This window comes from Erinaceus europaeus, chromosome 12, assembly GCF_950295315.1.
Source record: "Erinaceus europaeus chromosome 12, mEriEur2.1, whole genome shotgun sequence".
In the NCBI taxonomy this organism is placed as follows: Eukaryota; Metazoa; Chordata; class Mammalia; order Eulipotyphla; family Erinaceidae; genus Erinaceus; species Erinaceus europaeus.
The window spans coordinates 92,086,125-92,158,213 of record NC_080173.1 but is presented as its reverse complement, the minus strand read 5'-3'; positions in this window follow the sequence as shown (position 1 = coordinate 92,158,213).

The window sequence follows — 72,089 nt, the reverse complement described above, 5'->3', positions numbered from 1 at the left end:
GAAAATAAATAACTAAAATATTTTTTAAAATGAGTAATATAAGAATTCAATAGCAGCAAATAGAAAGTATATACCTCCCGGTTCAAGCCCCCGGCTCCCCACCTGCAGGGAAGTCGCTTCACAAGTGGTGAGGCAGTTCTGCAGGTGTCTTTCTCCCCCCCTTCTCTGTCTTCCCCTGTTTTCTCCATTTCTCTCTGTCCTATCCAACAATGACTACATTAATAACAACAATAATAATAACTACAAGGATAACAGAAGGGAATGAATAAATATTTTTTTAAAAAGTATACACCTTTATTAAAAATATAATTATTGAATTTTTTTTCTCTGACACCCCTGACTTCTGTCATCCTAGATGAACTTTGCATAATTTTAAACTTTGTATAAATTTAATCACAGACTATATAGTCTCCTATCTTTTGTCTCTGGTTTCACTCATTCCATATTGTGAGATCCGTCCTCACTGTTCTGAGGAGCAATGATTCTCACTGCACGGTAGTGTTCTGTTGTGTGATTGTACTACATTTTATCCATTTGATTGGTTATGGGCATCTGGGCTGTTTTCAGTTAGAGTGCCATTATAAGCTTTCTTGAATATATCCTTTTCTTAGATATATGAAGCAGGTGCTTATATTATAACATCTTGTTCAGTGTTGGCATCTCATTAAAGTACTCATGAGAAAAACAAACCCTGGCTGGTGGCCCAGACAACCAGATGACTGTCAGACCTGCTTTTGTCATATTGTGTCGCTGAAAGTTACTTGGTCGTTTCCAAATTATATTCCTCCATGAGGATAATTTCTGGAACCATCTGTTCCACCCTGGTTCCATGGCTGCCAGTTCTTAGCAACATCGCCCCACCAGATATTCGTCGGGATGCGGCATCATCTAAGTTCATTTCCCACATCTACGCTCAACCGGACCTGCCAATATACTCGCCCACCCCGTCCAACACTTGACGTCTCGTCACCCGATCTGGTCCCCTACACCTACACTGGACTTCTCTGTTCCAGACTCTTGGAAACAGAGTTGGCAGTCAGCTGAGGTAAAGAACAAACACCTCATCACAGACCCCTGCAAGCGTCAACCCGGCTTTGACCTAGCACGTTATGACTGGGCCCTCCTCAATCGGTATCGAACAGGCCATGGCCGGTGCGCCGCTATGTTCCATCGCTGGGGAGCCAGAGACGACCCGAACTGCCCCTGCGGCTCCAGACAGACTATGACCCACATAGTCAACGACTGCCACCTCTCCAGATTCAAAGGAGGTCTCGAAACTTGACATCAGGCTCAACCTGACGCTGTTGACTGGCTACGGAAGAAGGGCAAACGCTAGAAGAAGAACTGTTTCCAACAATTGACCATTGAGTTGCTGGTATAGTGGTGAGCATCATCGCCTTCCAAGAATTTACTGGCAATCTAAAGTGATGATTTACTGTTCTAGGAGTAGATTCTGTGTATCATGAGAATTTGTATTTACTCAAATTTCCAAAATTTACCTGTGTACAAGCAAAGAATGAGAATTCCGTTTACTCTCTATTTTTGTCAACTTATGGCATTAGCTGATGTTTTTCTCCATGTGACAGAGTCATGGTTTTAAGTATAGGTGGAGAGTATTATCAAGAAAAATAAGGAAGGTGGACAAACACAAACCACATTTAGGGTCATTTATTCTAAATCGGAGAAATGGGATTCAACATGTCAGCAGGAGTTAGCCTATGTCAGGGCAAAGTGCAAGTGATGTTTGAAGCAAGAGGCAAAAACTTGGAGAGCTGAAAATATTGTAAAAGCGTAATATAAGAATTCAGTGGTAGCAAATAGAAAATATACACCTTCATTAAAAACATAATTACTGATGGGCCTAGACCTCTAACAGATCCCTGTCTCCACTGTCTCTGGTCATCTCCATCAGGAACAGCATAATGGACCCCTTTGTGGGCCCCTATAGGACTTTGCCCTCAATGTGGATCAATAATGGTAGGGAATGTTCCATTCTCTGAAGGGAGGTTGGGCAACATACTCTACCACTCGAGGAAAATGGGTCCTGAAATTAGTGCAGCCTGGAATGTTCCTAGTCATGACCACAGAATGCGAGCTCAGACCTACATGGATGCAGAGGTTACACAGGCTCTTACAATGAATGTGGGCCCCAGATCAAATGGATGGGGTTTACAGTAAACAATATTTATGTACTGTTCCCATATTTCAGAGCTACTTTCTTCCCTGATCCAGCTTTCTAGTTCTTTTGCCAGCCATGACACCGTCTGCCCAGACAATAACCTGGGTTCATCTGCACATTAGATGTCAGGCTCAGGCAAAAACTAGTAAAGTCATGAACCCCTTGGAATATACCTAAAATAGATATACTAGCTTTTTCCAAAACAGAGACCCCAAATCTTCATCTGCAATATTCTTGCCTTTAAGTTCATGATTAACCAACAATTTGTTCTGCTTTATATCTGAACTCTTTTTCAGCTACCAGGTTCCAGATGTAACCATGATGCCAACCAGACTTCCCTGGACAGATGATCCCACCAATGTGTCCTGGAGCCCCGCTTCCCCAGAGCCCCGCCCCACTAGGGAAAGAGAGAGGTAGGCTGGGATTGTGGATCGACCTGCTAATGTCCATGTTCAGCGGAGAAGCAATTACAGAAGTCATATCTTCCACTTTCTGCACCCCATAATAATCCTGGGTCCATGTTCCTAGAGGGATAAAGAATAGGAAAGCTATCAAGGGAGAGGATGGGATATGGAGTTCTGGTGGTGGGAATTATGTGGAATTGTACCCCTCTTATCCTATGTTCTTGTCAGTATTTCCATTTTATAAATAAAAAATTAAAAATAAAATAAAACATATATATATATATATATATATATATATAATTACTGAATTTCTTTCCTTCTTTTCTTTTCTTTATGTGCCAGAAGCTATACTGCCTAGGCACGTGAACAATCACCACTGTGCCTCTTGACAAAACCACAAGTACCAAGGAGTGAGGATAAGATAGACAATAAAGTTGTGAGAAACACTACAGAAAATTCAGACAGATTGTGTCTTAATTCTGACAGCAAGGAGAAGGCATCCATTAATATAGTCTGGTAATGCTGGGGAATACTTAAAAGATTTGACATTGGATCCAAGTCTTGACAAATTAGTGGCGGCTCATTAAGAAGGCAATGAAGAGAGAAGTGTGAGCAATGGTTGGATGGTATAGAAGGCTTCAATAACATGGCTGGAAAAAGTTCAATTCTCTTATGTAAAATCACGAGACAGGGAAAGAGCATGAAATGTATGAAATGGTATGAAATGGCATTTTCCAGGTTGTGAAAGGTGCTGTGAATACTACTGAGCAAGACCTTTATGCTGTGGGCAACAGTGTTGAAGGCTTTCAAAGCTGGGTTACTTTCACCTTCGGGAAAGAGATTGCAATCACACCCACATTGCGCGAGAGAAGATAGGCAGCAGAGGAAATAAAAAGCAAATGTCAGATGTGACTTCTCATAAAACGTAGCTCAGTTTTTTTTTGTTTTTTTTCTGGCAGGGCAAAATCCCTCATTTATTGGGAACTGGAAAAGTACTTAAGGTGACGATTTTGTTCTGCTAGGGTGGGCCCAGTCTGAAGGTAATTTTTCAAAAGCATCTGCTCTAAGTGTTAGTTAAATGGTGCCAGGGGATTCACTGGACACAGGTGTCATGTTCAATCTGATTCATCTATCAATAAAGCCAGACTCCAAGTGCCGGTTGGATGGCAGCACAGCACCTCTGAGACAGGAATGCTATTAACAAACACATCTTGCTGCCTCAATATGAGCCACTCTGTGGATTGCAAAGGGATGTTCAAGTCCTTGGCTTCAAACTTGGGCTTCTCTGTCATTGCAGCTATGGCTTCTGTCTGGGTAACTTCGGAACATGTGTTGTATGTACACTATTATTTGAGTTTGTTTCAATAAAACATTCTATTTGAAGCCAAACAATTTGTTGAGCAATCATGGATCCCAAGCTTGGAATAGTGGAGAGGAAGTGTTAGGGAGGTACTCACTGCAAACTCTAGTGTACTTCTGCTTTCAGGTATATGTTTTGCAGTAGTTTATGGATACGTGTGCACATAAGCTCTCTCTCACAGAAACTGGTGTATATATAGATTATGGGACTTTGTTAGAAAGTGAACTACCTGAGATGAAATTAGAGTGTACTATAAAAGGAAAGGTCTCACCCGAGTAATGAAGTTGAAGGGTTGTCATTCCACACGTGAAGTCTCTAGATACAGTCTGAGGTGAAGCATGTTGAGGTGGCAATCGTTGCTTTGGTTAGGTTGTGATCGGCGGATGCAATATTATTTGGTTTGGATTGGGAGATGCATACGGGAAAGTGGGCCCTATCCAATGGTTCCAGGACTGGGGGAAGTAGGGGCTCTATAGTGAAGATGTGAGGTTCCTGCTGTCTTAGGGTTCAAAAAGACAATCAATAGTTAACTATCGTTAACTATCATATGTTAAGTAACATATGTTAACTCTCTTTTCAATCACCAGGTTCCAGATGCCACCAGGATGCTGGCTAGGCTTCCCTGGATTGAAGACCCCACCAATGTGTCCTGGAGCTCAGCTTCCCCAGAGACACACCTTACTAGGGAAAGAGAGAGGCAGACTGGGAGTATGGACCGACCAGTCAATGCCCATGTTGAGCGGGGAAGCAATTACAGAAGCCAGACCTTCTACCTTCTGCAACCCTCAACGACCCTGGGTCCATGCTCCCAGAGGGCTAGAGAATGGGAAAGCTACCATGGGAGGGGGTGGGTTATGGGGATTGGGTGGTGGGAATTGTGTGGAGTTGTACCCCTCCTACCTTATGTTTTTGTTCACTAATCCTTTCTTAAATAAAAAATTTTTAAAAAAACATTCTATTTATGCCTTGAATGAAGGAGAAGAGTGTTTAAGCACTTAGTCCTCTAAAAAAAAAAGTTAATAGATGCAGTTGGTACAGAATTTTAATGGTACATGGGGTGAAAAAAATGAATTTTTTTCTCACAACTCTTTTCCTAGTCATCCAATTTTTTCTTTCCAGTTGCAAACACTACTGTCCACATTTTCTGTTTTATTTAAAAGATGCTATTTAATTATATACACATGCATGTTTTTGTTCTTTTAATCATAAATGGGAACGCATTATACACTTTATTCTCTTCCTTATATGTCTTGGATGTACTTCGCTATCAGTTCTCTTCCTCTGCCTCCTTCTTTTTCAGATGTACTTAAGTATTTATGAGGGAGAAAGAGAGAACACCAAAGTCTCACCCTGGCACATGTGATGTCAAGGACTGAACTAAGGACCTCATGCCTGAGAGTCTAACACTTTACCCACTGAGTCATCTCCAGTCACTCCTTTTGGTTTAAGGCATGACATTTACTTGTGAATATGCCTTGATTTTTCTAGTCACTTTATGATCACGTATATGTTTCTTAATAACATTCTTTTACTGTAGATTTTATTTCTTATTTTAAAATATTTATAAGACAAATTCCAAAAAGTAGAAAGACAGGATCACTGTGCAAGAATATTTACAATTTTGATTTTACCAAATTATTCTCCAACAAATCTGTTTTCCCATGTGTTCCTTAAAGAGTATAGTGCATTATTAGTCAGCAATTTGTACTTCCTTATATCTTAATTCTTTTTCAGCCACCAGGTTCCAGATACTACCATGATGCCAACTTGACTTCCCTAGACAGATGGCCCCACCATTTGTATTAGAACCCTGCCTCCTCAGAGCCCTGCTCCACTAGGGAAAGAGAGACAGGCTGGGAGTATGGATTCACCTGCCAATGCTCATGTTCAGTGGAGAAATAATTACAGAAGCTAGACCTTCCACCTTCTGTACCCCATAGTGATCCTGGGTTCATACTCCCAGAGGGATAAAGAATAGGAAATCTTTCAAGGAAAGGGATGGAAGACAGAGTTCTGATGGTGAGAATTGTACCCCTCTTATCCTATGGTCTTGTCAATATTTCCATTTTATAAATAAAAAATGAATTTAAAATGTTATGCATGTACAAACTATTGTATTTACTGATAACTATAAAACATTAATCTTACCCCAATAAAGAAAAAAAATGTTTTTCTTTGTTCATACTATGCAAACTTCTTTGCTTCTTTGTTTTGTTGAATTTGGACTTTGTTGCTCTCTTGTTTTCATTTTGCAATAGCAAGTTCCTTCCTTCCTTCCTTCCCTCTGGATAATTAGAAATTTTGTGGGACTACTTTGAGAATATGTATTTATGTATAGCAGTATGTATGCATATTTATACTTAGTTACCTGAATCTTTATTTGAAAGAGACATATGAGTTTGTACAAATAACTCAGACTTTAATCTAACACCAACATTTAGAACTTATCAGTATTTCCTCCAACCTGTCATTATCTTTAATAATTTACTTACTTCACACTAATACATATGCAAAACAATTTCATAATTCTCAACATATTCTTATGAGAAATAAATATACTAACTAGAATATAGTTTTTATATATAGTTCATTTTCGTCTTTAGCCTGTGCACAGCCCAAAACTTCTTTTCCTACATAAGTTGATTCCGTTCTGTTGTTGCAGCGGTCTGGTGTCGGGCTGCACCACGGAGAAGACAGCGGACGTCCAGAGCAAAGCGGTACACAGATCTTTATTATAGGATGGGGGGGGGGGGGAGGTTTAGTTCAGACCACGTGGAGCCAGCCGGCAATGGCCGACCACGGGGGGAGAGCAGGGAGCGAGACCTCAGAGAGGGAGAGCTGAGAGCCCAGAGAGAGAGAGGGGAGGGGTGAGGGGGCTTTTTATTGGGCGACAGCCAGGGGTGACGTGTAGGGCCAGGACTGGTTGAAAGGGGGCACTCTAGGATATAGCGGGGCATAGAAAAACCTGGGGGTGGAGCCAGGATTGGTTGAAAGGGGGCACTCTAGGATTTAGCAGGGCATAGAAAAACCTGGGGGCGGAGACTGCATCAGAATAACTCCTCTGCAACATCTCCTCCTATCCCTTTATATCTAAATGGACTCAGTAAAGAAAAATGGAGCAGGCTTAAATGTTTTAGAGGAATGCCATGCTCAGGTGGGAAGATGTAGGACTTTCTGTGGAGGAGGGAAGGCTTAAATGGCTGCCAACCTTGTGAGATTTATGTGTCCTCCTGTGCTCAACCCCTCTTTAGAGAGAGAGACTTACCTGGAGAGACTCATCTCATAGGTTTAAGCGCAGCCTGCTCAACCATCTCTTCACAATATCTCTACATCTTTTCTATCTTTCTATCTAGTAATTGCATAAGATGTACAAAGTCTATAGAAGACTATCATAGGGCAGAAACCTTTTGGGCATAAGCCTAAATGATTATAACAAAATAGGAAGGGACAAGTAGGGGAGAAGTAAAAGCCGGTGTGGTGTGAAGGGAAGGATTGGTGTGTAAAGGAACATTCCCTGTTTGGGTGGGGAAAGGGGCAAGGGTACATAATGAGGGGGAGGCGGGAGGCATGACCCACCAAACAGAGGGGCTATTTGGCAAGGCAACAGTCTGTAAAGTCTATGAATTACTCAGGATCAGTCTATGAAAAACCAGCAGCGTGAAGGGAAATAAGCTGCTTCAAAATTGTGTAAAATGTATATAGGGTATGTCAGAAAGTCCGATACAAGTCTCAGTCCGAAGTAGATGGCTAGGGGAAGAATTGGCAGGGGATGCAATGCTGCATGAGGGAGGTCAGCCACTGTAATGTTGCTCTTTTGTAGATAGCTAGCTGGAACTGCCAACACGTAACAAGCAGGTCAGAAGCAGGAACGGTAACCAGGCATGAAGAAAGTTCTGTCCTTGGAGTTCGTGTATCAGGTTCTTCAGATCGCGTTGAGTGACATCTAGGGTTTCGGGGGGTGTGCCATGGTAGTCGTGCCATCTAGTGAGTGACGTCAGGGTGTGCAGGGGTTCAGATGGTTTTTCCGGGATTCCTGTGAAAGAAACACAAACAATCTGCTTCTCGTGGTTAATTTGAACTTGTAACAAGTTATAGTTTTGTTATAGTTGATACCTCGATGATTATAATTGGTTTAGAATCTCTTTATGATTTTATTTAAAGGTCATCTAATGTGACCTCCTGTAGCAGCCTCTACCGCAGGATCTTGAGACCAATTTTAGCTAAAATATGTATTTTAAACAGACTCAAATTGCTTAGAGAGTTAACGCAAATTCGTGACAATGATTTTAACGTTTACAGTGCCAGATTGATGCCAGATCTGTTGTGGATTAATTTCCACAAGATAGTTTACAGGGCACCTTTGGGGGCCCTTCAAAGGTGTCCTGTATATAAAATTTATATAGTTTAGTTTTGGGAATGTATAGTCACGTTGAACATTTAGACTTTTACCTAAATAGTAAGTTACCTTAACAATTAATTTTTACCTTGTCTGGTAAAAGTGTAGCTGTAGGGTTACACTTCTGACCGTTAAGTTAGTGTTACCAAACTTGAGACATACCCATAAACATTTAGTTATAACAAACTGGAGGAAAAAGAACTTTTGTTATAAAAACACATTATTTAAAAACAATTTTAAATCTGTCATTAGTCACACAGTTTAAGACTAAACACTTACATATATACCAAAACTATATATAAAATTCAAAAGAGGGAGAAAGAAAAAAATTTTGGAATGTTTCTGGACGTCTCCAGAAACTTTAGCTGTGTCCAGCATTTTTATATAAAGCCAATTACCTTTTAGAGTACTCCAAGCAGATGGGTCATGCAAAAAAAAAAAAAAATTTTTGTCATTTAACACACTCACTCACAAAATCAACTGGCCAGTTATAACATAAGACATACAGGGAAAGGGTAGGAGAGAGGTCTCTGTGAGCCAGATTTTGCAGGTTCTGCCATGTCGTATTACGGGTCCTGGGATGTATCCTGCATCTGGTCCTCTTGTAGTATTTCTTGTTCTTCAGGAATAACAGCGCCATCCTGCAGGTATTGTCGGACATGGCGGGCAGGAACCCAGACAGGTTTAGAGAAATTTTGAGGGAAAATGCATGCGAAACCCCTTCCCATGGTCAATAATGGGTCAGGCCCTTTCCAAACTTTATCGAGTGGGTCTCTCCATTTGACCTTAATAGATGGGAGGGTAGATGGTGTTTGCCAGTGAAGAATAATAGGGGGTAAGGCCGAGTTATTGTAAATATTAAAGAGATTTAACGTAGTTAAGGCTTTTGCTAGTTGGATATTGGGGGGATATGTTCCTCCTTTATCTTTATTTAGTTGAGCCTTCAGTGTTTGATGGGCCCTCTCGACAATGCCTTGTCCCTGTGGATTGTAGGGAATGCCCGTGGTATGAGTAATATTCCAGAGGGAACAAAAATCTTTAAATTGTTTGCTTATAAACATAGGTACATTGTCTGTTTTCAAAAATAATGGGACCCCCAAAACATGGCAAAACAAGAGAGCATATGGCTTACAAGCTTTTTAGCACTTTCTCCTGTCTGAGCTGTAGCCCACATAAATTTAGAAAAGGTATCAATTGAGACAAACACATATTTTTGTTTGCCAAAGTTTGGTATGTGGGTGACATCAATTTGCCAAATAGCATTAGCTTTTAAACCTCGGGGGTTAACCCCAAGGGTCTGGATAGCAGGTGTCTTTATGAGACTTGCACAAGAAGAGCATGTAGCAAGGATATGTTTTAACTGTGGTACAGGAACATCAGGGAATCGAGCTTGAAGGCCTTTAAGATTAACATGGGTTAGAGAATGAAAATTAGCAGGATCAGAGACAGAGACTGGGAAAGTTCCTGTGGAGGCAAGGTGGTCAACTGCGGCATTACCTATTTCTTTCAACATGATTTCTTACTCATTCACAAAAACAGTTAATGTATTTGCTATAATGTTCCTATAATGTGGTTGATTAAAAAATGAGTATAAGTCAGTAATATTTATATACCTTTCCCGTATTTGAGAGCTACTCTCTTCCCTGATGCAGTTTTCTGGTCCTTTTTCCAGCCATGATATCATCTCCTCAGAAAACAACTTGGATCCACCTGCATATCAGATGTCAAGCTCAGGAAAACAAAACAAACAAACAAAAAAAAACATGAATATAGGCATGGGCCCTTTGGAATATAACTAAAATAGGCCTACTATCTGTCTACAAAATGGAGACCCTCCCAAATCTTCATCTGCACTATGCCAACCTTTAGGTTCATGATTAGTCAACAATTTGCTTTGTTTTATATGTTAACTCTTCTTTCAGCCACCAGGTTCCAGATGCTACCATGATGCCAACCAAACTTCCCTAGGCAGGCGATCCCACCAATGTGTCTGGGAGTCCCACTTCCCCAGAGCCCTGCCCCACTAGGGAAAGAGAGAGACAGGCTGGGAGTATGGATCGACTTGTCAATGCCCATGTTCAGCAGGGAAGCAATTACAGAAGCCAGACCTTCCACCTTCTGCATCCCACAATGACCCTGGGTCCATACTCCCAGAGGGATAAAGAATAGGAAAGCTATCAGGGGAGGGGATGGGATACGGAGTTCTGGTGGTGGGAACTGTGTGGAGTTGTACCCCTCTTACCCTATGGTTTCTGTCAGTCTTCCCTTTTTTAATAAATAAAAATTTTTTTAAAATGAGTATAAATTGCTGTTTGTTGTCTGCTTATTGTCAGCTATTAAATAGTAGTATCATAATTTGATTTAAATCTGCACTTTTGTAGTGACTAATGAAGCTGAAGGTGCTTATTTTTCATCTGTATATATTCTTTGATAATCTGTTTATTCAGTACTTTCATCCATTAAAAACATTAGGTGGTCCGCTTTCATGTTCTTGAATTTTGAGGGCTCTTTATAATTTATAAAAAAAAATTTTTCAGTAGGTGTTATTTGCAATTATTTTCAACTAATTTGTGGCCTTTCTTCTGTTTTATTTTTAAATCCCCTCTTTTAAAATCATTATTTCTTTTCTTTTTTTTATTAGTGATTTAATAATGATCAACATTATGGGATAAGAGGAGTACAATTCCACACAATTCCCATCTCGAGCGTTCTGTATCCCACCCCCTCCATTGGAAGCTTCTCTATTCTTTATCCCTCTGGGAGTATGGACCAAAGGTCTTTTTGGGGTGCAGAAGGTGGGAGGTCCGGCTTCTGTAATTGGTTCTCCACTGGGCATGGGCATTGACAGATCCATCCATACCCCCAGCCTTAAAATTACTATTAAAAACATGTTTTGATTTAAAAGTTTATTATTGTCACAAGGCACAATTTCACTTTTCCCATGAGATAGTTGTCAGCACATCTCACCCTCCACCAAATGGCTGTTTCCCTCCACCAGGAGGAAATGGTTCCTCAGTCCTCTTTCAACTACCCCCCTTCTTCTCCATTGGAGTCTACAGTCTCAATCTACAAATTTCTTCTCTCTCTCTCTCTTTTTAACTTCAAGTTCCACTTAGGAGTGAAATAACACCATATTTATTTCTTTATCCTACTGGTTTATTTCACTTATTGAGATTTCTTCTAATTGCATCCATGCTGTAGCAAAATAGTATTCCATTGTGTATACATATCACAATGCTCTTTTCCATTCATCTGTAATTTAAATATTTGTAAATTCACCTTTCTTTTTTAGTTAAACATTTTATTTCTGTTTATTTATAATATATATGTACACACACACACACACACACACACACACACACACATATATATATGGAGAGAGAGAGAGAGAGAGAGAGAGAGAGAGAGAGAGAGAGAGAAGTTTGCTAAGACCAGAGCACTGCTTGGCTCTTTCTTATGGTGGTGGTGCAGATTGAGCTTAGAGTTTTAGGCATGAAAATATTTTTTAAAACTTTTACTTATTTTTTATTGGGGGAAGGTTGATGGTTTACAATAAACACAGTTGTTAAGACATGTGTAAAAATTCTCAGTTTTCTGCAAGACATTCTCACCCCACCCCACCCCTGCCTAGGTCCTCCTCCACCATCATGTACCAGGGCCTGGAACACCTCCCTCCACCCCACACACACGTCACCACCTCAGACTCCAAGAGTCCTTTACTTTGGCACAAGACACCAAAACCAGTCCAAGTTCTACTTTGTGATAACCCTTTCTGTCCTTATTTCTCAACTTCTGCCCATGACTGATCTCATCCTATATTCTTCCTTCTCTTTCTGGCTGATTTCATGTCACATGATTTCTTCAAGCTCCATCCAAGATGAGATGAAGAAGGTGAATTCATCATTCTTAATAGATGAGTAATATTGCATTGTGTTTCTATACTACAACTTTCTTAGCCACTCATCTGTTGTTGGACTCTTAGGTTGTTTTCAAATTTTGGCTGTTACAAATTACACAGCTATGACCATAGGAATACACTGATATTTTTTGAATGGGTGTGCTTAATTCCTTTAGAATTGCCAGGTCATAGGGTAGGTCCATTTCTAGCCTTCTGAGAGTTCTTGAGACTGCTCTCCACAAGAGCTGTACCAATTTGCATTCCCTAAAGCAGAGCAAGAAGGTCCCCTTACCACTGCAATATTTCCAGTATTTGTTGTTGCTATTGTTTCAGATGTATGACACTCTCACATGAGTGAATTGGTATCTCATTGTTTTTATTTAAATTTCTCTGACAATCAATGACTTGGAACATTTTATGTTTTATATGTCTTCTGGCCTTTATGATCTATTTTATGATTAATATTTTATTCATATCCTTTCCTCACTTATGGATGGGTCATTTTATTGTTGTTGAGTTTGGTGAGATCTTTACATACTTTGGTTATTAGCTTTCATCTGATGTATGGCATGTGAATATCTCCCCTATTCTTTTTTATTTTTATTTTTTTTAGGTTTTTTATTTATTGAAAGGAAACACTGACAAAACCATAGGATAAGAGGGGTATAACTCCACACAATTCCTACCACCAGAACTTTGTATCCCATCCCCTCCCCTGATAGCTTTCCTATTCTTTATCCCTCTGAGAGTATGGACCCAGGGTCATTATGTGGTGCAGAAGGTGGAAGGTCTGGCTTCTTTAACTGCTTCCCCGCTGAACTTGGGTGTTGGCAAGTCGATCCATACTCCCAGCCTGTCTCTCTCTTTCTCTAGTGGGGCAGGGCAGGACTTTGATGAAGCGGGGCCCCAGGACACCATGGTGGAGTCATCTGCCTAGGGAAGTTTGGTTGGCATCATGGTAGCATCTGGAACCTGGTGGCTGAAAAAATAGTTAACATATAAAGCCGAACAAGTTGTTGACTAATTATGAACCTAAAGGCGGGAATATTGCAGATGAAGATTTGGGGTCTCCATGTTGAAGATAGCTAGTAGGCCTATTTTAATTATATTCCAAAGGGCCCATGATTACACTAGTTTTTTCCTCAGCCTGACATGTGATATGCAGATGGACCCAAGTTGTTGTCTGGGAAGATGATGTCATGGCTGGAAAGAGGGCTAGAAAGCTGGATCATGGACGAGAGTAGTTCCCAAATAAGTATTGTTGAGTATAATCCCATCAATTTGATCTGGGGCCCATATTCAGCTTTGGAACCTATGTAACCTTTGCATCCCTGTAAGTGAGCTCACATTCTGTGATCATGAGTAGGAGCACTCCAAGCTGCCCCAATTTCAGTAATCTCCCCCATTCTTTGAGGCGTCTCTTTGTCTGGGTGGTGGTTTCTTTTGCTGTGCAAAAGTTTTCAGTTTGATGCCCTCCCATTGGTTTACTTTTGTCTTCTTTGTAATTGGACTTGAGTCACTGAAGATGTCTATAAAACTTAGATGGAAAAAAGTTTTGACAATATTTTTCTCTAAGTATTTGACAGTTTCTGATCCTAATATCCAAGTCCTTGGTCTATTTGGAGTTGATTTGTGTGTGTGGTGAGAGGGAATGATTTGGTTTCATTCTGCTGCCCTTTTCAACCCAAGTCTCCCAACACCATTTGTTGAAGAGACTCTCATTTTTCCATTTAATCATTTGGGTATTCTTGTCAAAAATTAGATATTCACAGGTGTGAATATCTAAAATTTCTTTTTAAAGAGATATTTGATCTGCTGAAACTTTTGGATTAAGTAATGTAACTTTGTTAATGTCTTCAAACCGCTTAGGAACTGATGAAAGAAAAGAATTTTAAGTGTGGTAATTTTTACCCCCAGTCACTTATAGTTAACTTATATCTGCTTGGCTGAGTAAATTTTTAGAGTGAATTTATTATACAAACAAGGTCAAGGCATTTCTGTCCTTTTTGCAGTTTTTCCACTAGCTATGTAATCTTGAATGTTTTGATTTCTCCAAGCTCAGTTTCCTCAGCAGCAAATAGTCAACTTTGAATATCAGCCTTTCAAAGTTAGAGCACAGAATGAAGTAACATTTCATGTAAACAATCTTTCTCAGAATGTATAGCTTTGTCTTTTTTTTTTCTCACTCTCATGACAACATAATGTAACTTTTTAAAGATAGATGTTGATGGGAGTCAGGCTGTAGCGCAGTGGGTTAAGCGCAGGTGGCGCAAAGCGCAAGGACGGGCATAAGGATCCCGGTTCGAGCCCCTGGCTCCCCACCTGCAGGGGAGTCGCTTCACAGGCGGTGAAGCAGGTCTGCAGGTGTCTATCTTTCTCTCCCCCTCTCTGTCTTCTCCTCCTCTCTGCATTTCTCTCTGTCCTATTTAACAATGACAACATCAATAACAACCATAATAATAATAACTACAACAACAATAAAAGCAACAAGGGCAACAAAAGGGAAAATATATATATATATATATATATATAAAAAAAAAAAAGATAGATGTTGATATCCACATATGTTTTTATTTATATGATTCAAATAACCAAAGAGCTACAAGACGCAGGCGCAAATAAACAGGGGCTGAATGTACAAAATGGAAGCAGTTTATTTAATTTACTTTTTATTTTTTATTATTTTATTTATGTTTATTATATTCATTTATTGGATAGAGACAGCCAGAAATGGAGAGGGAAGGGGGGATAGAGAGGAAGAGCGACAGAGAGACACCTGCAGCCCAGCTTCATCACTCATGAAACTTTCTCCCTTCAGGTGGGGACTAGAGACTTGAACTTGTGTCCTTGTGCATTCTAACATATGTGCTCAACCAGCTGTGCTCAACCCAGCCCCCAAATGGAAACAATTTCACCAGGATAAAAAATCAGCACTTCGGGAGTCGGGCTGTAGTGCAGCAGGCTAAGCGCAGGTGGCGCAAAGCACAAGGACCGACATAAGGATCCCGGTTCGAACCCCGGCTCCCCACCTGCAGGGGAGTCGCTTCACAGGCAGTGAAGCAAGTCTGCAGGTGTCTATCTTTCTCTCCTCCTCTCTGTCTTCCCCTTCCTCTCTCCATTTCTCTCTGTCCTATCCAACAACGACAACAACAATAATAACTACAACAATAAAACAACAAGGGCAACAAAAGGGAATAAATAAATAAAATAAATATTAAAAAAAAGAAAAAAAGAAAAAAAGAAAAAATCAGCACTTCATCTTTTATTATTATTATTATTATTATTATTATTATCTTTACTTGTTGGGTAGAAACAGCTAGAAATTAAGAGAAAGGGGCAGTAGAGAGGGAGAGACACAGAGAGACACCTGCAGCACTGCTTCACTACTTGTGAAGCTTTCCCCATGCAGGTGGGGACCAGGGGCTTCAACTCAGGTCCTTGAGCATTGTAACATATGCACTCAACCAGGTATGCCACCACCTGGCACTTCATCTATTTTTAATTTTTTTTCACTTGTATGAAGCTGTAGACATAGAAAATAAATTGCTACAGATACAGCATGCAAAAAATGTAGGGGGTTGGAGTTATATAGATCAGTTATCATCATTTTATTAAGTTTGTGTGCAGATTCAAATTATGCTTTGAGCAAAATTTAGTTCTAGTGTCCTTCCTCCCAATATTTCAAGAAAATCCTCAAAAAAGTGGTAAGACTTACATCTAGATATCTACCAGATAGGTTCTACAATTAGAAATTCTCAGGATTGTTTTTCTCGTGTATTTAAACTTCAGTCCATCTTATTTCCTTCCTGATGCACTTGAAAGGCAATACTTTTAAAAAACTTGAACCTTTGGGGGCTGGGCGGTAGTGCAGAGGGTTAAGTACACATGGCGCAAAGTGCAAGGGCTAGAGTAAGAATCCCGGTTCGAGCCCCCGGCCCCCCACCTGCAGGGGAGTCGCTTCACAGGTGGTGAAGCAAGTCTGCAGGTGTCTGTCTTTCCCCCTGTCTTCCCCTCCTCTCTTTATTTCTCTCTGTCCTATCCAACAACAACAACAGCTATGACAACAATAACAAATACAACAAGTGCAACAACAAGGGCAACAAAATGGGAAAAATGGCCTCCAGGAGCAGTGGATTCTGAAATGCAGGCACTGAGCCCCAGTGACAACCCTGGAGGCAAAAAAAGCAAAACAAAGCAAAAAAAAAAAAAAAAAACTTAAATCTTTACTATAAAGTAAAAAAATGTGACTGCACGATGCGACCAATATTTCTAGCTTTTATTGTTTCAACCACAATAACATCCTCCTAAATCTTGGTACCATTTCTAAATCTAGGAATTTCTTCAAACACAGAAATATTCCTGGGCTCGACTGCTGGATATTCTGAGTGACTCTTGGGGTATCAGCTGATCGCTGAATTACCTACACTTGGTACTCAGCTTAGCTCCGAGCTATTTGAATGACCACCTAGGCATTCATTCAGAGTCTGAGAATCAATTACAAACAGCAGGGTGTTGACAAGACTGATCACCTGGGAGAGTCCCTGATTTGCCAGTTAATCAACACTGGTCTGAGTTCCTCGTAGACTCCATGGGAATATTATGGCATGGGGGAAAAGCTACTGTATGATTCCTTGTCTCTCTCTCTCTCTCTGTCTTCCCCTTTCTCTCTGAAAAGGAGTGATGAAGCCCTGGAACAACAACGACTTTTTTTTTTTTTAGTTTTTTTTTTAATATTTATTTATTCCCTTTTGTTGCCCTTGTTTTATTGTTGTTATTGTTGTTGTTATTGTTGTTGTTATTGATGTCGTCGTTGGATAGGACAGAGAGAAATGGAGAGAGGAGGGGGAAGACAGAGAGGGGGAGAGAAAGATAGACACCTGCAGACCTGCTTCACCACCTGTGAAGTGACTCCCCTGTAGTTGGGGGGGGGGCTCGAACCAGGATCCTTCTGCCAGTCCTTGCGCTTTGCACCACATGTGCTTAATCTGCTGCGCTACCACCTGACTCCCACAATTTTCTTTTTTAATTGAAAGCAAAAAGGAAACAACTGTGGCAGGGAATAACCACAGCAGGCCTCAATTATAAGACTTGGGGGAAGAAAGTCAAGGAGAAGATTCTAGAAAGTGAAGCATAGTAGTTTTTAACCAGGCATATATCTGTTATACATTAGTTTTTTTTTTTTCCCAAGCCATTATTTAATTTGTGATTGATAGTGGTTTTATAAGAGTGGAAGATTATGAGGAGAGAAAGGAAGGGGAGGCCAGGGTCCTAAAACCCTGTGGTGGAACAAGAAAATAGTTTGGGGCAGGGTGAAGTATACTGATACCTCTCTTGGCGAAATGTACACATGCCCTCCGTAACACCAACAATCCTATAAATCAACGTTTCCTCAGTCAAGTGCTACCAAAACTGAGGAAAACGAAAGTAAAAACAAATGTGTCATACAACAGGGCATGCTGGGAGAGGGCTGAGCAACCAGGCCTCTGAAGCAGCTCCTTGCCAACTTAATTGTCGGACTCATTTGAGAACTTAGAATTCGAGGAATTAAAAAAAAAAAAGAGGAGAAGGAGCAGGGGAATCTTAATAAATATTTTGATTTTCAAAATCTGGATGACCGCCTGCTGTGGTTACTGCCTGCACTGTTCTATTTCTCCTCGCAGTCATTATCTTCTTTAAAAAAAAATCCAATTCTTGAAAAATCATGAGATAAAGAGAGAGAGCAATAGGGAGATTGTGATATGTCAGAAACACTGCTCCCCCACTCATGAAACTTCCCCTCTGTCAATGGGAACCGGGGGCTTAAACCAGGGTCTTCACTCTCAGTTATGCCACCACCCAGCCCATCACCTGAAGGTTTAACTAGTAACATACATACTCTCAGTACTGCTGATTTATAGATAATAGTTAGAATTGTTTTCAGAATTAAGGAAGTCTATGTGTGTGTCGGGGGGGGGGTGGTGGTGGTATGGTTGGGGGGACCATCAGAAGGGCATGCTGGGTAGAGTAAGTGGTACAAAAGACTAGGATCGCTGTTGTTATGAGCTCAGAAATATTAGTATATCCTCAGTTTGATTCTCAGCTTGGTCTACTGTTAGAATTTTTTTTTTTTTTTTTATTTTTTTTTTTACCAGAACACTGCTTAGTTCTGACTTATGATGGTGTGGGGGATTGAACCTGGGATGTTGGAGCCTCAGACATGAGAGCCTCTTTGCGTAACCATTATGTTAGCTACCCTATGCCCTACTGTTAGAATTTACCTATGTAAGGTTAATTGATTTAACAGGCAACTAGAACTTGTCTGACATAATAGGCCATAGAAACAAGCACGGGCCAGTACCAAACTCAGTGCTTGTGGTTTTGAGTTCCAGAGACCACATATGATGTATCCTTAACTATTAGTCTGAGAACCGGGAAGGGTAGGGTCTTTGAGCAAATTGAATATACTTGGCTAACAATGATAAGGCATTGAAGCCTAGTTCTTCATAAGTGAGAGAAAGATACAAAACAAGGAGGGAATTACAGGTGACCTGGTGTCCTGAGAAATTCAGAAGACAGCTGTCCTTAACCTTGTGTGTTAGTTGTGGCATAGGTGGGGAATGACAATTAACAGAGAGAGCTAACAGCAAGTCTTAGAGGGACCTTGATCATTCAGGACATTACTGACGCTGAAATGTTAAGAGCAAGAAAATGACATCCGATATCCAGTTGCAAGGCCTGACTTAAAATGATTCTCTTGGGTAGGGCACATGTATCTGTGAATTAGGGGGAAATATATACCTTAAAGTAAAAGTGTGCAGTCGTCTACAGTGACTCAATAAGTGCAACAAGCAAGTAGAAAGGCCTGAAGAGAACACCATAAAGTACTTAATCAAATAGCCTCTACTTAGACCTAGATACCTTCTATTCCCTATCTCACTTCCCTCAATCACTAAGCCTAACCCTGTCAGATAAAGTAAGGACTCAAAAGCTAGATAAGGGCCAGAGACTGGCACACTCTAATGATGTTCTGTTTTGGTCACTATCAGGCCACCCCATCATCTGGGGCCCTAGTCAAGGAAACCTGGGATTCCCACAAGCTTAGACACTAACAGATCCCTCTCTACACCATCACTGGTAACCTCTAATAGGAACACCATCATAAACCCTTTTGCTGGCCTTTACAGGACCTTGCCCTCAATGTAGAACAAGAATGCTAGAAACTGCCCCACTCTTCCAAGGGAGGCTGGGTCAACATACTCTGCCACTTGAGGAAGACGGGTCCTGAAGTGAGTGCAGCTTAGAATGTTCCTAGCTGTGACCATGGAATGAGAGCTAAGACTGACAGGGATGCAGAGATTACACAGGCTCATGTGCTAAGTATGGGTAGACATGGCCCCTGGACCAGACCAGTGGGCTTTACAGTTAATGGTATTTATATACTCTTCCCATATTTGGGAGCTACTCTGCCCTGATCCAGCTGTCTGGTCCTATTCCCAACTCTGACACAACCTTCCCAGACAATACTTTCAGCCCACCTACATGTTAGCTGTCACGGCCCAGTCAAAAATTAGTAAAGTCATGGGCCCCTTGGAATATATCTAAAATAGACTTCCTAGCTTCTTCTAACATGAAGACCTCAAATCTCATCTGCTCTATTCTTAGTTTTAGGTTCCTGATTATTATTTTTTTTTATTATCTGTATTCATTTGATAGAGATGGCCATACATTGAGAGAATGGGGAGATAGAGAGGGAGAGAGACAGAGAGATACCTGCAGCCCTGCTTTACCACTTGTGAAGCTTCCCCCTGCAGGTGGGGACTGAGGGCTTGAGCCTGGGTCCTTGTGCACTACAACATGTGTGCTTAACCAGGGGCGCCACCATCAGGTCCCTAGGTTCCTGATTATTAATCAGTTTGTTGTGCTTTACTCTTCATGCTTTTTAGCCACCAAATTACATGTGCTACCTTAATGCCAACCTGACTTCCCTGGGTAGACGACCTCACCAATTTGGTCTAGAACCCCACCTCCCCTGAGCCCTGCCCCACTAGAGAAAGATAGAGTCGGTGTGCCAACATCCATGTCCAGAGAAGAAGCAATTACAGAAGTCAGACTTTCCTCCTCTGGCACCCCATAAAGATCTTTGGTTCAAGGGGCCGGGCAGTAGCACACCAGATTAAGTGCACAAAGTACTAAGCACAAGGACAGGCTCAACGATCCGGGTTTGAGCCCCCAGCTCCCCACCTGTAGGGGGATCATTTCACAAGGGTGAAGTAGATCTGTAGGTGTCTGTCTTTCTCTCCCCCCTCTGGCTTTCCCCCCTTCTCTGTTTCTCTCTGTCCTATCCAACAGCAACAACAACAATGGAAATAAAAGAGATGGCCACCAGGAGCCGTGGATTCATAGTATAGGCACCGAGCCCCAGCCATAACCCTGGAGGCAAAAATAAATAAATAAATAAATAAATAAATAAATAAATAAATAAAATCTTTGGTCCATATGCCCAGAGGGGTAAGGAATAAGGGACTTTCATGGAGGGAGGGGATGGGTTGGGAACTCTTGTGATGGGACTTGTTCTCCTCTTATACGATCATTATTAAATCATTAATTTTAAAAATGATTCTATTGGAGCATCCTGAAATAGTGGTTGGAGGAGATTTTCAGGGGTTAAACATTGCTGGCTAGAGACGAAGTCTGGACAAGAGTCAATACAGTGCAACGTAGCTGTTGAATGTCACTTCTCGGGTGAAGCTAAGAACTTGTAAGGAAGTTAAAAACAAACAAACAAAAAACAGTGAAATTGATGAGGCAAGATATCAAGAAAGGGAGAGGACAAATGCTTCGTAAACTCATGTTTGTGTTGACAGTTATTGTCTAGTTTATCTTCCTCTAATTAAACATTACTTTATTAATTTTAAGTTAATAGGAAATCGTTATTTAAACTGTAGGCATTGGGGTTTTCGAGATGCCTGTGGTGCTTTGTGCTTCTGACTCTTGTTCTGACCTTGCTGTTTCGGGGTGTCTCTCTCCTTCTCTGGCAGGGTGGCATCCAGGGGAAAGGTAACGGGCTGGTTCTTTCTCGCTCACGACAGGGGTGACACGAAGTAAAAGACACCAGGGGACTCTTAGCGTGAATCTAGAATCTGAGTCCAAGAATCCCAGAATCCTAGAGTCCATTTATTAGCAAAGTGGAGATGAGTGAAATAGAAAAGCAATGAAGTTAATTATTGTTGAAATATGACAGAAATTACAGGTTTCTTAACAGTCAGCATGCCCCTAAGGTAGGGGGCTGGTATGACAGGAATTGATGAGATACAAGACAGTTATTCTCCATAACACAAGCAACTTAATTATTCAAAGGTATTTGAGAGAAGCATAGGGGTTAAACCTGTAGGATGAGACAGAAAGAAGATGGATATCAAAAGGCCATATAGTTTGGAATTTCTCTTGTCTGGGGTCTGAGGTGTGTGACGGAGTGTGTGATAAGGTGTGTTCTTCTGTGATCAGAAGGTGACTTTGAATGAGTGAATCTGCGGCCATGTGGCCTGTGGTTAATGGAGGGAAGTACTGTGGTATCTGTGGGCCTGAGAGTCAAGAAGGAAAGAACCAAGTCTGAGTTTCCCCCCTTATGCTCACCTCGGTTGAGAGAGACTTACCAAGAGGTTATCTTCTCAGACCTCCATCCAAAGATGGGGGTGGTTCTCCCTAAGCTCTATCAGGCTTACACATGTTCCCAACATTGCTGGACTGATTCATTGTCTGTGGTCTTCCTCGTTCCTTCTCTTCTGATATATTGAAAAAAGAAAAAAAAATCGGGAGTCGGGCGGTAGTGCTCCGCCCAGCGGGTTAAGCACACATGGGACAAAGCAAGGATGGGCAGAAGGATCCCTGTTCGAGCCCCCAGCTTCACAAGTGGTGAAGCAGGTCTGCAGGTGTCTATCTTTCTCTCCCCTTCTCTGTCTTCCCCTCCTCTTTCCATTTCTCTCTGTCCTAACAACGACGACATCAATAACAACAACAACAATGACTACAACAACAATAAAAAAAAATCGTCTTACTTTCTTCACTCACACAAAAGAAGAAAGATTTCAGGGCTAAGTCAGTGTGGATGTTTGCCCAGCAGCCCAGCCATCTCCTTCACCCTATAGGTGGCTGGCTGCCGGTTCTGAGTCCAGGGAGAGCTTCCATGGAGAGTAACATTATTCTTTTCCACCAAGGCCTTCACCCCTCACACTGACAAGGAACAATCTGGAGACATCCATCTTGAAAATAGAGGTGTTCTCCTTTAGCTCAAGGGTACCGAGCAGATCAGCTCTAGGATGCAGGGCTGTCAAATGTTTGCATTTGGAACTTAGTAAGTTGGGGACTTGCATAGAATCAGCTTCTCTCTGATATGCCGCAGAGGGTCCACACAGATGGCTGGGAAGAGATTGGTTTCTGTGTCAGACTTGAGCCCCGCAGGTGATATCTCTGGAGAAGCTCTACAAACATGATAGAGGGGAATGAGGTAAACACATCTCAGGGCGTATTTGTGACTCAGAGGAAAGCTTAATGTGGAGAGAATTCTTTGCAATATCAGAATGTAAATAATTTACTTTACCCATTCATTCAGCAGGGAGGGAAGGGGGGAGATTAATGGGCAGTTTAAAAGAAAGTCCAGTTAAAACCTTTGCCGCTGTAATGTCATGGAAGCGAGAGCCCGAGAGCCCGTTTAATCTAAACAAAAGGCGCGGCTCACCCACTTGGGCAGGGCTGGGAGACCACACAGTGGCTGGGAATTGCCCATCAGTGGGGTCTCGCTCTTTATAGACCATTTGTTTCCATTTGTAGTGAAAAAGGAGATGCTCTTGGAGAGGTTAAGTCACCCAGTTATTTGTTATAAACTTTCAGAAAGGAATGGGCTTGAACCAAGCCTTAAGTGTTTCGGTGACAAATATTTAACGTCGCCTCAGAGATTTATGGCACTTCTGTTCACCCTTCGAAAGCTTTTAGTTGAGTGGCAAAGGTTACTAGGGGGGCTGTCCAGCAGAAAGGAGGGTCTCTCTGTTGTTATGTTTTTATTATTTTTACACTAGCTGGAGTATCCTAAAGTTTCAGGAATGAATAATCACCCTTTCTGCTCACATTGTCATTTGTCCTGCAGCCACAATTACCCTCAGAGACTGATCTGAGACCTCTAAGTACTGCCAGCATCTGATCTGTCAGTGCTTCCCAGTTCTGTGGCTGTGATAGAGTCAGAGGGGCAGGAGTGGATCCTCGGCTGTTTTTGTGGCTGCGTATACCTGCGTATAGTCACTGGGACCCTGTCTGAACTGCCTAAATAATTCAGGAGCCAGTAAAATAGCTCACTCGGCCAGGGAGCTGCTTTGCCATGTGCTCAGTCCATGTTCCTGCTTAGTCCGCACTGAACTGGAGGGAGCTTTGATGTTATTATTTCTGATATTCCCTGCCTCTCTGCTTTCCCTGTCCTATCTAAAACAAATTACAACTCAGAATACTCCAAGTGATGAAGTATTATACTTTATGATGCAAACCTCATTTCCTTTTATTTATTTTTGTAGAATTTTTTTCCTTGCCGTGCAAGCTTTTTTTTTTTCCTTTTTTAAAAAATATTTATTTATTTATTGGATAGAGACAGCCAGAAATCGAGAGTGAAGGGGGTGAGAGACAGAGAGACACCCGTAACACTGCTTCACTACCACTTGCAAAGCTTTCCTCCTGCAGGTGCAGACTGTGGGCTCAAACCTGGGTCTTTGTGCATTATAACATGTGCGCTCAACCAGGTGTGCCACCACCCACGCCCTTACTTTTCTTTTTTAATATTTATGTATTTATTATATATAGAAACAGACATAGGGTCTTTGTATCTCATTTTCTTTTATTATCTAAAATTGGAGGAAAACAAGTCAACAATACTTATATACTTTTCCCATATTTGGGAGCTACTCTGTTCCCTCATCCAGCTTACTAGCCCTCTTTCCAGCCATGACATCATCTCCCCAGACAATAACCTGGGTCCATCTGCATATCAGACGTCAGGCTCAGGCAGAAACTAATAAAATCATGGGCCCTTTGGAATATAACTAAAATAGACCTACTAGCTGTTTCCAAAACGGAGACCCCAATTCTCCATCTGCAATACTCCAGCCTTTAGGTTCATGATTAGTCAACAATTTGTTCCGTTTTATATATTAACTGGTTTTCAGCCACAAGGTTCCAGATACTACCATGATACCAACCGGACTTCCCTGGACAGATGTCTCCACCAATGTGTTCTGGAGTCCCGCTTATTCAGAGCCCTGCCCCACTAGGGAAAGAGAGACAGGCTGGGAGTGTGGACTGACCTGCCAATGCCCGTGCTCAGCGGGGAAGCCGAACCTTTCATTACAGAAGCCGAACCTTTCATCTTCTGTACCCCTTACTCCTGGGTCCGTACTCCCGCGGGGTTTAAAGACTAGTAAAGCTATCAGGGGAGGGGATATAATATGTAGCTCTGGTGGTGGGAATTGTACCCCTCTTATCCTATGGTCTTGTCAGTGTTTCCATTATATAAATAAATTAATTTAAAAAAATGGGAGGAAAATAGATCCTTCCCCTCAGCAATCCTGGGTTTGATGGCAGAAGGCTAGACATGCTGACAGTGTGACCTCACCGTTCCTGAGAGGGTGTTGGTTTCCACATTTTGTGACTGCATTGCAGAATTTGTTGAAGACATAAATCGTGGCTATCTGTTAGTATCCACACTGCTACTACCTAGACTTGGAGAGGGAGTTAGGAGTGGGCTGAAGGAAATAGACCCTCCATACTAGCCATACAAAGGCAGAATTTTAACTCTGAGATTCCACTGAAACATTGTTGGTGTTGGGCAGCGGCGCACTCAGCTGAGGTCACAAGGTATAATGCACAAGGACCTGGGTTCAAGTTCCTGGTCGTGGGAAAGTTCACAAGTTGTCGTATGCTTTACATTGGTTTGTTCTAGCCCTCCCCCGCCAAGAGAATTGGATCAGCGGGCCCGCTTGGCCCCGCCCCAAGGAACCCTGAGAGAGGGTTCCTGAGTTCGAGAGTTCCAGAGTGAGAGAGTTGGAGGGGGTTCCTGAGTTCGAGAAGAAGAGAGAGAGGGTTCCTGAGTTCCAGAGTAAGAGAGAGTGCTTGTGCCGCCGCAAAGAGACAGCAGAGTTCTGTTTGGTGATTAGTTTGTCTTAGTTTATGAATCGTTGTTCCTGAATAAAGAAATACAACTTCCCTGCCCAGCCATTGTCTCCGCGTCTCTGTTACCCGCCCATGAAGCCAACCCAGCCAGCAGGAGCCTCCGAATTTTAACAACAGAAAGGCAGAATTTTAACTCTGAGATTCCACTGAAACATTGTTGGTGTTGGGCAGTGGCGCACTCAGCTGAGGTCACAAGGTATAATGCACAAGGACCTGGGTTCAAGTTCCTGGTCGTGGGAAAGTTCACAAGTTGAGAAGCAGTGCTGCAAGTGTTTCTCTTCATCTCTCCTTCTCTCCTTTCTCCTCTTTTCTCAATTTCTTTCTGTCCTATCAAATGAAAGAAGAAGAAGAAGAAAAAAAAAAAAAAGGTTGCCCATAGTAGATTTATATTGCAGACACCAAACTGCAGCAATAACCCTGGTGACAGTGAAAAAAAAAAATAATAACAAAGACTGAAAGTCATCTTTCCTGTGTGGAGTCTATAAAATGAGGCGACAGCAAAAGCACTGATGTTGAGAATTGGATACTCTGCCTGTATTGCTAAAGCCCTGTTTGGATTGAATAGACTGGATTCATATATCAGCTCCCTAAATGATTTTTTAAGACTACTCTGTGTGTGTCAATTAAATCACAGTGCACTGTCACTAAATTCTCTTCCTTACTCTATCTAGACCCCAAACTGAATTAAGTCACTAAGTCCCTATACTTCTTTATTTTCTTTCCATCTAAAGCAAAACAACTGATTATGACTTTCAATGACTCTGGATCTATCCAACGTGAGGGACCTTTAAAATGTCCACTTGTCAGCTTCCAATTTCCTCCATCTTATAAAGCACCATTCTAATCATCTCCTATATATTATTTTATGGAACTTCACAACTCTATCAGATATTTGCTATTATTACTCACCTTTCAGAGGATAAGTCGACAGCACAGAAAGACTGTAGCCTGCTCAATGGTACAAAACTAGCACATGCAGAATGTGGCCTGCAAACATGCAGCCAGAATCCAGAGTCCCTTCATTATACACTTTCTTTCTTTCTTTCTTTTCTTTTCTTTTTTTTTAATTTATAAAAAGGAAACATTGACAAAACCAGAGGATAAGAGGGGTACCACTCCACACAATTCCCACCACCAGATCTCTGTATCCCATCCCTTCCCCTGATAGCTTTCCTATTCTTTAACCCTCTGGAAGTATGGACTCAAGGTCATTATGGAATGTAGAAGGGTGGAAGGTCTGGCTTCTGTAATTGCTTCCCCACTGAACATGGACATTGACAGGTCGATCCATACTCCCAGCCTGTCTCTCTCTTTCCCTAGTTGGGTGCGATTCTGGGGAAGCAGAGCTCCAGGACATATTGGTGGGGTTGTTTGTCCAGGGAAGTCATCAATTTACAACTGTGACTTGTTGAATTTCCAATGCTGTTGCCGCACAGAGGCTGAAACAGCAGCAGGGAGACCACTGAACCAGCCTGGGCACTCAGGGTAAAAATCTTCCCTTCCCACCAAGATATATAAAAAGGGAAATCAAACACCTTAGCCACAGCGCCTCCTGCTGCCACAACAATGAAAGCCACACTAAATGCAGAAACGGAAATATACAGACAGCAATGACAGAAACCCCAAATGTCCAGACAGGTACAGATTTAGCAAAAAGTGACAAAGATTGAGTTTAGAAAACCCATTATGAAACCAATTCAAACAAAACTATGGGGCCTAAAGGGCCTTTTAAATGCAGTTCAAAGGAGTTGGGTGGTAGCGCAGTGGGTTAAGCGCAGGTGGTACAAAACGTAAGGATCCCGGTTCGAGCTCCCCCTTCCCCACCTGTAGGGGAGTCACTTCACAGGCAGTGAAGCAGGTCTGCAGGTGTCTTTCTCCCTCTGTCTTCCCCTCCTCTCCCACTTCTCTGTCCTATCTAACAACAATTGATATTATGATATCAATAACCACAACAACAATAAAAAACAAGGGCAATAAAAAGGGAAAATAAAAGAAATAAATATAAAAAAATTTAAAAATAAATAAATGCATTTCAGGTTGAGGCAAGAACTTTCAGAAGTAGATTTAATCAGGTGGGGGAGAGAATATCAATACTAGAAGATGCAGCCACTACTTTCTGTGAATTTAAAATTCTTGGAAAGGGAAGGTTTAGGACATATGGAACACTTCTCCATGAAAGATGAATGCCTCAGTTATTTGGATACCTGGGGAAGAAGAAGGAGGAGGAGGAGAAGGGGGGAGAGAGAGAGAGGGAAGTAAAGAATATATTCAAAGGAATTTTAGCAGAAAATTTTTTGTATCTGAGCAATGTTCAACATATAGAAATCCAAGAAGGTGAACTTATACCTAAATTTTTAAATCCAAAATGACACACATTAAGATACATCATTGTAAACATATTCAAAACTAGGGACAAGGAAAACATACTGCAGGCATCTTGGGAAATGAAGAAAGCTACATACAAAGGGAGAACCATCAGTCCTTTCATCAGATTTCTCATCACAAACCCTAGATGCAAGGAGGGAGTGGAACGGCATATTTAAAGTACTAAAAGATGAGAATTGCCAGCCACAAATTCTCTATCCTGCTAAATTAGCCTTCAAATATGAGAGATAAATACAGATCTTTTCAATCGTTCAGAAACTGAAGGAATTTGCCATTACCAGTCCTGCCTTACAAGAATTCCTGAGAAGAAGAATTACCCTCATGCAAAGAAGAAATAAAGGAATCTCAACTTTTAAGGAGATGGTTAGTTATTAGACTAGAACCTGTAGCACAACACCAACAGGGGGGGAAATAGAGACAGGAAAGGGGAGAGCAAACTAGTCAAGAGTGACACAATCCAATGTGGTGAATGAAGGCCAACTTAAAATTGACTCTTGTGAGGAGTCGGGTGGTGGTGCAGCGGGTTGAGGGCACGTGGCGCAAAGCTCAAGGACCTGCAGAAGGATCCCAGTTCAAGCCCCACCTGCAGGGGAGTCGCTTCACAGGCAGTGAAGCAGGTCTGCAGGTGTCTATCTTTCTCTCCCCCCTTACTGTCTTCCCCTCCTCTCTCCATTTCTCTCTGTCCTATCCAACAACGAGGGCATCAACAATAACTACAACAATGGCAACAAAAGGGAGTAAATAAATATAAAAAAAACATGACTCTTGTGGATATTTTAAGTTAGATACAATACTCATGATAACCACAGAACAAAATATAGCACAAACACAAAAAAGAAGCATATACAGTAGTCAAGGCTAAAATCATCCACATAAAACAAACAGGAAAAAAATCAACAAGAACATAAAAAACAAAAACAAACAAACAAAACCCCTCAAAACAAAACCCAGAAGGGTTACGCAAACCTCTTTTATCAGTAATCACCCTAAATGTGAATGGCCTAAATTCACCAGTAAAAAGATTCAAAGTGGCTGAATGGATTAAAAAGCAAGACCTACATGCTCTGTCTCCAGGAAATACATCCATAAGAAATACAAACAGAAACTCCAGGTGACAGACTAGAACAAGGTTTTCCAAGGTAATAATGCAAACAGCTATTCTAATATCATATAAACTACACTTTCAGACAAAGAAGGTAAAAAGAGACAAACATAGGCACTATATATTGGTCAGAGGATTAATTCAACAGGAAAACATAGCCATCCTCGGTATGTATACCTCCAATGTGTGGGCACTCAAATATATAAAATAATTATTTACTGACTTAAAAGAAACATCAATAGCTGTGCATTATTAGTTGGAGACCTCAACATACCACTCACAGCAAGAGTCAGATCATCAGAACAAAAAATCAACAAGGACATAGAGGCTTTAAATGAAGTAATAGTTGAGATGAACTTAACAGATATATTCAAAACCTTTCATCCACCACCACCCCTGCCAAAATATACAAAATCAGAGTAGAAATTAATGAAATAGAACCCAAAAAGACAATTCAAAAGATTAATGAAGCCAAGAGCCAATTCTTCCAAAGGATAAATAAAATAGATAAACCACTGGATAGACTCATAAAAAGAAAAAGAGAAAGAAAGCAATGATAAAAACTATCAGAAACATCAGAGATGAAATTACAACTGAAAACAGAGAGATACGAAGAATCATATGTGAATATTATGAACATCTCTTTGGAAATAAATAGGACAACCTAGATGAAATGGATGCATTTCTAGAATTATACCACCTGCCAAGCCTAACCCTAGAAAAATTAGATAACTAAAGCAAGCCAATCGCTAGTTTAGAAAATGAAGCAGTCATCAAATGTCATCCCAAGTTCAATAGCCCAAGCCCAGACAGCTTTTACTAACAAATTATGTAAGACTTTCAAAGAACTAAAATCTGTTCTCCTCAGGCTATTCCAGAAAATTATAGAAGGGTAAACACTATGAGGTGAAAATCACTTTGTTCCCCCAAAGCAGGATAGGATTCTACCAGGAAAGAAAGCTATAGACTTATATCCCTGATGAACATTAATGAAAAATCCTGAATATGGTCTTGGTAAATCAAATCCAACAACATATCAAGAGAATAATTCACCAAAACTAAGTGGGATCCATTTCTGTGAATAGGGATGATTTGTATTCACAAATCAATAAAATGCACCATATTAACAAAAAGAAAGATAAAAATCACACAGTTGTATCAGTTGCTGCTGAAAAGGCATTCAACAAAATTCAACACCAATTTATGATAAATACCCTCCAAAAACTAGAATTAGAAGAACCATTCCTCAACATAATAAAGATCATTCATGACAAACCCACAGCTAACATCATTCTCAGTGAGGAAAGCTGAAAGCTTTTCTTTTAAAACTGGGAACCAGACAAGGATGTCCACTATCTCCACCATTTTTCAACATAGTTCTTTGAGATTCTTGCCACTGCAATCAGACAAGAAAAAGATGCCAAAGGCATACAGATTGGAAAAGAAGAAATCAAACTATCTCTATTTTCTGATGAAATGATAATATACCTAAAAAATCCTAAAGATTCTACCAAAATAATTAACAAATAATCAGTAAATTAAATAAAGTAGCAGGATACAAAATCAAAACACGGAAATTTGGGGCATTTCTGTATACAAACAAGGAGTCAGAGGAAAGGGAAATAAAAGAATCAATCTCACTTAAAATTGAACTCAAAAGGATAGAATACCTTGGGGTATTCTGATTCATTGTGGTAGCAGTTTTATTTGCTCTTGATCTATTTCCCCCAGTCCTGGAGCCTCTAGGGTGGGGCTCACTTTCCAGCATGCTTCTTTCAAGTCATACCAAATAATATTGCATCTGCTCATCCCAACTCAATCAATGCAACGAGTCCCACCTCAGCCTGCTTCACTTCAGACTGTGTCCAGAGATGTCAGGCATGGAATGTCAACCCTTCAGCCTCATTACTCAGGTGAGACCTTTCTTTCATAGTATTCTCTAATTCCATTCCAGGTGGTTCACCTCCTAACAAAGTCCCCAAGCCTAGATATAGACCAGGTCCCATGAGATAGAGCATATGTTCACATGTATCCATAAATTAGGTCAAAATATATACCTGAAAGCAAAAGTACACAATAGTCTGTAGTCAGTCAGTATAAAGTTGATAATAAAATAGTGTCTGCTTAGACTTAGATACCCTCCTCACCTACTTCCTATTACAGTTTTCTCACTCCAAAGTGAACCTTATCAAAGTAAGGACTGCAAAAAAACTGAATAAAGGCAAGAGACTGGCATACTTTAATGATGACTCTTTAGTCACCATCAGGCCACCCCCTCAGCTGGGTCCCTAGTTGGGAAGTCATAAGATTCCCAAACAGACATGATGGGCCTAGACCTTGAATAAATCCCTCTCTCCATTATTATGAGTCATCTCTATCAGGAACAGCACAATTGACCCCTTTGTGGCCCCCCATAGGACCTTGCCCTCAACTTGGATCAATAATGGTAGAGAATGTTCCATCCTCCGAGGGAGGCTGGACAACATACCCTATGCTACACCTGAGGAAGATGGGTCCTGATACTGGGGCAGCTTGGAACGCTCCTACTCATGACCACAGAATGTGAGTTCAGATCTACAGGGATACAGAGGTCACATAGGCTCCTAAGCTGAATATGGGCCCCAGATTAGATCAAATTGATGGAGTTTATAGTCAACAATATTTATACTCCTTTCCTATATTTGGGAGTTACTCTCTTCCCTGATCCAGCTTTCTGGTCCTTTTTCCAGCCATGACATCATCTCCCTAGACAGTAACTTGGATCCACCTGCATATCAGATTTCAGGTTCAGGGACAAAAACAAAACAAACAATCAAACAAACAAAAAACCTAAACTAGTATAGCCACAGGCCCTTTGGAATATAACTAAAATATGCCTACTAGCTATCTACAAAATGGAGGACCCCCCACACACACACACTTTCTTCACCTGCACTATTCCAGCCTTTAGGTCCATGATTGGTCAACAATTTGTTTGGCTTTGTATGTTAACTCTCTTTTCAGCCACCAGGTTCCAGATGCTACCATGATGCCGACCAGACTTCCCTGGACAGACGACCCCACCAATGTGTCCTGGGGCTCTGCTTCCCCAGAGCCCTTCCCCACTAGGGAAAGAGAGAGACAGGCTGGGAGTACAGATCAACCTATGAATGCCCATGTTCAGTGGGGAAGTAATTACGGAAGTCAGAGCTTCCACTTTCTGCATTCTGCATCCCATAATAACCTTGGGTCCATACTCCCAGAGGGTTAAAAAATAGGAAAGCTATCAGGGGAGGGGATGGGATATGGAGTTGTGGTGGTAGGAATTGTGTTGCATTGTACCTCTCTTATACTATGGTTCTGTCAGTGTTGTATATATATATTACACCTCAAGTAAATATTGTGAAGGAGGTGAAAGACATTTACAATGAAAACTATAGGGCACTGCTAAAAGAAATAAAAAAGGACATATAGACATGGAAGAATATTCCTTGTTCCTGGATTGGAAGAATAAATATTATTAAAATGGCCATTCTTCCAAAAGCAACCTATAGTTTTAATGCAATCACTATTAAAATTCTAATGGCATTTCCCAAGCAAACTAAACAGCTTGCCCCAAAATTTATGTGGAACCACAGACAGCCACAAATTATTAAAAAATAAAGAAATAAAAAAGAAAAAAAATGGAGATATCATATGCCTCAACTTCAGTCTATATTCCAAAGCAATAGTAATCAAAACAAGATGGTACTGGAGTAAAAATGGCCACTTGGATCAATGGAGCAGAACTGAAAAGCCATAAATGAGCCCACACTTATACAACCACCTAAAATATGATAAAGAGGTAAAAAAAAAAAAAAACCCATTCAATGGGATAAAGAAGGTCTCTTCAACAGATAATGCTGGAAAAATTGGACAGCCAGGTGTAGGAAAATGAAACTAGACCACTGCCTAACACCGTCCACCAAGGTCAAATCAAAATGGATTAAAGATCTAGATATTAGACCAGAAACTCTAAAAGTTATAGAAGAAAACGCTGGTAAATTTTTGCAAGACCTTCACATCAAGGATGTATTTGGAGATTCTTCTCATTGCCACAGAAAATCCCAAAACTCTGCATGCAGGTCTTTTGTGCTTTTTGCATTAAAGAAATCACCACTCACATTAGATATTGATCGATTTGAAAAAATGTTATCTATCTTAGTGGAGATGGAGAACTGGACAGACAGGACTAGGATCTTCCCAACTCTCACACTTTTCTCTAGTCTCATGAGGTCAGGGGAGGGATGTCATGTGCAGGAAGAGAATGGTGGTGCAAGAAATGAAGAAGAGTGTTTCTCCAGCTATTCCAACTTCTCACTTGGGAACACAGAGTGCTCCCTTTAGAAAGCAAAGTGGTGGAGAGGATTCTCTGAGGCTATCTTATGTTCTCAGGTTCGCATACCAATCGAGTTTAAAAAAAAACCAAAAACAAGCAAGCAAAACTAATTTTGCATTGCTATGTGCAAGGACCTGAGTTCAAGCCGCTGGTGTCCACTTGCAGGGGGAAGCTTCCAAGGCAGTAAAGTCAGGCTGTAGATGTCTTTCTCTATTTTCCTCTATCTTCTTAATATCTATCTGTTCTATCAAATAAAATGAATAAGTATCTTTCTCTAAAACCCATTTTGCATGATGGAGAAGGAAGATTTAAATTAGTGGTGGGTAGACACCTACCATAGAAAGATAAGAAATTGTACCCATATGAGAACAATTGTCTCATAAATCATTATTTCCCTGACAAAATAGTAAAATAAAATGTTTAATTCCTAGCCAGGGACTGCTTACTCTATATTGAATTTAGTTCACTTGGGTCCAGGCTGCAAACTGGAGCCAGGTACTGAATTTCACCTACTCTGTTTTGTATTTACATTCAGAAGTCTGTCTCTCAGTTTCCAGGATAAATATTCATTTTGAAGCCAACGTGAATATTTTATTACATGGAACCCAAAGCATTGGAACTGACTTGTACCAGAAGACTCCTTACTAAATCTATGTAAACAATGTCCAAATATCCAGTGTGGATCTCCAACAACTTGCTTCCACTGTCTTTATTTCCCTTCTACATTAAATAACCCCTACTGCCTTCCTTCCTTTCTTAAGAATATATTCTCTAGTTCAGTATATCTCATGCTTCCTTTTTTTTTTTTTTTTTTAATAAAAGTAATGTTTCTTTTCTAGTTTTATTCAGGGGTCAATGATTTACATTTATAGTAGAGCTGTTAATGCCTGGATATAATTTCTCATCTCCACTGTGATAGGTGTCTGCAAGTCACTCTCACCTCTCAGCTGCCTCCCTTCTTTCCTTCTCCAGAGTCTTTTGCTTTGGTACAATCTACCAAATCTAGTCCATGTTTTGCTTTGCGTTTCCTCTTTTTGTCCTTGTTTCTTAAGTGAGTGATCCCCTGTGAGTGAGATCATCAGGAATTCATCCCTCTCTTTTTAGACTATCTCACTTAACAGGATTCCTTCAAACTCTACCAAGATGAGGCAAAAGATGATGTCACCATTTTTTAACAGCTGAGTAATATTAAATTGTGTATGTGTATCTTGACTTTCTTAACCACTCAGCTGTCATTGGACATCTGGGTTGTTTCCAAGTTTGAGCTATTACAAATTGTGCTGCTATGAACATTGTTGTATGTAGATCTCTTCAGATAGGTGTATTTGCTTCCTCTGGTTATATATTTCTTACATTTTTAATGTATATATGATTTATCTGTAACTGAGAATGAGACAAGTTATTTTCTCTTATCACTAACTCCTTATGATATTGGTTAACATGCCCCTCACTTGCAAAGCTTCAGATTACAAAAAGAGATGTTATACTACAAAGTTGAAAAACCAATTCTACACGACCAATGATAACGAGTAGGGATATTCTATGCTAGGTCTAGATTTATAAATTGTTTCTGTTGTTTATCAGTTGTCTGTCTCCAGTTTCAATTTTCATGCACTGAAAAACTGGGGAAAAAAATCCAGTGTTAGAAGGGATGTATTTAAAGTATCCAAATGAGAGTTGTCTTGTATGATTTATTAAAAAAATGGTTTACTATTATTTTTTATTTGTTACCAGAGTACTCTCTCTGGATCTCAGTGCCTGCATGATGAATCCACTACTCCCAGCAGCCATTATTCCCTGACCTCCATTTCTTTTATATGATAAGTCAAAGAGATATTAGCAGAGAGAGGGGGGGAGGGAGAGGGGGAGGGGGAGGGAGAGGGAGAGGGGGAGGGGAGGAGGGAGAAATGGAGAGGGAGAGGGAGGGAGGAGGGGAAGAGGGAGAAGTGGAGAGGGAGAGGGAGGGGGAGGGGAAGAGGGAGAAATGGAGAGGGAGAGGGAGAGGGAGAGGGGGAGGAGAAGAGGGAGAAATGGAGAGAGAGAGGGAGAGGGGGAGGGGAGGAGGAGGGGGAGGGAGGGGGGAGGGAGAGGGGGAGGGGGAGAGGGAGAAATGGAGAGAGGGAGAGGGAGAGGGGGAGGAGGAGGGGAGGGGGAGAGAGGGGGAGGGAGGGGGGAGGGAGAGGGGGAAGGGAAGAGGGAGAAATGGAGAGGGAGAGGGGAGGGGAAGAGGAGGGGAGGGGGAGGGAGGGGGAGGGGAGAGGGGAAGGGGAGGGAGAGGGGGAGGGGGAGGGAGGGGAGGGGGAGGGGGGAGGGGAGAGGGGGAAGGGGAGGGAGAGGGGGAGGGGGAGGGGAGAGGGGGAAGGGGAGGGAGAGGGGGAGGGGGAGGGGAGAGGGGGAAGGGGAGGGAGAGGGGGAGAGGGAGGGGGAGGGAGGGGGGGAAGGGGAGGGAGAGGGGGAGGGGGAGGGAGAGGGGGAGGGAGGGGAGGGAGAGGGAGAATCTACAGTAGTTTCACCTCTTGTGGTGTTTGTCCACTACAGCTGGGGACCCTGGACTTGAACCTGGTTTCTTTCTTGTGCATGAAAATATGTGACTCAACTGGTTGTGCATACCTCCAGCCCCTGAATTTTTATCAGTGTCCCCTAAGTAATTTATTCTCTTCAAGACATGAGTATAAGTAGCTATATTGCTAGGACTAAAGTATATAGTTGACATAATATGTCTGGAACACTTATAGCAGTAAATGTTAGCCACTGTCATCTTTATTCAGTTTGGTAAGACTAAAATGGTGCTTTGGAGAGATTATCATTGTGGTCGTCCCAACTCCCATTTTGTGTTGTCTAGTGTGAATCTATGTGCTTGTTTAATGATTGAATTATATATTGAAATTGCAATTAGAGAATGAGAAGTGTAACCATCACCCTGAGCATTTAAGTGTTTACCCAGATTGACATACAGTGAACTTCAAGGAATGTCCCTTCTTCAAACATCTCTTTTAAGCAATGTGGATAATCTAGACGCTTGGTTAACTCAGCGTCTAGATGTTTTGTTTTGTTTTGCTTTCATAGTCATTGTATTGGTGTTATAATTGTCCCCAAGGTCCATGACTGTCTCAAAATAATGGCATCACACTAGCTAAGACAGTGCATAATCAGGAACTACCTCTATATCCTGTAAGGAAGGTGGCTTCCCGAACGCAATCAAAGCTGTACATATAAGAAGGAGTGGGCTCGAGCATTTCTTAGTGTAGCTTAAAGTTTAAATGTGAATGACACTGATGAAATCTTTACAAAGGTAGACACCTTTGAATTTCCTACTTAAGACAATAGCCCTTTTCTGTTGCAGTCACCTCAAATATTTCTTCTTCATCTCCTATCTAAACATTCTGAATGACACTGAACTTATACTGAGAATCTTTGACTTCTTTTATTGGCCATTTCCTACATCTTAGAGATGGAAGAAAGTATTTATAGTAGGACTGCTAAGTCACTCTGAAAGGATTTCACAGGGGGCCAGGTGGTGGCACACCTGGTTAAGCACACATACCACAGTGCTCAAGAACCTGGCTTTTGAGCTCTAGCTCCTCACCTGCAGGGGGTCTGCTTCACAAGCAATGAAGCAGGTCTGAAGGTATTTATCTTTTTCTCTTCCTCTCTGTCCTCTCTCAGTTTCTCTCTGACCTGTCAAACAAATAGGAAAATACATACATACATACATGTATACATACATAAAAGGGGGGGGGGGAAGCAGCCAGGAATGGTGGATTCATCATCTGGCACCAAGACCAAGCCCCAGAGACAACTTTGGAGGCAAAAAAAAAAAAAAGTCATTCTAAGCTTCTGAAGGTGGAGATGACCTTGCGGTCTGTGCTAGGGGTTGACTGGGGAGTGAGCACTTGCTTATAGGCTCAGCTGTGTTCAACTCTCTATAAGGCCCCTCATATGACCCCCGTGACCCAAGCTCATATTGAACATGGTGACCTCCCCTTCACTGCTTCCTGCATGGGAACACATCATGTTGAAGTTGTTAAAAATGGGCTATTTTAAGAGACAGACAGGCTGGGAGTATGGATCAACTTGTCAATGCCCATGTTCAGAGAGGAAGCAATTACAGAAGCCAGACCTTCCACTTTCTGTACCCCATAATGACCCTGGGTCCATACTCCCAGAGGGATAAAGAATAGGGAAGCTTTCAAAGGAGCGGATGGGATATGGAGCTCCGGTGGCAGGAATGGTGTGGGCTAGATATAAGGGCCATGAAGAATACGACTCATTTACTCTGAACTCTGAGTAAATCAATTGACCTTCAGGGATGCTAATGCTTAGATATGTATATGTCTAGAGAGATTTAAGCTCCAACCTTCCACTTACTTCCAGAGTAGTTCACCTCTGTTCATTGGCCTTGGAAGAGTCACACAACATTTATTTCTAGCTTTAAAAGCCTTCTTCAAAGCCTTAGAGGTAGTTGATTATCTGTTCTAAAATGGGAGAGATTACAAAGGTATTAACCTTACTGCTTGACAATCTAACCTCTAAAAGTGGACATCCTTCAAAAGGAAAGCATGAACAGGTGCAGCTTCCAAATGAAGGTAATTTTCCCCATAATCAAAATAATCATTAAAAAAAAAGTGTTGAAAAGAAATCTCGTTGTATCAAAAACACCGTTGCTAGAAATGTTATATCATATGCTTTGGGACCCTTCCTGACTCTACTGTCATTTTTTCTTCATAAAGGCTACAGAGACATGAAGTTCAAGAGAAGAACCATCTTCATGCTTTGCACAGTCACTCTGGCTTACTGAGCTTTATGGAAATGAGAACATTATGAATGCATGGAGAGTTCATAACCCCTACACGCTTATTCATGAGAAGTTCACTGACAATCTGTAGAGCAAACGTTGTTTGGTGCTTGCTGCCTGCCTGGCCATCTGGAGAAATGTGGCAAGTCTCTAAGTACTCTTCAGGCACAGGGAAGTTATATAAGTACTGTCCTTTTTGGTGCCGTGAATTAAGTTTCAAACTCCTCAGCAGTATTGTTGTCATCTGTTCCAAATAGAAACTTCATTTAAAAAAATATTTTATTTAGTTATTGACTAGAGACAGAGAGAAATTGAGAGTGGGGCAGAGGGAGAAAGGGAGAGGGAAAGATATCGACACCTGCAGCCCTGCTTCACCACTCATGAAGCTCCCCCCCTTGCAGGTGGGACAAATAGAAACTCATCTCAATTTTTGTTATTATTTATTATTATTATTATTATTATTATTATTTTTGCACACCTAAGCTTCATGATCAATCAACTCAACCATTTGTAGTGGACTACTTTTTTTTTTCCATTTCCTTTTAATTTCAGATAGAGATAAGGAGCTAGAGAGAGAAAGAGAAGGAACAAAACAGCAGTGTGAAAGTTCTCCTGGTAAAAGTGCTCCCATGTGGTGCCAGGGACTCTGATCTACTTTCTCGTTCATGGTGGAGTTATTTTCTTTCTTTTCTTTTTCTCTTTTTCTTTTCCTTTTGCTTCTCTTTCTCTCCTCCCCCCACTCCTTCTTCACTAGAGCACTGCTTAGCTCTGACTGATGGCAGTGCAGGGTTGGATGACCTATCCCTAGGCCTGCATTCCAATTTCTTTTTTTAAATTTTTATTATTTTTAAAATATTTATTTATTCATTCCTTTTTGTTGCTCTTGTTTTATTGTTGTAGTTATTATTGCTGTTGTCATTGTTGGATAGGACAGAGAGGAATGGAGAGAGGAGGGGAAGACAGAGAGGGGGAGAGAAAGAGAGACACCTGCAGACCTGCTTCACCACTTGTGAAGCGACTCCCCTGCAGGTGGGGAGCCAGGGGCTCAAACCAGGATCCTTTCGCCGGTCCTTGTGCTTTGTGCCACTTGCGCTTAACCCGCTTTGCTACTGCCCAACTCCCTCCAATTTCTTGATGACTGTGAAAGCCACGTCAAAAATGGTTTAATAGTGTGGGTTTACCAGTAGCAACTCTACATCACACTGTATGTACATTCAAACTTGAGTATGCTCTAGTTTTCCTTTTGTGAGGAAACCAACAGATAGATCAAAGGAAATTGCTGAGTTGATCCCACTTTGAGAATACACCTCTAAGTCAGAGACTTGAGAACTGGTGTAAGGAATAACACCCCCCTAGTTATTATGGCTTCTCTGTGTAGGGGGCTGTATATATGAGCATCAGGCCTCAACAAACTTATACATTTGGTGTCCAGCTTACAAAAGAGGGACACATGTGTAAGTTAGGTACTTTGCTCAAGTGTTCATGTCCTTGTAGTGGCCTGCTTCCAGTGTATAAACCTGAGTCTACATAATTCTTTTATTTTTATTTTTTATTTAAGAAATGAGACATTTACAAAACCATAGAATAAGAGGGGTGCAGTTCCGCACAATTCCCACAACCCCATCTCCATATCCCATCCCCTCCCCTGATAGCCTTCCCATTCTCTATCTCTCTGGGAGTATGGATCTAGGGTCGTTGTGGGTTGCAGAGGATGGAAGGTCTGGCTTCTGTAATTGCTTCCCTGCTGAACATGGGCGTTGGCTGCATGCTGCTCTCAATTCAAATCAAATAATATTGCATCCGCAGATCGCAACCTAATCAACGCAACGAGTGCCACCCCAACATGCTTCATTTCAGACGGTGACCAGAGACTTCAGGTGTGGAAAGACAACCCTTCAGCTTCATCACTCGGGTGAGACCTTTTCTTTCATAGTATTCTCTAATTCCATTCCAGGTGTTCCACTCCCCAAAAAAGTCCCCAAACCTAGATATAGTCCAGGTCCCCTGGGATAGAGCATAGGTTCACGCGTGCCCATAAACTAGGGGAAAAGTATATACCCAAAAGCAGAAGTACACAATAGTCTGCAGTGTGTACCCCTCAACACTTTATCTGCACTATTCCAGTCTTTAGATCCATAATTGTTCAATAGTTTGTTTGGCTTTTTATGTTAACTCTCTTTTCAGCCACCAGGTTCCAGATGTCAGCAAGATGCTGACCAGACTTCCCTGGACAGATGACTCCATCAATGTGTACTGGAGCTCCACTTCCCCAGAGCCCCACCCTACTAGGGAAAGAGAGAGGTAGACTGGGAGTATGAATCGATGAGTCTACATAATTCTACAACCTATATTCTGGAGCCTTGGGCCAGAGCCATACCATTTTCCCAGGTTAGGCATTGTACTTGGCAATTTTCCTGTCTTTTCTATACAGTTGTCTCTTGTCACTTGACGGCTTCACTTTAATGACGTTTTCTTAAAAATATTCATTTAGAAGTTGATGGAGACAATGAAAGTGATACAGTGAGTGCTTGGTTGTCTGAGTCAGTTATGCACCTTTGTATTCGATTTATAAATGAAGAATCCTACTTCACAGGAATCCACTTACTGCTGTAGAGTCTGGAACTGATTAACCACGATAAACGAGGGCGACTATATTATGAGGGACAAATATTCTTTTTTCTTTTTTTAAAATTTTATTTATTGCATAGAGATAGCCAGAAATCGAGAGGGAAGAGGGAGATTGAGAGACTGAAGGACACCTGCAGCACTGCTTCACCACTAGCAAAGCTTTATTAGGGGGCCCGGTTAAGTGCACACATTACAATATGCGAGGACCTGGGTTTGAGCCCCCAGTTCCCACTTGCAGGGGGAAAGCTTCATGAGTGGTGAAACAAGCCTGCAGGTGTCTGTTTCTCTGCCTCTCTATCTCTCCTCCCTTCTCAATTTCTCTCTGTCTCTAAACAATAATAAATAAATAAAACATAAAAATAAAAAAGCTTTATGAGGGACACAACTTCTTTTTGTAAATTATATTATTTTTTATTAGTTACTCAATATTAATTTACAAAATTACATGTCACCAGGGGTACAATTCCACACCATCCCCACCACCAGAGTTCTGAATTCCTGATTGCTCCATTGCAGACCACCATGGTCCTCCCAAGGTTGTAGACATGGACTGCTGGGGCTCCCGTGTGGTGACTCTCAGCAACGAAGGTAAGCTAACTGGTTCTCCCTCGCTCGTTCAAGAGATGCAGTGAAATAGGAAAGAGACACTGGGGAGAATTGGGACACTCTCCTTTATTGGCAATTAGGCATAGGTTTAAATAGAGAACCAAACAAAGACTGTTTTTCAAATATGTCAGAAATTACAGGTTTCTTAAAGGTCAGCTTGCCCCTGTGGTAGGGGGCTTGTATGACAGGAATTGATGCGATACAAGACAATTATTCTCCATGATGCAAACAACTTAATTATCCAAAGGTATCTGAGAGAAACATAAGGGTTAAACCAGTACGGTGAGACAGAGAGAAGTTAAGGCTTGATAGATATCAATGGCCATAGAGTTTGGAATTTCTCTTGTCTGGGGTTTGAGGTATATGATGGAGTGTGTGATAAGGTGTGTTCTCCTCCGTGATCAGAAGGTGAGTTGAACTCTGAGTAAATGAACCTTAAAGCAGGCAGCCATGTGGCCTGCAGTTAGTGGGGAGAGGCAGTGAGATCTCTGTGGGCTTGAGAGTCTGGAAAGGGAGAACTGAGTCTGAGAGACTGTTTTTCCCCTGTGCTCATCTTGGTGAGAGAGGCTAACAAGGGGGTGTCTTTCCCAGACCTCCATCCAAGGATGGGGAGAGTTTTCCCTAAGCTCTACCAAGCTTACACATAGCCCCACAATGGGCTAACTAACGATCGTCTCTACAGCTATCTGCCTACATTTGTATGTAATTGCCCCCGTTTTCTTGCTAGTCCAGTCCTCTCTTCCCTCCAAGCCACACATAATCCTATTACTATATCCAAATAGCTCTTCCCTTTTGGTCCTCTTTCTCTGTGACTTGATGGAGCTTAAGTTCAGAGCCCTCTTAGCCTCTTCTTCCTATCACTTTGCCCCCATTGAGAATATGGATTAGAGTTGTTTGGGGGGTGCAGAATGTAGGAGTTCTGGCTTCTGTAATTACTTCTTCATTGGACTTGGGCATTAGCAGGTCGAACCACCCCCACCCACCCACCCCCCATCCTAAGGGACACAAATTCTTTTTTTTTTAAATTTCTTTATTGGGGAATTAATGGTTTTACATTCAACAGTAAATACAATAGTTTGTGCATGCATAACATTTCTCAGTTTTCCATATAACAATACAACCCCCAATAGGTCCTCTGCCTTCCTTCTTGGACCTATATTCTCCTCCGCCCCCCCACCCCCACCCCAGAGTCTTTTACTTTGGTGCAATACACCAACTTCAGTTGAAGTTCTACTTGTGTTTTCTCTTCTGATCTTGTTTTGCAACTTTTGCCTGAGAGTGAGATCATCCCATATTCATCCTTCTGTTTCTGATTTATTTCACTTAACATAAAATTTTCAAGGTCCATCCAAGATGGGCTGAAAACAGAGAAGTCACCATTTTTCATAGCTGGGTAGTATCCCATTGTGTATATATACCACAACTTGCTCAGCCACTCATCTGTTGTTGGACACCTGGGTTGCTTCCAGATTTTGGCTATTACAAATTGTGCTGCCAAGAACATATGTGTACACAGATCTTTTTGGATGGATGTGTTGAGTTCCTTAGGATATATCCCCAGGAGATGAATTGCAAGATCATAGGGTAGGTCCATTTCTAGCCTTGTGAGAATTCTCCGGACCATTCTCCACAGACGTTGGACCAATTTACATTCCAACCAACAGTGCAGGAGGGTTCCTTTGACCCCACAACCTCTCCAGCAGGGACACAAATTCTTCATAGTGAAGTGTCTCACTAGTACTGAGCAATTATTTTGATTGCTTTGCCTTCTTCTATAAAATGCATAAATTAGTGTAATCTTTGTGGCAGTTGATGGATATTCCATTATATCTAATACTATCGTATACCATCTAGTGATAAAATATTCTACTGAGTACCTCTGGTATTCTGCAATAGAGCTAACATAAAGGATGCAAATCTTCTTTTCTTGAATATAAAAAAATATACACATGCACATGGGCTTTACTTATACTATTGCTCTCAGCTGTTAGGACTTTATTAAGTTAACATTTGTGAAGCCGAGTGAGGGTCCCTGATTGTGAACCATGGTTCCACAACAGACTACAAGAGAAACAGGAAAAAAAGCCTATTACTCATGGGTCTTTGAGGATACTTAAGGGACCAAGTTGGAAGGCCAACAAGGTTCAGGCAGAGAGAAGCAGGATCTGGGGTGCTTGCCTTAATGAGGATCCTTGGTAGAGGGGTCTGGATGGACCAGCGTAGTGGCAAGTTCTTCTTCTTCTAGCGTTTGCCCTTCTTCCGTAGCCAGTCAACAGCGTCAGGTTGAGCCTGATGTAAAGTTTTGAGACCTCCTTTCAATCTGGAGAGGTGGCAGTCATTGACTATGTGGGTCATAGTCTGTCTGGAGCCGCAGGGGCAGTTCGGGTCGTCTCTGGCTCCCCAGCGATGGAACATAGCGGCGCACCGGCCATGGCCTGTTCGATAGCGATTGAGGAGGGCCCAATCATAACGTGCTAGGTCAAAGCCGGGTTGACGCTTGCAGGGGTCTGTGATGAGGTGTTTGTTCTTTACCTCAGCTAACTGCCAGCTCTGTTTCCAAGAGACTGGAACAGAGAAGTTCAGTGTAAGCATAGGGGACCAGATTGGGTGACGAGACGTCAAGCGTTGAACAGGGTGGGCGAAGATATCCGCGTAGATTGGCAGGTCCGGTCGAGCGTAGACGTGGGAAATGAACTTAGATGATGCCGCATCCCGACGAATATCTGGCGGGGCGACGTTGCTAAGAACTGGCAGCCATGGAACCGGGGTGGAACGGATGGTTCCAGAAATTATCCTCATGGAGGAATATAATTTGGAATCGACCAAGTGGACATGGGGGCTACGGAACCATACTGGGGCACAGTATTCTGCAGTGGAATAGCATAATGCCAGAGTTGATGATCATAGTGTGGAAGCGCTTGCGCCCCATGAGGAGCTGGCCAGTCTTGCAATGATGTGATTCCTCGCGCCCACCTTTGCTGCAGTTTTTTTTTTTTTTCCTCCTCCTGGGTTATTGCTGGGCTCGGTGCCTGCACCATGAATCCACGGCTCCTGGAGGCCATTTTTTCCCCCCTTTTGTTGCCCTTGTTGTAGCTTCGTTGTGGTTATTATTATTGCCCTTGTTGATGCAATTCGTTGTTGGATAGGACAGAGAGAAATGGAGAGAGGAGGGGAAGATAGAGAAGGGGAGAGAAAGATAGACACCTGCAGACCTGCTTCACCGCCTGTGAAGCGACTCCCCTGCAGGTGGGGAGCCAGGGGCTCGAACCGGGATCCTTACGCCTGCGCTTTGCACCACATGCGCTTAACCCACTGTGCCACCGCCCGACCCCCTGCTGCAGTTTTTATGAGATGTTCGTGAAATGACAGGGTGCGATCAAGAGTAACGCCAAGATAGACTGGCTGGGCTTCTTGGAGATGTCTCTTGGGTTTCTGGTGTGATCACTTAAGTAGTAGAACATTTGAGCATATAGAATAGATATAAGTCTTTATGACTAATACTATTTCTAAGACTGTGGTGTTATGGCCCCTTGAGAGAAAACTTGGTGTTTCCCCGTGGCTGCTTGGTCAGGACAGTTTTCCACAAAAAATCAAGCAAAAAAAAAAACACCACTTTTATTTAGAGAAAACAGACATAGCTTGTGCATAGATACGTGAAAAGTCACTGGACAAAAATGGTGACTTGATAATTTTCTTCTTTTTTTTTTTTTTAACTTTATTGTTAGGTAGAGATAGGCAGAAATTGAGAGGGAAGAGGGAGGTAGAGAGGGAAAAATACAGAGAGACCCTTGCAGCAGTATTTCATCATTCCTGAAGCTTTCTTCCTGCAGATGGGGACTAGGGGTTTAAACCCAGGTCCTTGTGCACAGTAATATGTGTGTGCTTAACCAGGTGTATTACTGCCTGGCCCTTGACTTGCTAATTTTCTTTCTGCTTTTTGTCTCAATTCCTGTTTCACCTGGAATGAACTCCTTTCATTTAATCATCCATTGAAATGACCTATTGGTCATATTGCTATTGGTCCTCTGTCCTCCAGGTGTTTTCTTTCCTATATAACACCCCTGCTGCATCTACAATCAGGTATATTCCTTCTTCCTTCTCCCTCTGTGCCCGTGGGTGGTGAAATCAGAGAATGATCATGTGACTGAAACCAAGTCACTAGTTGCCCCTGGTTGTAAGTTGTCTGTTACAGCACTTTGGATGAGTGCTACTCACCCTCCAGGTCTGAGTAGGTGAAGACATACATTCAGTGATCTTTAGTAATTATTGAAGATAAGAATACAATAGAAATCTCTTGGGAAGAGGGGTTAGACCAAAAAAAAAAAAAAAGGAGATGGAAGTTCAGCCTTGGCAAGGGAAGGGTTGCCCTTTTTAGTAGATTGTCAGAGAAGAATAACTGCTATGAAGAAAGTATAAAATTGTTAGAGGAAATCTGGAGGGGGCGGTAATCAGGAAAACTGTTGAAAGAATATCTGAAGAAGAATGTTTTGACTACATGCATTGTGAAAACTATGGAATGTATCCTTCTCACTGGAAATCATTAGAGACTTCAGAATTATTTCCACAGCAGTTGGAGGGGGAAGATGGAAAAGAAGCACTGGGGGGAGGGGCAGGGGAGATAGCATAATGGTTATGCAAACAGAGCTGAGCAGTGCTGTGGTAAAAACAAACAAACAAACAAACAAATGATAGAACAAAATAAAGAAGCATTTTTGGAGATAGCAGGTAGAAACAATGAGTGCCAGTGTCTGCCAACAAAAGTTGAGAGCTACTGAAAAGCAGAAGGAACTACTAGCGAGAGAGGTTAGTATCTCCTATTTTTCAGAATCAGAGGAACTTGAGCATGTTAATAGATATTTCGCCACTTATTAACATTCAGTAAATGTTAATGAAATGGCTTCACCAAGGGAGAGAGACAGGTTGATGAAAAAGGAGAGCAAAAGAATTGCAAATAGATTCTAAGTCCAGACAGTCTGTCTGTTTGCAGTCTCACCATTCAGTCACTTTTTGTTAAGTCTTTTGGTACTTTAACTGGGCTTAAGAAAACAACACAGTCTTTTTGTTGTTGTTGTTGTTTTGTTTTGGAAGAGCTGGCAGTCATGGGAGTTGTCATCCATGACAAAGCTGCTGTAGCCTGAGTCCTCAACTTTCCTCCCCTGATTCTGAATAGCACTTGGTCTTCTGAGTCAGTTGCATAAAATAAATAAATAAATAAATAAATAAATAAATAAATAAAACAAAATAAAATAAAAGACTTTTGTTATTTATCCTTCGGAAAATGAACTACATTTAAAATAGATCTCATTTTAGATCCAGAGGCTGTAATGTTATCAGCCTGTTAGATAGAAGTAGCTTTTTGCTCTCTTGGTTCATTGAAATCTGAACAGCAGGATTTTATGTTTCACAAATGATTCTATCCTGCACGGGTATCTGACATGCTCTCTGTCACTGTTTCACTCGATTAAAAATCTTTTATTCCACAAAGAACCCGCTTTAGGATATAGGGGTCTCTGAGTGGCAGAGTTTTTAGGAAAGCTGTCATTGCAAAATGAAATTTAGAGTCTTGGAGATGACACCAAGCTGGGAAATTTACATACTGTCAGGAAACAGACTAGCTGTCTGGGGTAATTGAAAATATAGTAATGACATGAGTTGTCCTAGGGAGTAATGTTAGAAAATGTAACAAACATTTTCCAAACCCAGGAGCTTTCGTTTTCATTCTATTAACTATATAGAGACATTGCCAAATTTACGACAATCTATTTTTTTTTTCTTGATATGCTTATTTCCCCAAGTGCTGATCACATCATCACTGATGGCATTTGGAGCAATTATAGTGGTATGTCTTTTATAGACATTCCCTCATTTTACCTTCATAACAATTTGGAGAGGTTATAGTATTTTAATTTTATGGAGTAGGAAAACGAGGACCAAAAAGTACATTGCTTCCCTAAGTGGCACGTCCACTGTGAGGTGGTAGTGTTTGAAAGCAAACTGAGAGAGGATGGATCTGGAGTCTGTACATGGAACCGCTTCATTTTTCCATTTTGAGATGAGGGGATTTTATTTTCTGCTCTCAAAGGCTTCAAATCTGATCAGAAGTCTATGAATGTGTACACATCACTTTTTCTTAAAGCACTATAAATTGTTTTTCTTTCTCTCTCTCTCCTTTTCTTTCGGTTTCTCTCATTAATAAATAAAATATCGGAAAGAAAATAGAAGCATGGCCCTAATGTCACATGTGGTATAATTACTCTTTTTTTTTTTTTAAAGAAATTTTTGTTGTTTATCTGGAAGTAAAATTTAGATGACTGTCTTTAGATGACTGCCAAGATGTAGATTTTTTTAAAAAAATTTTAATATTTACTTTATTTATTTATTCCCTTTTGTTGCCCTTGCTGTTTTATTGTTGTAGTTATTATTGTTGTTGTCGTTGTTGGATAGGACAGAGAGAAATGGAGAGAGGGAGGGGAAGACAGAGAGGAGGAGAGAAAGATAGACACCTGCAGACCTGCTTCACCGCCTGTGAAGCGACTCCCCTGCAGGTGGGGAAGATGTGAATTTCTGAGACAGGAGTTTTGTATATAAGAAGGACCTTTCTGTAGAGGTGCTGGTAGCTGGAAGTAGCAAGTAACAATTTGCTCAATGTCTGACCCGTATACCCTCCTTTGTGGTACCTTTTCATATAAGGGAATTAAACCCTGTTGTAACTAAAACATTAAAAGGGGGCTTTTGGCTGCGGCATGTAATGGATTTGGCTGAGAGATGGCTTGGAGTAGGTTTAAAGGAATCAAGGTTTTATTAGGGTGATATAGGGGTAAGAGGCAAATATCTAGGTACTGAAAAATAGGCAATTATCATCAGAGGTTAAGAATATGCTAGGTCCATAAAGTCCTGAATAGTTATCAAAAGTTCAGTCCCATGACATAAACAATTACCAGCTGAGGTATAGGTTATTCATGGCTGTATGGGCAATCTTAGAGTTTACTGGCTACCTGAGTCACACGTGTTCAGGTCCCAGGAGAAGTAGCCATGGCGGACACCTCAAACAGCCTCAGCAGAGTTGCTGTTCGCCAAGGCTGATATCAGTCTGGTGCTGTGCGGGACTTCCTATGCTTGCTGGTATACTGCATCACGACAAAACCTTCACTTGGACTAGAAATCTTAAAGAACCAATAGGAAGTTATCAGCAATAAGATAACACCATGATGAGTTCATGTAATGGCCGAGATAAAGAAGAATCCATGCATATATAACAACGGGGTTTAGAGAAAAGTATTTTTAGGAGAAATAGAACACTAACACCAGGAAATAGTAAAGTCAGAGGGAGATTTGTGATGTGTTCAGGATAAGGGACATAAGTTGAATATATTGGGGTAAAAGGGAAACTTCGGAAGAAAATTCTAAAAGGGATTTATCAACTTTACCAATGAGAATTGTTCTTCTGAAAAGGCAATGAAGAGTAATAAAAGTCATGGAGTGAAGTGGAAGGAACTTCTGAATTAAATTGGTGTGCCCTCTGTTATTATAAGAAAGGAAGAATCAGGATGACTGTAGAGAATGAGGAATTTGGTGGTTGGATTTGGGGTTTAGGAGACATTTAAAAGGAGCTCACCATAAGTCCTGGTGTGACTCATCAGTTAAAACACAGATATTACCATGTTTGAGAACTTTGGTTCAAGTCTCTTGTCCTTACCTGTGGAGAGAACACTTCATGAGTGTTAAAGCTATGTTCCCTTCTCTCTGTACCTTTTCTCCTTTCTCTTTCTCTTTCTCTTTCTCTCTCATCCTTTTTTTTTTTTTTTCTTTTTATCAAAAACAAAATGGTCAATGGGAGGAATGAAGTGATGATGGCACCTAGCCCCAGTGATATCTCTAGTGGCAAAGACACACACACACACACACACACACACACACACACACATACACACACACACACACACACACCAGCTCATTATAATGAGTATGATTTGAAGTAAAGGATTATTGAGATCAAGATTAACCTGAACTTTTCCCTCTTCTTCCTATGCCACTGGACACAGATAACAAAATATAGTTCCCATCTTTAAGGAATTTAATATCTACTTGGAGAGCAAATTTATACATGGAAAGATAAATACCCCCTACCACCCCACCCCCCACTCCCAGCCCCTGGACATAAGTTAAATGCCATTTTGTGGTCCAGGCAAAAATCTACTGCAGTTCAAGTCAAAGACTTCTGTGAGCTAGAAGGGAAACTTTAGTTGAATCATCAGCTAGATGTCAAATAATGTAGGAAACTGGGACAGATGTTTCAGGTAGGAACACTGACTGATCATCAGTGGTTTGGCTGAAGTCTCTTAAGTTTTCATCGATCCCGAGGAAGAACATTAGCTATCAAATGTAGTAGAGTGCATTTCTTTCATGTTGTAAGCTTGCAAAATCCCCTCCAGTAATCTTGATATCGTTGGCTGAATTTTTATAATTTTTATTGCTGTCTAATGACTCTTGAATGTGAGTTAACAGGCCTGGACTCCCAGTTCTATCTTCCCTTAAGAATGAATGGGATTCCAACTATCTCAGAAAAGGGGACAACAGGAGGTTCACACTGCATGTGGGCTCTTGGTTAACAGCACTCATTTCCCACAACAATGAAAAGTGGTGAAAAGAAGAATTCAAGAGGTCCCTGGGCTGCCTCAAGCTTCCCTGGGTGACAGGCCTGGTTTTGGCGTTCATGAATACTGAATGAGAGCAATGAGGCAATTTAACTTAATGAACTGGGAATGCTTTGCAAGAGTCCTTGAATACCTCCCAGTCTCTGTGTTACCTTAACTGCCTACTAAAAGTAGGAGAGATTTGATGCTTCTCCTCACCCCCCACCCCTGTTTATTTTGACTTTTATCTCCTTACTAATTCTATCTACATCACCATAGAAGGGTCTTAAGATAGATCTTGCCCTAACAATGCCAGACTAATCTTCTTTAATTACCACTTTTATTGCATTGTTTTTCTGCTTACAAACCTTCGATGGCTCCCTATTTCCTACTATAAACTCTTCTTGATTTACAAAATTGCCACACTCTCTCTGGCTTTGCCTCATATTCCAAATATATTTCTTTCTAAGCTCTAAAACACACCAGTTCCCCAGAGAAGATGCCCTAAATGAGCTACTATTTTAATAATGAGCCCTGGGGAATGTCTGTCGAGCATGTTTAGCTATCATTGCGTCATATTTTTTATTCACAAGGGATCATCTGAAAATTTGGTTAGGTTCTTACCTCAGTAAGAGAACCATGGTTATATTTTCATGGTCTTGAAATTCTCCCAAGTCCTCAGATTTTGATTATTGACCCCCTTACCCATCAGCTGCAATCCTTCTACCCAGTGGAGCTCTGATTATCTAGTAAGGTTTCTTGCTTTCTGTGGGAGATTTGATCAGTCTTTGCAAAAACTCAACAGCTTGTGTTTTGTCAACATCAATTCCCAGTTAGATCAGAATCATTAGTGGAAGAGCAAGTGCTATCTGGCTGAGCAGTGATAATTAAAGCAGCAACCAGGGACCTGTGTAATTCTGTCCATGATTTGCATGGGTAATAGAATGAAGGCATGTCGCAAGGACTTTTAAAAAATAATAATAATTTTTTTTGGGGGGAGGTTATAAAAGTGGCAGGTTTATTAAGCATGTAAAAACCGCCATGGAGAAATAGGCTAGAGAGAAACTTATGTAGTCAAGAGGCAAGAACATGGACAGCAGCTTTTGGCTACAACATGCTAAGGGTCCTGGGGAAATGGTATCTCACAGGTCCCAGGAGGTCAGACAGGAACAGCAATAGCTGAAGAAGGCACAGAAAAGAGCTTTCATTTGATTTTTTTTTTTTCCTCCAGGGTTATTGCTGGGCTTGGTGCCTGCACCATGAATCCGCCACTCCTGGAGGCCATTTTTCCCCCTCTTGTTGCCCTTGTTGTTGTAGCCTCATTGTGGTTATTATTATTGACATTGTTGATGTTGTTCGTTGTTGGATAGGACAGAGAGAAATGGAGAGGGGAGGGGAAGACAGAGAGGGGGAGAGAAAGAGAGACACCTGCAGACCTGCTTCACATCCTGTGAAGCGACTCCCCTGCAGGTGGGGAGCCAGGGGCTCGAACAGGCGCATGTGCCACATGCGCTCTGTGCCACATGCGCTTAACCCACTGCGCCACCGCCCAACCCCCTCAGTTGATTTTTAGTGAGAGAAAAGGGTGTGTGTGTGATGGGGTGGGGGAGACCGGTGCACTGTTCCATTCTGACTTATGGTGGTTCTGGAGACTGAATCTGGGATAGAGGCCTCAGGAATAAAATAAGCCTTTTGCATGAAGTTGAAAAGCGCTACCATGATGCCAACCTGTCTTCCCTGGGCAGAAGACCTCAGCAAGTGTTTTAGGTGGAATACGTTAGCTTCAATAGGAATTTAATTCCACAATCAGGACAAGGGCTAGCTTTCTCTACTATATTTTTCATTTACTGATTCCACACATGTCTGTTGAGTGTACAATATGTATAATACACCATACTATGGACATACTGGGATATGGATATATGGTGGTTTACAGTATAATCAGGAGAGACTCTGGGGTAGGGGTGGGGGTTTCAGGTCCTGGAGCATAATGGCAGAGGAGGATCTAGAGAGGGTTTTATTATTATATGGAAAATTGAGAAATGTTATATATGTACAAACTGCTGTATTTTACTGTTGCCTATAAGACATTAATTCCCCCAATAAAGAAAAAAAAGTCTTTTGCATAACCACCTGTAGGGGGAAAGCTTCACAAGTGGAGAAGCAGTGTTTCAGGTATCTCTGTGACTCTCTCTCTCTCTTTCTCTCTCTCTCTCTTTCTCTCCCTCCCCCCCCTCTATACACACGCACACGCACACACACACACACACACACACACACACACACACACACACATATCCCTCTTCCTCTCAATTTCTGGCTATTTATATCCAATAAATAAGTGCAGAAAATTTTTTAAAAATTTAAAAAATTCATTTCAGTGTGTGATGAAGAAGTTTGGGATAATGGAGAAAACAGGTGTCAGATTGGATAGATTTGCCCTTGATAATAACAAGGCACTTTCCAGAAAAAAAAAAAGTGTGTTGAGATTCGAGATCTGAGCAAGACTTAGAGAGGTAACTAGTGGAAGGGTAGCCCTTATCTAGGCAGGAAAGAGAAAATGAGGGAATGGAAAGTGAATGTGTTTATATATGTGATGGTGTGTGTATGGTGGTGTTAGACAAACTACAGAGTTAAATAGAGCATGTTGGTACATTGATAATATTGGCAAATAATTTGAGGGCCTACTATGAGGTCACATTATAAGAAAAATATTGAAATAGGAAATAAGTTCAAATTCTTTTTTTTTTTTTGCCTCCAGGATTATTGCTGAGGCTCCGTGCCTGCACTACGAATCCGCTGCTCCTGGAGATTATTTTTTTCCTTTTCTTGCCCTTGTTGTTTATCGTCATTGTTGTTGTTGTTGTTGTTGTTATTGTTGTTATTGTTATTGCTGTCCTTGCTGTTGGATAGGACAGAGAGAAATCGAGAGAGGAGGGCGGAGACAGAGAGAGGAAGAGAAAGACAAGACACCTGCAGACCCTGCTTCACAGCTTGAGAAGCAACTCCCTGCCACCCCCTACAGGTGGAGAACCAGGGACTCCAACCGGGATCCTTACACTGGTTCTTGCGCTTTGCATCATGTGCGTTTAACACGCTGAGCTACCCCCCAGCCCCCAAAATTCTTTTTCTTTAATAAAAAATTAAAGAGTAAATTAATTTTTTTAAAGAAAGTGTCTGCAGTTTTGGGAGGGAGAACTGCAGTGGCTTGCAATGGAGCCATCGGGATTCAGAATTCTGGTAGTGGGAACGGTGCAGAACCACACCCCTGTTGACATGTGATTTTATAAATAAATATTAAAATCACCAACAATTTGCAAGCAGTGAAGCAATGCTACAACTGTCTCTCCTTGATTTCTCACTGTCTTGATTCAATCAATCAATAAAATAAAATCTTTTAAAATATGTTATTCATTTAATATTAATGAGAGAGAGAGAGACCAGAGTACTGATAAATTCTGGTTTATGGCAGTGCTGGAGACTGAACCTGGGACCTAAGAGTCTCAGGCATGAAAGTCTTTTTTTTTTTTTTTTAATCAAATTTTTATTTATGAAAATCTTTTTACGGAACCATTATACTTTCTCCTCAGCCCAGGAGTTTGAGTTCTGATAAAGGTAGGAGAAGCTGAGATTTGTCTCTGCTGATTATACCATAAACCACCATATATTCGTATACCAGACTGCCCATAGCATACACAATAGCATCACATATTATACACTCAACAGATGTGTGTGGAATAAATACATGAAAAATATAGTAGAGAAAGCTAGCCCTTGTCCTGATTATGAACATAAAATTCCCGCTCATGTATTCCACCTAAAACACTTCCAGGACATTGAGTTGCTGGCACCATCAAAAATAATAAAAATCATAAAGACCAAATAACTGTGAGCTTCATGATGAAAGTGTTTCACTGAGTAAATCTTGGATGTTAATTTCCATTTTTAAAAAGCCCTAATGGAAATGCTCTCTCTAAATTTTACTCCCCTCCCACCCCATTTTAGCTACATAATTTAATATGGCGGTTTTCAACTATTTCACATGTGGACCTTCCTCCCTTCCTCCCTTCCTTCCTTCCTTCCTTCCTTCCTTCCTTCCCCTCTTCCTTTCTCTCTCTCTTTCTCTCCCTCTCTGTCTCACTCTCTCTCTTTCTCTCTCAACTCTAGGGTTATTGCTGAGGGCTTGGCATCTCTGGTACATGTGCTACCAGGGATTGAACTCAGCATCTCACGCTTGAGAGTCCAATGCTGTACCACTTTCAGTTTCTCTCTCTCTCTTTCTTTCTTTGCTCCTTTCTTTCCGTGGTTACAAGAGTTTAGACTTCTACCTCTGAGCACTTTCAAGGTTAAGTTAAAGTGCTTGTGGAGGTCCAAACTAAGGAACCATCTGTTCATTCCCGTACTATGGGGAAGGATCTCATCTGTGGGTAGCATCTGATCACATCTTATTAATCACTACTCCCCTCTACCTACCACCTGCCCTGGCTCCTGCTCAAAGAACCCAGTTGGAACCTTTAAGGAGAGGTGAAATCCTTCATTAGTACCTCAGTGAGCCCTAAATCCTTGTTCCTTGATGACTAAAAATTCTTTTTCTTTTCATTTCTTTAATAATGATTGACAAGACCTTAGGATCAAATATTTATAGGAAAATATTAGTGGAACACTTTCCCATCTAAATCTCAGGGGCATCTTTGATGATCTCAATGGCAAGGAAAATCAAAACAAAAATAAACCAATGGGATTACATCAAATTGAAAAGCTTCTGCACAGCAAAAGAAACCACCACTCAAACATAGAGACTCCTCACAGAATGGGAGAAGATTTTTACATGCTATATGTCAGACAAGAGACTGATCACCAAAATATATAAAGAGCTCAGCAAGCTTAGCAGCAAAAACGCAAATGACCCAATTCAAAAGTGGGGAGAGGAAATGAACAGAATATTCACTATAGAAGAGATTTTTTAAAAAAGCCAACAAACATGAAAAATTGTTCCAGATCACTGATTCTCAAGGAATGCAGTGGTGCAGGAATTGATGCAGCGTGGTCTGGGAGGTGGTGCAGTGGATAAAACACTGGATTCTCAACCATAAGGTCCTGAGTTCAATCCCTAGCAGCACATGTACCAGAGTGATATCTGGTTCCTTCTCTCTCTCTCCTCCATCTTTTTCATGAATAAATAAATTAATTAATTTTAAAAAAGATATGCAAATAAAAACAAAGAGATGCCACCTCACCCTTGTGAGAATGTCATACATCAAAACAACAGCTACAAATGCTGGAGAGGTTGTGGGGACAAAGGAATCCTCCTGCACTACTGCTGGGAATGTAAATTGGTCCAACCCCTGTGGAGAGCAGTCTGGAGAACCCTCACAAAGCTAGAAATGGACCTTCCTTATGACCCAGTAATTCCTCTCCTAGAGATTTATCCTAAGGACTCAATCACAACCGTATAAAAAAATGTGTGTACTTATGTTTATCATGTATTTATTTTTAATTTTTTAAATTATCTTTATTTATTTATTGAATAAAGACAGCCAGAAATTGACAAGAAGGGGGAGAAAAAGAGGGAGAGAGATAGACACCTGCAGCTCTGCTTCACCACTTGTGAAACTTTCCCCTTGATATGGGGACTGGGGGCTTGAACCTGGGTCCTTGTGCATTGTAACATGTACACTCAACCAGGTGCGCCACCACCTGGTCCCTGTACACCTCTATTTACAGCAGCACTATTCGTAATAGCCAAAACCCGGAAACAATGCAGGCATCCGACAACAGATGAATGACTGAGAATTCTTTATTAGGGTCTAAGTGGGAGAAGTCAGTGTAGAAATTGGCTCAGATTATGCTATTTTCTTGTCCTGTGTCTACAGACATCAACAAGGTCTGACAAGCACTCTCAGAGAATCTTCAAGCTATGTAACCTGAGAGATCGTGTTCAAACTCCAGCATTTGACAGATAAGGAATTTGTCTTACAACGCGAATTGCCTGAGCACACATACCTAGTGTGTAAGTAACAATGATGAGGAGTAGAACTAAGATTTCTGTTCCTAGAGTGGTTGGTGCACCGAGGCACTCTTCTTTATTCCTGTTTTGTTGTCCATACATTTCCAGATGTGACTTTTCTATTAATTTCAAATCAAAGCTACGCATTTGCTATAATGCAACTTTACAAGACCGATTACCACTGCATTACACATAGTATAATCCCTGGTAGGTGATTCTACCATGACAGGCAGACAGGGCAACAACCCAAGGAAAATCGAAGGTGGAAAGATTTGTGAGTGAGGCGTGCATGGTGAAAAATAACTCTTCTCCATGACATGTGGTTCCCATATGAAGTTTGTACTGAGAGCTGATTTTGAAACACAAAGAATGCTTCTTTTCTCTGAAATCCATTGGCCAACTTAGAGGAATTTAGGGAGAGAGTTCACAAGCTGAAGGCCTATGAAGAGAAGAGTAAGAGAGTCACCGCAGAGCACCTGGGAAATCAAAGGCCAGGAAATGCAAAGGAGAAAACTTTTATCTCCTTGACTCTGGTGAAAAACTTTGTCTCACTCCAGTGAATATTTGATGAACCGCAGCTTAGAGAAAGGACAGGGGTGCCAATTTCTCTTTCTCTCTCTCTCTACATATATATATTCCCCCTAGTTAAACCAATAGAAGTCCAGAGAAAGCAAATGACAGAAGCTGAGTTGAGACTGACATCATCATCATCATTATAATCATCATCATCATTATTTTCAATTCTAGTGTAAGTCTCCTTTCTTGTATTTGCGTTAGAAAAAAAAGTTTACAAAAAAGTTGCATCCAGTAGTTTAGGCTTTGATTTATCACCTGTTGTTATGGTTGTTAAAATAGTTTTGTTTAAAGATAAACTCTCAGGGGCCGGGCTGTAGTGCAGCAGGTTAAGCGCACATGGCACAAAGTTCAAGGACTGGCTTAAGGATCCGGGTTCAAGCCCCTGGCTCCCCTGCAGGGGGTTGTTTCACGGGCAATGAAGCAGGTCTGCAGGTGTCTATCTTTCTCTCCCCTTCTCTGTCTTCCCCTTCTCTCTCCATTTCTCTCTGTCCTATCCAACAACAAGAACAGCTATAACTACAATAACAATAACAACAACAAGGGCAACAAAATGGGAAAAATGGCTTCCAGGAGTAGTGGATTCATAGTGCAGGCACCAAGCCCCAGCAATAACCTTGGAGGCAATAAATAAATAAATAAATAAAATGAAAATAAAGATAAACTCTCATAGTTTTCCAAAACAGAATCTAACTCCTACATTGCTATGTTCTCTAAATAAAACCATATATTTTGTGTTGTTTTTCTGGGAAAAAAAAAGATTATGTTCATGTCAAATCTAAAATAAAACGAAAGAAAGGAAAGGAACAAGTAAATGTAGTTAAATGCTATCTTTGGGAAACAAATACACCACTGTCTACTTTTCTTTCTTAAATGGTAGTAAAGCGATATAGTATTATAGATCGGAGAGGACTCTATTACTGGCAGGAGGCTGTGCTAATTTCTAAATTAAGCACAACATTGCTAGAGGTAAACAAATTCCTTTGACCTAAAGAACTCTACATAACACCACCATTTTAGATCAATACTTTACTCTGCTGTCCACTCTGATTCAGAGATGGTTAATATTTTGCTTACCAACACCTATTTCAGGAGTCCAGATTCGCCTCTCCTATTGTTAAAACAAACAACATGATCTCCAGAATCTCTTATCTTGCTTCTCGTTCTTTAAAAATGTATTTATGGGAGTCCGCAGGTAGGGCAGCGGGTTAAGCGCACGTGGCACAAAGCACAAGGCGGTGAAGCAGGTCTGTAGGTGTCTCTCTTTCTCTCCCCCTCTCTGTCTTTCCCTCTTCTCTCCATTTCTCTCTGTCCTATCCAACAACAATAATAATAACTACAACGGGCAACAAAAGGAAATAGATAAATGTTAAAAAATGTATTTATGTAACAATATTGTCATCATACAATATTAAAAAAATAAATCTAAGAAATGTATTGTAGCGGGGCCTGGTTGTGGCACAGTTGGTTGAATGAACATCTTACAGTGTGCAAGGACCTGGGTTTGAGACCCTGGTCCACACCTGCAGGGGGAAAGCTTTTTGAGTGGTGAAGCAGGACTGCAGGTGTCTCTGTGTCTCTCTTCCTCTCTATCACCCTCTTTCCTCTCGATTTCTGGCTATCTCTATCCAATAAGTAACTAAGTAAGTAAATAAGTAAATAAACAAGTATAATTTTTAAAAAATTTAAAAAGAGGGGTCTGGTGGTGGCACGCCTGGTTGAGTGTATTTGTTATAGTACTCAAGGACCTAGGTTTGAGCCCCTAGCCCTCACTTGCAAGGGGAAAGCTTTGTGAGTGAAGCAGGGCTGCAGGTGTCTCTCTCTGTATCTCTTCCTATCACCTCCTTCGCTCTCAATTTCTGGCTGTCTCTATCAAATAAATAAAGATAAAAAATTAAAAAGAGGGAGTCGGGCGGTAGCGCAGTGGGTTAAGTGCGCGTGGCACAAAGCCCAAAGACCAGCACAAGGATCCCGGTTTGAGCCCCCACTCCCCACCTGCAGGGGAGTCGCTTCACAGGCGGTGAAGCAGGTCTGCAGGTGTCTTATCTTTCTCTCCCCCCTCTCTGTCTTCCCCTCCTCTCTCCATTTCTTTCTGTCCTATCCAACAATGACGACATCAATAACAACAATAACTACAACAGTAATAAAAAACAACAAGGGCAACAAAAGGGAAAATAAATAAATAAATATAAAAAATAAAAAAAATTAAAAAGAGAAATGTATTTTTATTTACATATTTTTTAACAGAGTGGCCACAGCACCATTCTATTATGTTCTGTGGTACCCCAGACTGAACCCAGGACTTTAAACGTTCAAGGCATGAGTCCTACCCCTGAATCAGCTCCCTATTCCTATTTTTTTTTACATTTAATTAAGTAGTGTCCCTACTTGGAATGTGAAGAGAAGAATCTAGGATTTATTCTTAGAATGTCCCTTTTTCCAACCACCTATCAGTTCTCACTGTTGATCATGTTGCTTCTGCGTCTAAAATTCATTTTGACTATGCCTGTTCCTCTCCCTCCTACCTACCCTCCTACCTTCTCTAAGTGTACTCTGAGATTCGTTCCCTACAGAATAGCTAGCAGGCTTTAAAAATATGATTCAATTCAGTAACTATAAATGTTTTCACAGCGTTCCCCCACCCCCACCCCACAGTTAATAAAACTGAGTGACAGGAAGGTGCAATGATTTCTCATACATGTCCCCACACAAACATGACCTCCCGTTACCAATATCCTCCACGAGAAATGAATAGATCATAGCATGTTCCCATCAATGAAGATATACTGATACATCATTAAAAAAAATTTTTTATTTATAAAATGGAAATATTGACAAGATTATAGGATAAAGGGGGAAGAATTCCACAGAATTCCCACCACTAGAAATCCATATCCCATCCCCTCCTTTGAAAGCTTTGCTATTCTTTTTCTCTCTAGGAGTATGGACCCAGGGTCATTGTGGGATGCAGAAGGTGGAAGGTCTGGCTTCTGTAATTGCTTCCCTGCTGAACATGGACATTGGCAGGTTGATCTATACTCCCAGCCTGTCTCTCTCTCTTTCCGTAGTGGGGCAGGGCTCTGGAGAGGTGGGGGTCCAGGACACATTTGTGGAGCTATCTGTCCAGGGAAGTCTGGTTGGCATCATGGTGTCATCTGGAACCTGCTGGCTAAGAAAGAGTTAAGATATAAAGCAGAACAAATTGTCTACTACTCATGAACCTAAAGGCAAAAATATAGCAGATGAAGATTTGGGGTGTCCAGTTTAGTAAGTCTATTTTAGGTATACTAGTTTTTGCCTGAGCCTGTCATCTGATATGCAGATGGACCCAGGTTATTGTTTGGGGAGATGGTGTCATAGTTGGAAAAAAGACTAGAAAGCTGGATCAGGGAAGAGAGTGGCTCCCAATATGGGGAAAGTATATAAATATTGTTAACTGTTAACCCCATCGATTTGATCTGGGCGTCATATTCAGCACAGGAGCCTGTGTAACCTCTGTATCTCTGTAGAGGTTTGAAGTTTGCAACTTGCATTACTTGTTTTTTTTTTTTTAAGATTTTATTTATTTATGAGAAAGTTAGGAAAAGAGAAAGAAAGAACCAGACATCACTCTGGTACATGTGCTGCCAGGGATCGGACTCTGAACCTCATGCTTGAGAAACCAATACTTTATCCACTGCGCCACCTTCTAGACCACCAACTTGCATTACTTGTTACATTCTTGGTGGTGTACGTGCTATAGATTTGGACAGAGTGCTTTTGAACACATATCTTGGAACCCATCTGACTTTTGTTCATATGCTTCCAATGGTTTCTGACAATAAAGATGTCCCTGCTTTGAGGACTTGTTTTTTCTTCTTATTTATTTATTTTTTTAATGTAACGTGGGGCTTTAAATTCAGGATATCATGTATAGGAGGCCTAAGATCTGTCAGTAAAGCATCTTTCTCACACAATTTTGATTTCTATTTTTTAAAATTTATTTATTCATTCCCTTTTGTTGCCCTTGCTGTTTTATTGTTGTAGTTATTATTATTGTTGTTGTCATTGTTGGATAGGACAGAGAGAAATGGAGAGAGGAGGGGAAGACAGAGAAGGGGAGAGAAAGACAGACACCTGCAGACCTGCTTCACCGCCTGTGAAGCGACTCCCCTGCAGGTGGGGAGCCGGGGTCTCGAACCAGGATCCTTGCACCGGTCCTTGTGCTTTGCGCCACCTGCGCTTAACCCGCTGCGCTACCGCCCGACTCCCCTCGATTTATATTTTTAGTAGAGAGACTGAGTGCACAAAAATCTATGAAACTCCTTTTTTTTTTTTTTTCTTTCTAAAGTGATGCCAGGGCATATGCTCTAACACTCAACCACCACGCTGGCTTGCTTTCTTCCTTTCTTTCTTTCTTTCTTTCCTTATGGGGGGGGGTATTAGTGGCTTACAGTCAACAGTTAAATGCAGTAGTTTGTACATGTGTAACATTTCTCAGTATTTTCCATATAACAATTCAACCCCCTTCTAGGTCCTCCTCTGCCATCATGTTCCAGGATCTGAACCCTTGGTGAAACACACCAAACCTAAGGACTGGAATTTTCTATTGCTTATTTCCTAGAATAGTACATTATTTCTTCAGCTTTTTATGTGAGGGACTCGTTTGGTTTATATATCCCATGTTAAAGTCCCCTTCCTGATTTAAAATAGATAAAAATAATGAACTCCCCATTCTTGTTCCAGTTCTGTCATATTTCTTTTTTTTTTAAAAGGTTTTATTTATTTATTTATTTAAATATTTATTTAATTTATTTATTCCCTTTTGTTGCCCTTGTTGTTTTATTGTTGTAGTTATTATTGTTTTATTGTTGTAGTTATTATTGTTGTCATTGTTGTTGGATAGGATAGAGAGAAATGGAGAGAGGAGGGGGAAGACAGAGAGAGGGAGAGAAAGAGAGACACCTGCAGACCTGCTTCTCCACTTGTGAAGCGACTCCCCTGCAGGTGGGGAGCCAGGGGCTCAAACTGGAATCCTTACGTAGGTCCTTGTGCGTTGTGCCACCTGCGCTTAATCCACTGCGCTACAGCCTGACTCCCCTTCTGTCATATTTCTTCAAGAGTGTCTGACCTGTTCTGGAAAATACCAGCTTCTTTTTTTTCATAGTACTTTTTAATATTTTTAAAATAAAAAATTTATTTTATTGGATAGACAGAGAGAAATGGAGAGGAGAGGGGAGACAGACAGTGAGTGAGATAGCTGAAACAACTTTACTACCCATGACGCTTCTCCACTGCAGGTTGGAACTGGTCACTTGAACCCAGGCCCTTATGCTTTGTAGTCAATGGATTCTACACGGTTCTCAGTCCCAAACCATCAGTTTCTGAAATTTGTCTTTCTTATTATAATGTAACTCTCACCTCTCACTCCCTGGCCTCATTTCACATTAGATTATGGTAAGCACTCAATACTTCCCTGTTGAATAACACTAGGCCATACCGTGCATTTCTTATATCCTGTGCACAGAGCTCACAAGTTATAGCACTCTTCATCTTACCACGAAGATGGATTTAATTACTACATAGATAAGAATACTGAGGAAGAGAGGTTAGAAAACTTAAGCAGGTCCTGCGGCCTAGAATGTTCCTAGTTATGACCACAAGCTCCTGTGCTGAATATGTGTCCCAGAACAAATCAATGGGGTTAACAGTTAACAACATCTATACACTTTAACCATATTTGGGAGCTGCTCTCTGCCTTGATCCAGTTTTCTAGTCCTTTTTCCAACTCTGACACCACCTACCCAGACAATGCCTTTAGCCCACCTGAACGTTAGCTGTGAGACGCAGGCAAAATTTAGTAAAGTCATGGGACCCTTGGAATATACCGAAAATAGATCTACTAGCTTTTTCCAAAATGGAGATCCCCTAAATCTCATCTGCTATGGTCTTACCTTTAGGTTCCTAGTTTATCAAGCAATTTGTTCTGATTTATAGCTTAATGATTTTTTTAGCCGCCAAGTTCCATATACTACCATGATGCCAACATGACTTTCCTGGGTAGATGATCTCACTAATGTGTCCTGGAACCCCACTTCTCCAGAGCCTTCTCCCATTAGGGAAAGATAGAAACAGGCTGGGAGTATGGATCGACCTGCCAACACCCATGTCCAGTGGAGAAGCAATTACAGAAGCCAGACTTTCTACCTTCTGCACCCTATAATGATCCTGGGCCCATACTCCCAGAGGGATAAAGAATAGGAAAGCTTCCAATGACAGGGATGCGATATGGAACTCTGATAATGGGAATTGTATGGAATTGTAATTTTCTTGTTCTATGGTCTTGTTGATCATTATTAAATAAAAAGTAATAATAATAATAATAATAATAATAATAATAATAATAATAACTTAACCAAAGTTATACTTTTGGTGGGGAATCTATACCCAGGAAATTTGTCAGGAACTTATTCTCAAGACTACATAGCTAGAGGGGGCAGAGTGAGCGATATTTGGGTAGCATTTTCTCTTGGATCTTTGTCTTTATAGATTAAATAATTCATTAGGGATTTACAGAAATCCCCCCCATCCCCTGGAGAATTCCTGATGAAGTTTCTGTCAGTGCATCTATCATCTATGAGAAATGGAAAGGAATGCTTTTTTTTTTTTTCCTCTAAAGGAAGCTCCTATGATACCCTATGATTTCCATATGACTGCATTACTTGGTTCCATTCCAATAACATTACCTGCTCAGCCCTTCATTCAGCTCCTCTGATTTTCTGCCCTCTCTTCAGTCTTTCATCTCTATGAAAGTTCCTCCCCACCCCCACTTGTGAGAGCAGTGGACCAAAAACAAATGAGAACTAGAAAGGGTGGTGTCTGCCAGTAGCTACAATGGAACCTTGAGCCCCATTTTCCTCATCTGAAAAAAATACCAGCATTGTTCTCTGAGGTTCACTTCTAGGTTTTTATTATGGATCAGGAGGTGTTTGAACATAGACTTGACTGAAGTTTTCCAAGTCTTCTGAACTGTTTCCTTTCTGACCACCTTCTCATTTCACGCATCTTGCATATCAAGGTTAGAACAACATCATAAAAAAGACCAGACAAATTCTCGTGCCAAGGCATTTGGCACTGCTGACTTAAGCTCTGTGACTTCTCTGGAAATTTCTAAAGCGAATTTATTCATTTATCCATTGATCTAACAAATAGTCACTGAGCTTCTACGCTTCAGAAAAGCCTATCTCAGATATGGAGAAGAGAGACAAAGACAAGTACCCCATAAAAGCAGTAAGGATACAGTTGTTAATAAAATGTAAATTATAAAATAAATACATACCAGTAATAGTTGCCAGAAAAGGGAAGTCAGTTATGAGTTAGAAGATTTTCAGCTAATTGGGAAAGTTAGTTAGGGCTTCCCTGAATAAGTGACAAAGTCCCAAATTGTGAACAGAAATTCACTATGAAAAGAAGAGGACTGATAGTGTATTTTCCACAAAAGGAATGACTTTTTCAGAGAACCTGTGGCCAGAAGTAGGACTGTGTAAGTCCAGACTAAAATAATCAAGTTAATCCAGTGTTGTGTTGTACCCAGAGCATACAGACCTACTCAAGATAGAGAAAGTGTTTGAAAGAAAGAGGTAGCTATGATCTGTTGAATGGAAGCTATCTAAAGGCCAAGGTATATTTTTTATTTTCAGTTTATTTATAAATTAAGAAAATATCTGCAAAACATCAATCCCCCAATAAAGAAATAAAAAACATATATCAACAAGACCATAGAATAAGAGGGGTATAATTCCACACAATTCCCTTCCACCAGAGTTCCATATCCCATCCCCTCCATTGGAAGCTTTCCTATTCTTTATCCCTCTGGGAGTATGGGCCCAGGATCATTATGGGGTGTAGAAGGTAGGTCTGGATTCTGTAACTGCTTCTCCACTGGACATGGGCATTAAAATGTCGATTCATACACTCTGCCTGTTACTATCTTTCCCTAGTGTGGCAGGGCTCTGGAGAGGTGGATCTCCATGACACATTGGTGAGATCATTGGCCCAGGGAAGTCAAGTTAGTGTCATGGTAGTATCTGCAACTTAGTGGCTGAAAAAAACATTAAGCTATAAAGCAGAATAAATTGCTTAATAATCAGGAACCTAAAAGCAAGACTATAGCAGATGAGATTTGTGGACTCCATTTTGGTAAGCTAGTAGGTCTATTTTAGGTATACTCCAAGGAGGTCAAGGTATCTTAACCTACTGCAGAATACAACAGTCATGCATCACTTTAATTACAGGGATATGTTCTGAGAAATGCATTGTGGGTGGTTCCGTACAGTGCAAATGCCAGCTAGTGTGTTTACTCAAACCCAGATTGTATAACTAACTGCACATCTCAGTTCTATGGTATTGTTTTTTGACACCACCTTCATATACGTGATCTACTGTTGACCGAGAGTCGTTAAGCAGTGTGTGACTGTACCCCTGTTCAGTTAGAGCTCCTCATGTCTGATGCTTCCTAAAGCAGTCAGTGTAAACTTGGAGTTGGAGAAAAGACAGTTCAAATCCACTAGGATTTTTTTTTTCTTACTGTTCTAGAAAACCTCTTTGAGATTAAGAAGAAATTCTCCAACTATGGTAGTTATTATTATTTTTTGGGGGGGGGGTCTAGGGGCCACAAACTTTAGTGATGGATGTGGTGTGGAATCATATCCCTCTTATCTTGTAATTTTATAAATCTCTATTGAATCACTAAAGAAAAGAAAAGGGAAAAGAAAGAAAACAAAATTCTCCACCTGTTGTCAGCTGGTACCAAGACTTAGACATGAGGAATCTAGCAAAGAATTTATTCTTATCCTGTCCTTGGCTGACTGTGACACTGAAGATGGTTGTGTGTTTTCTGGCTAACTTTTCACTCCCAGTCAACCCAATGAAGATATACAAACTGCTCACTCCCAATCAACCCAATGAAGGTATACAATGGAGATATATAAGCACAAAATATTTGCTAGGAAAAGAAAACCAAAGGATTAGAGACATAACAAAAATACAGGAGCTACTACCTTCAAATTATTTGGAGAGGTAAATTAAAGGTTGTTTTCCTCTGTAGAAATTATAATATAATCAACAGAAGTTTAGAGACTTCAAGTAGAGATGATTCAAACTAGATGCAATGATCCATTCTTTCTCCATTCTGTATGACTCACAATGGATCAATAAACCAAATGATTTTTCTTCTTATTAGTCCTTAAATGGAAAATTTTACCAGGGTTGTAAGAAAGAAGAGTTGGTGAGGATTAAATGAATTCAACTTTATGGGTGCTAAGTGACCCTGCAAGCTTAAAACAAAACACCTACTTTACAGATTCTCCATAATTCTTCATGACCAAAGAGAAAATTGAGAATGCTACTGAGTATTTCTAAGAAGAAAGGCACTTCCTTATGGAAATTAAGATGCGGAAACACAGTCCTCTTGTGGAGTGTAAATGTTAGTGTGTTAAATAAACATTAAAAAAAAAAAAAAAAAAGGAACCTGCCTGACAGTTTTAAAAGCCTGGCATATATATTTTTCCTATATGCAAAGAGCTCAAAATTGACTTAAGTGGAGATTAATTGAAAAAGTCCACCTCAAGAGTGTGATTAAGACTGGAAAATTTTAGCCAATTGGGGAATTTTTAAAATAAAATCATGACCGAGTGGAAATAGTGCTATAATGGAAGTCTGTGTGTAATGGCACTATTAAAATTATATGTGTGTATATTTGAGAATCAACAGGTAAGCGACTTGCAAAGTTACAGTTACGTGAAAGGTTTCTGGTGATATTATAAACGACATGGGCAAAGCTCAAGTCATCCAAATTCCTAAATAAATTACAGTTCGATTAAAAAATATCACAGCCATAATTGCACACCAGATTTGGTTTAGAGTCTTATAATCAACTTCTTTCTACACAGGCTTTCCCTACAAGGTAATGGGTGATCTAATTGACAAGTAGTGGAATCATAGTATATTCAGACAGGAAGAGGCTGCTGATTTTCTAGTTTTTCTTCAGAACTAAATTCATAAGGAAAACAAATAAGCATGAGAAATAGCAATCTTATAACACAGACTGCCAATAGGCTAGGTGGTTTTCATCTACAAAGAATCGAGATGGCAAAGGAAACACTGAACTCTCAAGTACAATTCTTTTTTTCTGGTTTATAATTACAGTTTTCTTCTGGTCTGCTTCTAGCCTATAGCTCATTAGGAATTCTAGTGTGTGTGTGTATGTGTATCTGTGTGTGTGTGTGTCTTACATAACAAGAATGTAGAGATATGGTCCGGGAGGTGGCACAGTGGATAAAGCATCGGACTCTCAAGCATGAGGTCCTGAGTTCGATCCCTGGCAGCACATGTACCAGACATGTCTGGTTCTTTCTTTCTCTCCTCCTATCTTTCTCGTAAATAAATAAATACATTATTTATATAAAAAAAAGAATGTAGAGATGTCAGTTTTTTTGGTAGAAAGGAGAAAGCAACTAGCAGAGTAAATCTCAAACTTGATCCATAATCTTATAGGTACAGTTTCCAATTTCTTGGGTCTGTGATGTGACTCTGAAAAAAATCTCCCATGTGATGCTTCTGTGCTGTGAATCTCACATTGAGGACTAAGGAGGTAGAGAATTTACCTGGCAATTGGGTTTGTATGCAGACACCAGTACACCACTGAGGGTTTGTATATGTGTAATGTCTCTGGGGTGACTGACAAGAGATTAGCAATGCCCACTTCCAACCAACTCTTGACTCCTGCTCAAGTTCAACTCTAAATGGTTATTAAATGTTATTATGAGACCCACCGGCATCCTCTAGATTCCATCAGCCTGGAAAACCCTGCTGCCCATTTTCACTTCCAGTTTTGGAAATCCAGTTCAGTTCTACCACTTTGTGAATCTGAGTGAATTTTTTTTCATTTAACTGAACTTCAATTTTATTATCTGTGAGATTAGAATTAGGTGAGTGTCTCCACACTATATACCATGTGTGTTTATCACCAGAGACTAGAATACAGTACAGTAGAGTCCAGTGAATAAACTAGCAAAATCATGCTCTTTAAGTCAGTTGATTATCAGCTTAAATTTCATATCCAACTTTAATTTATCTTAAGTGGCATTTTATTTATAGGTTACAGGAATTAGGACACAAGCTCTTGTAGGCAGGACGGATGATCATTATTCTGCCTACCACGAAGTTCATGCCGCTATACAATTTAAAATTTCTAATCCTTAAATTTGAACCAAAAATAGCAGAAGAGAGACTTAGTCTTTTAAAGAACTTTTCCTAGTACTCTGCATTTGATTAATGAAAATTCTCTCCCTGTCTTTAATCCAAACACCAATGGGTATTTCTCATTTTGCTTGTTGGAAAAAATTAGTCCTTTGTGGTTGTTAGACTGAGATATTACTTTCCTGAAGGCTGTCAGATGAATGTTGGTCCCAGCTCCACAAATGTCCTCATATTTCTAAACTGAGAACATCTCCCATCTTTAAAGTTACCACTGGCTCAGATATCTCTTTTTTTCTCTTTTTCCTTTTTATGATTTATTTATTTGTGTTTTCATTTATTTATTGAACAGAGACACACACAGAGAGGAAACTTGATAGAGAAGGGTGAAATAGAGAGGAAGAGAAATACTGCATCACCATTCATAATGTTTCACCGCTACAGGTGGAGACCAGGAACTTGAACCCTAGTCATTTTTGTTATATGAAAGGAACATTTTAGCAATATACCCTGACATGGGAAAAACAGTGCATATCTAACAAAACCTTTTGAATTAGAAGAAATTTGGGGAAAGTATTTGCTCTAGTACCTTGGACATTTCATATCCTCTATTGATAAAAATTATATTTTTTGTTGGGTAGAAAATACAACTTATTTTCTTTTTCCACTTTCTATAAACTTCTTTTTTTTTTTTACAAAAAATTATTTTATTTTATTTTTGAGAGAGATGCAGAAAGAGAAACAGAAAGAGAAACACCAGAGCACTGCACAGCTCTGGCATATTGGGACTTTGGAGCCTCAGACATGAGAGTCTCTTTGTATAACCATTATGCTATCTACCCCCAACCTTTATAAACTTCTTTGTCTAATCTTAGAACACTTAACATTACTTTTTATTTCATTGCTTCTCTGACTTGTAGAATGAGATATGAAAAACAAACAAACAAACAAACAAAAAGCAGTCCTGGAGTCGGGCGGCAGTGCAGCAGGTTAAGCACATGTGGCACAAAGTGCAAGGACCAGCATAAGGATCCCAGTTCGAGCCCCCGGCTCCCCACCTGCCTGGGAGTCACTTCACAGGTGGTAAAGTAGGTCTGCAGGTGTCTATCTTTCTCTCCCCCTCTCTGTCTTCCACTCCTCTCTCCATTTCTCTCTGTCTTATTTAACAATGACGACATCAATAACAACAATAATAACTACAACAGTAAAACAATAAGGGCAACAAAAGGGAATAAATAAATATTAAAAAAATATATTAAAAAATCAGCCCTAGAATATTTGTTCCAAATTTCTAAAATGTGATTCAATTTTCCTTCTAGATGATCAATTTTTGGGGGAAGTGAGGTTGTGGGTATAGTAATATGATACTCACATTTCAACTAATTTGATTAAAATTGCTGTTTTTGCTGAAAAACTGACTTGAAATGGCAAATGAATGAACTCAGTAGCATTATGACAAACAAATAACAGAAATAGAAGGTAGCAACAATGCCTTTTGATTTAAAGCAGTGTTTATATTGAATGAGAACATATGGTAAGTTGTTTTAGAGATTTGGAGGTTAGATAGGAAAGTAGCAAGAGAAGTAAGTCCTTTGCTTTTTCTTTAAGTAATCTATAATTCCTTCAGAACAGACAAAAGTAGGATGCTTGAAAACATGGCCTATCAGCATGCTCCATATTAGCTTTTCATTGTGTGAAGTAACAGACATAGTAACTTAAAACAAAACACATAAATTACCACATGGCTTGTGGGAAGAAAAGTAGATCTTGGTTTTTCTGCTGTCTCTCCCAACGATGTAATTAAGGTGTCAATCAGGCTTCATTCTTACCTGGAGACTTGTTTGGGGAAGAATGCATTTCTGAGTTCTCTGGTTGTTGGAAGAATTTATTTCCCTCCAGTTGAAGGACATTTTTTTCTAGATTGGAATTGTCCTATCTCTTAGTATACCCATAGTTCTTATAGGTCATCTATAATTTTTCAAAGGCCACTGCCATCAATCATGCTAACCAAAAGAGCTTCTAGAGTAAATAAGACAAACCAGGGAATGTTACATAGTATATCAAAACTATGGACATGACATTCCATCACCGTTGCTAATTGCTCTTGGTTAGAAATAGGTTATTGGAGCCTCTGTTATCATTTTTCTTGGCATTTAGGGGCCTTTGTGAAGTGAGATCCCTGAGACAAGGAAGGAGAGGCTGTAGTTAGGTCCTTGGTGAAGCTCGGTGTCCTCTGTTTCTTTTATGACAGAGGACAAGAAGGATGGTTGTTCCTGTAGGCCAAGTCCTTTACCTGTGCAGAGCTGGTGGGGAGTAGCACCAGTAAGGCAACATCCTAGAGGCTGGTGTGCAAACACAAGGCATCACCCAAGAGAAGTCAAGAACACCAGGGAGAAGTGGCATCTGCAGTCTGGGATCTGTTTACAGATAGCTAAAGAAACTAAAGAGGTGGGAGTCAAGGTGGCTGCATAAGTCAACACCTAGGCTGATTCTCCTTTAGATATCTCTTCAGATCATGCCATCTCTGAATGGAATCAAGATTTTCAAGCCAGTTGGAGAGAAACTGCAGAGAAGGGAGTTTGAAGAAATCATGATGGTAACATACAACATGTATATTAACAGCAAAGAAATATGAAAAAGGACAAAGGCAAGTGGTGAATTTTGTGCCTCACCCACCTCCCCCACTCCCACCCCTACTCCCTAGCCCAGAAGTGGCTGATTTAAGAAGTAAAAGTGGCCAGGCTTTTAGAAGAAACTCACTTGCCTTTGCAACAGATACTCACACACTATTAATAATCTTTCAGAGTCAGTAGTGTCACCATCAGAACAACAGTTCTACCCACTCACGAGACATATAATAATGTGGTTGGCTTCAGGAGTCCTGGAACCAACAGTCTAGAGGCCACCTTGCACTATACATGAACAGTAAGGTAAGTTTCTAAGGGCTACTGCCCCTACCAAGAACCACAGTGCCATTTTTCTGGCTTTTCTTGGAATTTCAGGGAGCTAATCACTGGCCTACAAGGATCTCTTGCCAGAAATTTCAGCCACAACCAGTATCTATACTCTAAAGTGATAAACAGTTACAGATCAACAGAACTACTGTCCCTACACACAAAAGCTAAAACCTGACCTAGACTTCAGTAGCAGCCCTCACTTGACTGGTATGTTGCTCTCAGAGAAACTTCTTCACTGTAGTGTATTTTCCTGTTACTTGAATATTGCTCACTTGGATTTATCTACCCCTGTAGAAGGACTCTGGTGCACGCAGCTTTTATTTCAAGTAAAGCAAAGCCTTATTTCCGTGTGGTTCCTAGAGGAGTTTTTACAGGGACTTGATTGTATCTGCAGAGAAAACAGACTCCACACATTCTGCACAGAGATAAATACATTAAGAGAACATCTGTGAAAACCTATATAGGTAAACACTCATGATGTAAATTTCAAAAGAGACCAAATATAATAGTAAGACAAATAAGAACTTCTGAAGAAATGAACCATAACAGAAGTCCAGAAAAAAAATTCCCAGTGAGCCAGAAGCTTATTCCCAATAAGCTACAAACATCTAAACATGAATTGATGTGATAATCACAGGAGTGAGGAAAGCCTTTGATGAAAATATTACCAGAAACAGGAAAACAACAAATAAGACTGTGAAAGAAAACATTGCCTCTCTCAAGGTAATCACAGAGTTAAAAGTTGAAATAGCTGAGTTAAGAGCCCAATTAGACAAACAAGCTAATAAATACAGTAAATGAGCATAGTATCAAAATAGCTGAACTAAGCTATAGAACTTAGGGAAGTGAGAGCAGAAAAACTGAAGCAGAAAACAGAATTAGCAAGATTGAAGATGAATCACTGAAAATTAAGAGAGAAGAAATAGAATTAAAACAGAGATTAAGAGACACTGAAAACAACAGAAACATGGGATGACCTCAAACAAAGTAGTAGGTGCATTATTGGTTTGCCAGAGGAAGAAAGAGAGGAAAGGGAAGAAATGATACTAGATGAGATAATAACAGAAAGCTTCCCCACACTAAACAGAAAGGACAAAAAGACTGGAGAATCCCAGAGAGTCCCAAACAGAACTGATCTCAGATCTACGTATACCAACACATCATAGTTAAAAAGGCAAAGAGTAAGGATAAATAAAGGATTCTGAAGACTGAAAAAGAAAAACAAAGTCTCACACATGGAGGAAAACCCATAAGATTATCAGCAGATTTCTCCATGCAAAATCTTAAAGCAAGAAGAGAATGGCAAGTATTCCAGTATTCAATGAGAAAGGTTTTCAGCCAAGAATAGTCTATCTTGTCAGACTGTCATTCAGACTAAATGGAAGATAA